The sequence below is a fragment of the Pterocles gutturalis genome, unplaced genomic scaffold, assembly GCF_000699245.1.
Source record: "Pterocles gutturalis isolate BGI_N339 unplaced genomic scaffold, ASM69924v1 scaffold17167, whole genome shotgun sequence".
In the NCBI taxonomy this organism is placed as follows: Eukaryota; Metazoa; Chordata; class Aves; order Pterocliformes; family Pteroclidae; genus Pterocles; species Pterocles gutturalis.
The window spans coordinates 1-52,376 of record NW_010108244.1 but is presented as its reverse complement, the minus strand read 5'-3'; the positions used below and the strand labels follow the sequence as shown (position 1 = coordinate 52,376).

At 40.6% G+C, this 52,376-nt stretch overlaps 4 protein-coding genes across 4 annotated transcripts; 2 read left to right on the top strand and 2 right to left on the bottom strand.

Moving 5' to 3' along the window:
* Positions 1 to 1,718: 1,718 nt before the first annotated feature.
* On the top strand, positions 1,719 to 3,028 carry TMPPE (transmembrane protein with metallophosphoesterase domain). The gene is given in 2 exon segments (XM_010072573.1): positions 1,719 to 2,640; positions 2,643 to 3,028. Coding segments are annotated over 2 exon segments (1,308 nt in total).
* Positions 3,029 to 6,353: 3,325 nt separating this feature from the next.
* On the top strand, positions 6,354 to 28,580 carry GLB1 (galactosidase, beta 1). Its single transcript, XM_010072574.1, has 16 exons — positions 6,354 to 6,389; positions 6,680 to 6,849; positions 10,246 to 10,396; positions 10,696 to 10,756; positions 11,266 to 11,360; positions 12,670 to 12,850; positions 13,311 to 13,369; positions 14,272 to 14,393; positions 14,489 to 14,529; positions 15,011 to 15,123; positions 17,202 to 17,276; positions 19,848 to 19,937; positions 21,259 to 21,372; positions 22,239 to 22,370; positions 25,423 to 25,662; positions 28,320 to 28,580. Exons 1-16 carry the CDS (start codon positions 6,354 to 6,356, stop codon positions 28,578 to 28,580), a joined length of 1,941 nt encoding a protein of 646 aa, XP_010070876.1.
* A 12,089-nt stretch (positions 28,581 to 40,669) lies between these two features.
* Positions 40,670 to 41,746, bottom strand: CCR4 (chemokine (C-C motif) receptor 4). The gene has a single exon (XM_010072572.1). It carries the CDS (start codon positions 41,744 to 41,746, stop codon positions 40,670 to 40,672), a length of 1,077 nt encoding a protein of 358 aa, XP_010070874.1.
* Positions 41,747 to 50,868: 9,122 nt separating this feature from the next.
* Positions 50,869 to 51,933, bottom strand: CX3CR1 (chemokine (C-X3-C motif) receptor 1). The gene has a single exon (XM_010072570.1). The coding sequence runs from the start codon at positions 51,931 to 51,933 to the stop codon at positions 50,869 to 50,871; it is 1,065 nt and encodes a 354-aa protein (XP_010070872.1).
* Positions 51,934 to 52,376: the final 443 nt, after the last annotated feature.

Here is a 52,376-nt window from a genome sequence, read left to right as displayed (position 1 = left end):
GGCAGTGGCCCGATCCTGCGCTCCATTAGCGTCCCACGGGAGAACGTGCTGCTCCTGGTGTGTGTGAGGGGCAGAGAGCGGGGATCTTCCTGCTCTGCTCATCGGTTCTGTTCTTCCTCCTTTGCCTGATGATCCACCGTCCCGCGGGCAGAGCAGGGGCCTGGGCGCCTTCCTGTGGGAGCCGTGTTTCGGGGCTTGTGCTTGGGGTTCACAGCAGAGGGTCAGTGTTCTCGTAGGAGAAATTGGTTTTGAATGGAAGGGTGCAGAGGCGGTGGAAGGAGCACAGCCTCGCGGGCGACCCTTGTCCAAGGGGAGGTTGGGTGATGGTAAGAATGGTCCCTGAGGGGTGGGGTTGTGGCTGAGAGTGACAAAATTCTGCAGGTAGTGGGTAAGAGGTGTAAAGAACCCATCCTGGCCCAGCTCTGTAGTGTTAGAAGAGAGGCACTCGGTGGGTTTAGTAGATTAGTTTACAACAGCTAAAATAATGTAAAAGTAAATTTCAGGAATTTGCAGATATGGGAGGCTGTAGAAGTGGAGAGAATTTAACATATTGCAGAAAAGAATGAACCAAATTAAAATGGAGCAGGTTCCCTCCTCTTCATTGATTAATGATGGAAGGGGTCTTCTCAAAACTTGATCTGCTCCTCAAAGTATGGCAGGGTTTTATCATCACAGAGATGGTAATACTCTTTAAAACTAGCTTGGGAAAGTATATGCTGAGATAAGCAACCTGGCGAACTCTGGTTTGTTGACTTCTGGGGCCCAGCTCACGGCAGAGCCCTACAAAGGCTGCTTTTGTGCCCTGGTTCTAAGATAGTAGTGATTGCTTACCTCTTCTGTAGCTAATTGTGGATGGAGAGATGGGAAGTGTTTTGAAAGCCATGCAGTGATCTGTGCTTAGTTTCATTAAGTTATCTCCAACTTGTTCGCTATTGTATGTTCTGCAAGATAATCCAAACTTTTTTTTTTCTATGGTTAAAATAAAATAGTAGGTTTATTTTGAATACTGGGCACAGGTGGAAACACTCTGAGCAAACTACAAAGCAACCCAGGGGATTCCAGTACAATTCAAGCATAACTGGTGCTTGCTTATTTCTTTTCAGTCTGGGAGCAGAGGTGCATTAGCCTTAGTGCTCCCTTTACTTTTGAAGAAGCACAGTGTGCGATGTTCTAATCCCTTTTAATTGCATCTGGTTAGACCAGGATATGCTGAACTAGGTGCTGAGCCTTGGGAAGTGTATGTGTTGTGAAAATTATGAGGATGTGAGCAGCAAAACAGCCTGTCAGTTTCAGTGGTCCTAACCATGTTCAGGGCTTTGGGGAAGTCTTTGTCACAGCTGGAGGCAAGGATCTCTGCTGATACTTCACCTGCAGTTTCTGGGACTGCAGCTGCACGTGGTTGCTGTTCCCCAGGCAGGCAGGGAGCTTGGAAGTGGACTGGAAGTGTCCAGTGTTTCCGTTATCTGATTGTTCCACATCAGGAAATCTTCTCCCTGCCTTTATGACAGTGATTCTGCATGACTCAGAGTCCTGGATCATATGTACAGAGTACCAGTCCTTTATTGCATTCTGGGAAAAAGGGAGTGTGTGTACTATTTTAAAACGGCTGATACTGATTCCTGATTGCAGGCTTTGTTGACCCAAGTCATCCCTTCATAACCACACTATTGCCTACTGGAGAGTTGTGCAGAACAGAAGGGAACGCTCAGGAAGCAAAGATGATCTCCTTCAAGCAACTGCCTCTCGAAGCCAAGGCTGCAGTGGCTGCAGGAGTGGTTTTCTTCTCCATGATGCTATCACGGAGTTACCTGGTAGAACAGCTCGAGCTCAGGACGCGGCGTTGGCTTCTGAGGCTGCAGATGGCACTATTTTTTAACGCGCTCATGTTGATAGGATCTCTTCATGTTTGGAGAAGCACGGTCACCGCGTTCTCCAGGTCTTCAGCTGCTGGCTCTGTCTGTTTCATGCCATGGAAAATAGCTGTGTTCCTGTTTCTAGCTTTGGCTCACTCAAGCTTCTTTACAATGCTATTTCTTGTTGCAGAAGAGCCCTATTTCTTTTCTTTAGCTGCCTACACCTGCCTGGGGTCCTATATCATTCTTATCTTCTTCCTCTTCGCTCTAGGCTCTGTAGAGCAGGCTTACAGGTTCTTATCTGGGAGAGGCTCTAAGGCAGGTAATGGCATCAAGAACAGCCGAACAGCAATGAAACCAGTTTTGGCGGTCATGCTGACTGTTGTGCTGACTGTTGTTGGGCTTTTAAATGCTTCCCAGCCTCCCATGGTCAATTCAGTGGAGGTTCCAGTTCACAAGCTGCCCTCAACAATGAATAATCTGAAGGTGGTGTTGCTTTCAGATATCCATCTGGGGCCTACAGTTGGGAAGACCAAGCTTGCCATGATTGTGAGAATGGTCAAGGCTTTGAAGCCAGATATCACTGTGATTGTTGGGGACTTGACTGACTCGGAGGCAGAGATCCTACGACCTGCTGTTGAGCCTCTTGGAGAACTCAACTCCCCTCTGGGGACTTACTTTGTCACAGGAAACCATGAGTACTACACATCAGATGTTAGCAACTGGTTTGAGCTGTTAAAATCATTCAATATTCAGCCGCTCCATAATGAGAATGTGAAGATTGTTTCACCGAAGAGCGGCGTTTTTTGGCTGGTGTTGATGATATTGAAGCAGATGTATTGCGCTACTCAGGGCACGGCATGGATTTAAAAAAAGCTCTCAGAGGTTGTAGCAGTGAGCATGCCATAGTGCTGTTAGCTCATCAGCCGGTAGCTGCGAAGTGGGCCCTTCGGGAGAGACCAGACATAAATTTAATTCTCTCTGGCCATACTCATGGAGGGCAGATGTTCCCACTAAATGCTGGGGCTTATTTGCTAAATCCCTTCTTTGTTGGCTTGTACAAAGTTGGGCAGAACACCTTTGTCTACGTCAGCCCGGGGACAATGTACGCTGGAATACCCATGAGGCTGGGCAGCAGAGCTGAAATAACAGAGATAATTCTACGTTCTTCTTGAGGAGTTTTTCATTTGACGGACTTCTGCCATCCTTTTTGGTCAGTGTATTGGCTCTTCTGCTCTGAAAGCAAATTCATTTTTCAGGGAAGCCAGAGAAGATGTGTTAGGCTGGACTGCAGCAGATTATGTGAAGTTTGAGCAGAAAACATTGACTGTATCCTGGGCCTATGAAGCAAATCGGGGGCATGTTAAAATACTAAAGAAATTAATTCTTTGGGTTCATTATTACTGAGGTTCTGCATTTAAAGATAACAGACATCATGGAGATGATGTGTGTCCTGTGCATGTTTAGGGATACCTATGTTGTGCGGCTGCTTCACGTTCCACTGTTCATTATCCACCAGGCAGCTGCCTTACCAAACCTCAGGTCAAGTTCTGATCTCCTGCAGTGAAATCACTCATGCGTGTTTTGCAGAAGGGACTGCAGAGTGTCCACTGAGCATGTCAATTCTAGACACCGTGGGGAGGGAATAGTTTGGGGTTTTGTATTGAGGCAGTATATGTTTATCCTGATCTGTCTGCAGCATGCACTAGGGCTTTCAGTCTGAGATGCTAACCAGTACAGTAAGGTGTCAGGCATCAGTTCCTGAAATTAATTTTTTTCCAGTTAAAAAGCTGGGGAGACTGATATCAAAGGGTGAAAGTAGCTGTTTTTCTGCAGGCATTTTCCCTGTGCATATGGTAATTACTTACTAAAAATAGCTCTAATAAAAACAAATGAGAAAGAAAACTCGTAATTAACATAACTTCAGTTTCTCTCTGAGCATGTAGTACCTCCTGATGCAAAGCATAAAATTCAAGGCTGAAATACTTGATCACTTTTCTCCTCAGTCTGTATTTTTTGTTTATGCTTAATTTCTGTGATTTTTTCTCTTAGAGTAAGGAAATACTATTTGAGAACAATGCAGATAGGTTAATACTTGAATTTTGTTTAAGGTTTTAATATTTCAAGTAAATAGTATCCCTTTTAAGAAGACTAAACTCTGCAGCGGGTGACTTTCTTTAATAGGAAATGTGTCAACATCCTGGTTGTCTCATAGGCATGTGGCAGAATAACTTCTGCAGGATAATGAGGGGATGGAGAGTTTCTGCCTTTCCTATAAGGGCTTAACACATTATCATAATTCTGGGACATTTGAGAGATTTGAAAATATTAATGAAGACATTTTTTGAAGTTTCCCTCTCCAGGCAGAGCTTCTAACTGCTAACCTGTTTCTGAATCCTCTTTCTCTGTACCCTCTTTCTCTGTACAAACACCTTGCATTTTGACTCACAGGAATATTGAGTAATACTGTAAATGTGTCATGTGCACTGGAAGGTTGGTGAAGGAGCTAAAGAATTCAGACTAAAAAAGGACTGACAACTGAACACCTGACCAGCCAGGCTCTTTACTTGCTGGACTAGATGATGTCTGTTTCCCAGCACCTATAATTTTGTAAAATTTTGTGCTTGTGCAATAATATCTACTTAAGTATCCTTAAATTTCCACATGTACTTAAGACTGCCCACTGCCTGCGTGGCATCCTTCTGATTTTTTTTCTCCTACTCTTTTTTTTTTTCTGTCCTCACTCTGTCCTAATATGTGTGAAAACCCAGCTGAAGCAGTCCTTCCGTCCTAGCTGTGCATAAATGACTTCTTCATTACTTTCTGTGTGCTCCTCTTTTATGATCTTTGTGTATCCTTTTAGGAACAGATACACATCCTTTTGGGAGTGGTCGTATTGTCATTTCATAAATTTATTGAGTTTGCCCAATGTAGTTTAGTTCTCGTCAGTTTCTTTCTTTAACTCCCTCCCTCTGAAAGCTTGTTTGCTTGATTTTTACTGAAATTGTTTTCTTTTTGTGCCAAAACACTTCAAAGCCTTTTCCTATTTTGCTTTTTTTTTGGAAGTATGAATGGAAGGTATCCCAGACCAACTTTCACTTTGATAGTAAAAGGAATTAACCTTTTCTAAAAATCTCTCTAAGACAGCAATCCCTCATTGTTCTTCAAGGCTTTTTCTATACTTTTTCCAATTTGACTTGAATGTGCATGATTTAGACCTGTGGTCAGTATTGCAGATGAAGAAAAAAAAAAATTCTGTGCTGCTTATTTTGTAATTTTTTTAATTTTTCCATTTGTGTGGAATGTATTTAATCTGGAAAACTTGACTTAATTAATATATATTTCTTTCTATAAAAGGCCAGTTCATGGGAGGGGGGAGTTTATCCCTGTCAGAATATTACCAGAACAGAATAGTATCATCACTTTGTGAAGCTTACATTTATTATATTATGTAATCAATATAGAGTCTATTTGAAAATATGTAAATTGTGGTATAAAAAATGCTTTAAATGTTGGAATTTAATAAAACTATTCACTTATCAATAAAGATGCCTCTAATGACCTTTTATTTTGTACTAATATTTATTTTAGCAGTACATGATGTACATGTTTTAACACACTGATTCTAGTTACTAGCAAAAAGCTACTGGCAATAAATGTGACTAGTTTCAGAAAATCGTACACCTGCACTGTTAAGTGAGGTATGGTGCAAAGTGGGGAAGGTAAGGCCAGTATTAAGTTTCCCTAATGCCTATTAGGGGGATGAAGTGCAGGCTGAAGAGATGAAGATGTGATGCAGAGAAAAAAACCTCTGCAAGGGCAGAGATTAGACACTAAGAGGTTTTTTGGCAGGAGCAGAAGAAAACAAGGGGTTTATTGTTCTCAGCTCTGATACTTAAGCTTTGGGGTAGAGAAATGGCCTTGAAAGGGGTGTTCTGTGTTGGAATCATCTACATAGAGATGTTAGAAATCTTCACAGGTGGAGGGGTTCATTTGTATCCACATTTGTTTGCTTTCCAAATTAGAAAAAAACCACTGTTTTGTAAATTTGGAGAATGAGGGATCCTAGCCCCTGTTAAATCATTTTGTGTGCTGAAGCTATGATTTTTTCTGTGTTGAGACACATAAACATAAAATGTTGAAAGAGCATTAAGGTTGCAAAAAATAAGTTCTTGATTTAAGAAAGGACAAATTCTTTAGTTCTTCCCTTTTACCTGCGAGTATGTTCTGAGCGCGTAAGATGCAACATCATGCCATTGCCTCTAAGGGCATTAATGTTATGTGGTATGAATGAACTGGCACTCAAAATAGTGTACAGTTAGTTTGTGTCTGTTTGGATCCGCTTACTAAACTAGCAGACCCACTACCCCATCTTCCAGGGAGATGCAGGGAATTCATTCCCTCTGTGTATTCACAACTGAGTATACAATATTGACAGAGCCAGGCATAAATTCATGATGAGAACCGTTTTGGTTTTGTTTTAAGTTTTATCTGTGAGCAATGGGTTGCACTGACAATAAAAGAATGTTGAATGTGGTATTTGTTCCTCACAAGCTCCCAGCTGGCTTTCACTTCTACACTTGAGTGATGACATTAAGTTGGAATTGGGGTTGTGTTTTCCAACGGTTTAGTAAGTTGAAGTGTTGAGTGCAAAGTGTTGGCACTCACCAAATCTCTGCTAATGAATTGTTCATCATTTGTGCTGATATAAGCAACTGCAAAAGGTATCACTGTAGAAAGTCTGCGGACAACCCACAGACTCCTCTCTGTGTCTTTCAAGGCAGAAAAGCATTGAGTAAGTTTTTGGTTTTGTTTTTTGTACACAGACTATACCCCAGAGGAGTTTTGGAATTGATTATGACTGCGACTGCTTTGTCAAGGATGGGAAACCTTTCCGTTACATCTCGGGTAGCATTCACTACTCACGGGTGCCCCGGTATTACTGGAAAGACCGCTTGTTGAAGATGAAGATGGCAGGACTTGATGCCATTCAAACGTAAGTTGACTTTCAAACTGATTGTAGTCCTGGGAGATGTATGAGAAGTAGTTATGTGGGCTGCTACCATTGTTGCTAGTTTATTAATTTTTAAGCAATAGCTGAGAAAGCTCTGGAGAAGCAAATGGTGGTACAGGTTGATCTCTAACAGCATAAACTGGGACAACTGGGCAGGTTATAGGTAACAGTCCACTTCCCTGCTGATAGTCAATGCCTCTTGCTTCACAACCCAGAGTGTAAATGTGACCTGTAATTGTTGGACTGTGAACTTTGGCGACTACTATGGAACAGTTGTATGTACTCCACCTCTGCCAAGGGTGTTGTAATCTCTGGTCAAAAGGCAGGAAAGGCAAGAGGGGATAATAAGCTCTTTGGACAGCCTAGGTTGTATCTGAAGCCTTAAAAGTACTGGCAAAGGCTGCAGTAATATTTAAATCTGTTTCACCAGGAGTGTTTAGATAAATGGTTGAGTAGTAGGTGTACTTTTTAAAAAACAAAACACCAAACAGTTTAAATAGCTTTCAGTTGCATGTACCAAACCCTTAGTCCATGTTTCTTGTCTTTCCCACCTAGTTGTGTAATTACTACAGCAAGTGAGGCACAGATTAAAAAAAAAATGTAGCTTACTCTAATTTTTGCCAAAGCTTCCTTAACAAGGGAAGAGGAGTGGTAGAAGAGTGTGAGGCGCAGTCCTTTCAAGCAGTAGTTGTAATTCCCAAACATGTTTGTTTTTCTTTCCTAAATCATTAGAAGGCTTAGACCTTGTCTTTGAAACAGCCTGCTTCCGTGCTATGGACTGACAGACAGCTGGATTCCCAACCTTGGGGCTACCTCCGAAGACTGATTTTGCCACTTGGGGTTTCTCCCATGAGATAGGGAAGGGTCTTGCTATAATTTAAAATGGGGGAGCCTTCCTTGTTCTTATCAAGGTGCTCCCAGTGAGGCTTACCACTTCAAGGGAAACAGGATCTTTTTATTTCAGGATTGTCTTTGTAAATACCATGTGGTCAAAGCAAGCCAGACCTGCTCTCCTTCCTGTTCTCTGCAGCCTCATTTGCAAAGGACTTGCTATGCCTCGATGCATCCTTCAGCTGATGACTGAGTCAGCAGGTCGTCTGGGACTCTTGAGTGGGTGAAGTCAGTTCATGTCAATAACTATGTGCCCCTGGAAATGCCTTAAGCAATAACAGAATATGAGATAACAAGAGACAGGAAGTTTGATCTTGCATTTAGGCCTTGATATTTTGAGCTTTAAGCTTCCAAATAGCAGGTTGAAAGTTTATGTTGTGGTTGGTGTGACACCCTGGAAGATGATGGAGGCATACCTAGGAGCTCAGCGGGTAGGACGCAGAGGTAGCTGGTCTCACAAGGGTAACTGTCCTTGTTTGCAGTTCCTGAATTGTCTGCCAACTAGAAATGAATGTTATCAAAGACATCCGGAAAGGACTGAAAGCTAGTGGTTTGTTAAACAGTTAACCACTAGATGGGGCTAAATATGTATAATTTAACTAGCATGTGTAAAGTACTGCTCTATTACTTATGAAATTAGTACAAGCTATTTATCTTTACTCTCTTAAAAAATAATCAACCCTGCTATTTACAGAGAGAGTTGTCCTGTACATTAGAGTAGTTAAAGTGGGGGTTTTTTTGCCTGTTGACATATCACAGAAATAGGAGAGCAAAACTGACTTTTAAAGAAAAGTCTGGTCATAGGATAAAGCTTAGCAGTTGTTTGTAAGTGGAGAGTAAATGCTGTTGCTCAAATACAGAAGAAATACCTCATTTCAAGGTTGAAAAAGGAATGTGGCATTCCTTTATAAACTCATTATTCTATAGCTAAAGCAGTACAGCATTAACAACTGACTATAAAGTTGCACAATGGTATATAGGAGCTATACTTGCTAAGAATAGCAATTTCCAAGTAAAATAGTGTAATTTGAGGATGTTGCTAGCTGTAGGAAATATACTGGGGGGTTAAAGTAATTAGGAAGAATTTTTAGACCAGTGTTTAAAATACATTTATATCATGATTGATTCTGTAAGAAAACACTTCACAAAAATATTTTTCTTCACTTTCTTCCCTTCTCCACTAAAATCTGCTCTTTTTTCTGGCCTTCTGCAGAAGCATGGGGCATAAATTAAAACAGTTTATTGAAGAATTTTTCTATCTTCTTTCTTGAGTGAAAGTGAGCTGGAGAAACCCTTTTGTCCTCACCTCAAACACTATTAAGCATATTTAGACCTTTAGACTCATTTATAGAACAAGTCATAGAACTCTCCAATGAGTATATTTTCCTACCTAACAGGTTACAAGGTGTAGTTAAATTACAGCTAGAATGCTTTTCCTCTTTTTCTTGTTTATTGAAAACACTGTTTTCTGCACTTTTTTTTTTCTCTCTTGGGTAGTTCTTACAAAATTAACTCTGGGACGTATAAACAAACCTAGACGGTAAGAAAAGTATTGCCTGAGTCTTTGCTTGACTAACCACAGTTTTAGTTTTACAAATTTTTCTCAAATTTGTTCTCTGGAACAGTGGCAACAGTTCCCTTAGAAGGATTAGGAACCTATGTGCAAAAAGGTAACTGTATGGTGAATGAGTTTTCTTGTCTTGAATCCTTGCTCAGGCAGTGTTCTTCCCTAATTTTAATGTTACAACTGCTGCTTAGTACTAGCCCAAGCCGAAACTGCTGATTGTCAAGGATGGGCCATAAGCTACAACACTGTGCCTAGTAGTTGGTAGATAGTGTGTTTCTTTGTCTTGCGACCAACTGTATTTTTTTGTCTTCTGTGAGATGTTCTGTGGTGAGGTTGTGGTTTCCTAAGCCCTGGAAGTAGCAAAGAGGTGTACTCTCAAATGGTTGTCTGCGTGTTTGGCAGCTTTATTACTTGGTTAAAAATAAGTTTTACTTTGTCCAGACTCCTAGGCACCTTAGCATCCTCTGCCTTCAGGTTTTCTAGAACCTGTCTTGCTCCTGGTTAATGAAAACTTTCAGGACCTACCTGCAATATCATTTGAGGATTAGACATTTTCAAGTCCTTTCTAGTGGCAGCAGCATGGACCTGTCAGCCAAGTTGTTGTTTCCTGTGCAAGCTGCGTGATCGGTTTACAAAGGGTCATGCAGTTTTGTGCAAGCTTGTCCTTAACCACCTCCTTTGTGAATGGTTGACAGTATTCATCTCTTTACAGACCTCCCACCGTGATACAACTGGCAGCTGACTTGCTAAGATCTGTTAACTACTTGAATTTTGCAGCAGACATCATGGTTTCCAAATAGTGCTACCAGAATCTGTCCTTGCATTCATATGGACTCCTGCAGACAACTGCAAACAGTTGTTATTCAGAGTTCTGGTTTAGTCTCAGTTTCCTAATGGAATGTGATCTTCTCTCTTGACAGGTATGTGCCGTGGAACTACCATGAACCCCAGATGGGTGTCTATGATTTTGCTGGTGACAAAGATCTGGAGTATTTCCTGCAGCTTGCAAATGACACTGGTCTGCTGGTTATCCTGAGAGCTGGACCTTACATCTGTGCAGAATGGGACATGGTACAGTCTTTTGTAACGGTTATCTCATTTCTAGGGTAAATCTAATGCCAGTATTTCTGTCTTAAAGTAGACAAACATCCTTGGTGTATCCTTGAACAAGACTGTTGGGTTAGTGTATTAAAATCAAAGCATCCTAAGTGACTTCTTACAACACAAAATTACTTTGTTTTTTTGGGAATTATTACTTGTAGAAAATCAATCTTCAATCTTCAGGTCTCAGTATGTGTTTTGATAAAAGGATAAATTCTTCTTACATTTGCTAAAGATAGTCACTGAAATGATTCCCTTTCTTTTCCCAGGGAGGTCTTCCTGCATGGCTGTTGGAGAAGAAATCTATTGTTCTCAGGTCTTCTGATTCAGGTAAAGGCATCAAAAAAAACTAGAAAAAAAACCACACTTTAGCAGCAAGGTGACTGCTGTTTAAGGCCCTTACTAGATAATTCCTATTTCAGCTTAAATTATCTTGAGTAAAATGTTCAGTGCATCTGATTAAGAAGTGTGCGTTCAGGAAGTATACAGAACAAAGTAGGGTAGAAAGTTTCCAAGGTGTTGACGAGTTTCATGGTAATTGGTCCCAAGAGAGAAGTAATTTTCCTGTTGAAATGTATTAGGACAACCTGTGTGATACGTATTGAAGTCTCTCTGGTGACTTTCAAAGTTGCTCAGTATGTAAATATTTTATTTTTTAGTAAACTGTACTGGAAGCTGATATTATGAATAAGTATAAGAGCACATCAGTTCAGTAAAAGCTGTTCTGTTGTACTTTACATATTTAGAATACTAGGCAAAAACTACTTGTATATAATATAAGACAACAACCAGAAAAAAAGCAGAAAAGTTGTGAAACATTTATACTTTGTGTATGACAGATTACTTGGCAGCGGTAGAGAAGTGGATGGGTGTCCTTTTACCAAAGATGAAGCCTCATCTCTATCAAAACGGAGGTCCAATCATCATGGTGCAGGTAACTTCCTGAGAATCAAATGAACCCAAGCAGCGTGGATGGATGCTTATGTTGCTCTTGCAGTCACTCTGTGGGTGTTGGGTGGCAAAGTCACAGATGTTCCTTAACAGTTTCAGGTAGCTGAAAGATTCTGATGGAAACTTGTATCCTAAAGAACTGAATGTACTATTTCCAGAATTCAGAGAGCACTTATCTGCTATGTCAAAGTTGTTCCCCACAACTATAGAAAGCACTAGAGGAAACTTGTGGAGCTTTTTAGGCCTGAGTTTCGTGACAGTTCTTACATAAAGCCACAATCCATTACAATTGCCTGAAACCCTCCGACAGGAAAAAAGGGGAATACGGATACTTGCAGATAGAAGCAAAAGCAGTATGGAGTGAGCCTAAAATTTGTGACAACAACTGTCTCAAAATTTAGGATTCTTAGTTCTTGGCACCTAATTTAAGCTGTAAATATTGCAGAACACAATGTTGTGCATTCTTGGTGAGTAGCTTCCCTCTTAAACTCCTTCTAGATGTGCAGTGGTGATAGCTTCATATTAGTATTTGAGCATAATAAAAGCTTTGTTTTAACTTCTTTTTTTTTTTAAACTCCCTGGTTGGCACAGGATGGGATAGGAGACCCTTCTTATAATATGCCTAAGGTCATTGTTCTTGAACAATGTATTATGTCTATTGAGCAAAAGCACTTGGCAAAATTATTCCTTGGCAGAAATAAGATGCTTATAACAGGATTTTTAGAAATAACTTTCAGGTGTGTGTGGCATTGGATCTGGAGCTTGAAAGTCCGTCCCCTTGGGAAAAGGGCAAGATGCATACCTCTCAGTAGTAGCCAGATTGTCCTTCTCCCCTCAGTCCTTTGAGTCCATTCCAGGGCTTTGCTGTTCATGTGAGCCCCTTGTAGATGTTTCTGTTCTGGAAGTCCAATTTTGCTGTAGGTTTGATCATGTCACAACCTGTTGTGTGTTTTATTGTTCTGCTTGGGAGGTGCGTCATAGCTCTCCCTTTTTAATAAAGACTCTGTTTTGATCACTGTTGCTAAGTAGCTGGGGTAGAGATTTTTATGCAGAAGGTGATTTTCTAGGAAAATTACTTATCTCCACACAGTGATTGCTCCACTGTATGATACATGTGAGAGGAATGAGTGCCTGGAAGTGTTGTCTTCTCCTATTCCTCAGGTCTGGAGTTAAAATTACATTTTCAGCATTGCTGTCAAAGGAAGAGGACAGGTGGATTTAGACTTTTCATTTTGGTTTCAGATGCAGGCTGAAGCTGGCTATAGCTTTACTGACTTGCTTTTACTGTGTAGGTGGAGAATGAGTACGGAAGCTACTTCGCTTGCGACTACAACTATTTGCGTTCCCTTCTGAAGCTCTTTCGCCAGCATCTTGGGGATGAGGTGGTGCTGTTCACAACTGATGGTGCAAGCCAGTTTCACTTGAGATGTGGAGCTCTTCAGGGTCTTTATGCAACGGTGGACTTTGCTCCAGGTTGGAGATGGCAGTTTGTTACCAAAAAATTCTGTTGTGTGTGCTTGTGGCAGTTCAAACTGACTTGACTGGTAGCAAATGACCGAGTAGCAATTCTTGACACAAGTCAAGAGTTCTTGGTGCCAGGATGTCATTCTTGAGAAAAACTGGGTTTTCAGAAGATGTATCTCAAAGGCAAAGACATACAATGCATGCATGCATACATGTATGTATATATCTTAAATAAGTTCTGCAACCTAAACACTGGAATCAAAGGCATTGATTTCTGTGTTTTCTGATGTAACTTTCTTGTCTGGATTTTTGCTAGATGTTGGAAGTGAGACAGGACACCTATTTTAGTAAAATGAAAGACTGAAAAAGTCATGGATGTAGCAACTCAGTTTTATTTCTATTTTAGTAAAATGAAAGACTGAAAAAGTCACGGATGTAGCAACTCAATTTTATTTCTCTCTGATTATAGGTGGCAATGTCACAGCAGCATTCTTAGCTCAAAGGAGCAGTGAACCTACAGGCCCTTTGGTATGTCTTTTCACTTAAATTTCTTGTGTCATTCCTAATGTTGCAGCGGTTAATAGGAGAGGAGTTGACATCAGTGTGTTGGAGAGTTGTAGAGGCACGTCTATGAAGGCATAATGTCCAAGGCAGTCAGAAAAAACTGAATAACGGAGCTTCTGTGTGTGTTTGTCAAATCCACATTAACTGCTGTTCTGCAAATACTATTTTAGACTCAAAAGGTATTGATTTTGGTTCAGTGTTTTTCCTTCTTAAGACAAATGTTTACAAAGCAGCGGAAACAGTAAGTATGATTAGATGAGTTAGTGAGGTATGCGTGTGGGTGGAAGTTAAAAGCAAAATTAAAAGAGTAGGTTAGAAGTTGCTTCCTGTTTTCAGCTACCCTTAAAGGTTTTACACCAGCTAGAATGGGATGTGAGATCACTGGGAGCCATTTTGACATAGGGAGAAGGCCCATTAAGATTACAAGATTATCTCTGTGCTATGAAGTTATTTAGAAGGCAGCTTGGGTATTTGAAAGATTTTTTTTTTGGTTACATCTAGTCTATGTATGCTATTCTACAGAGATTGTATTGGTTCCATCATTTATATGAATGCCAAGCGTCTGAAACATGTTAATTTTGACAGGTTCCAAGGAAATGTGTGCTCGTGGGTACTTAAGCCATTATTTTCAAAGTGTCCCTATAAAATTATTGAAACTATCATTTAATTTCTTTGGCCAGTAACCTCCTGAAAAGGACTGATTTAGTGTGTACTTTGTTGTATTTATAGTAGCTTAAAAATGGCTTGCATGAGTCAAGGTGCCTCTTTTCCTTCCCTCTTACAGCTAGTAACCTTAAACCACGTTGCATGCTGTTCTGGTTCCCTCTTCATGTTTTCCCTTTCTGTTTTGCCCTTCCTCTTTTCAGGTTAATTCTGAGTTTTATACTGGATGGTTGGATCACTGGGGGCACCGCCATTCTGTTGTGCCCACACAAGCTATTGCTAAAACACTTAATGAAATCCTGGCACGTGGTGCTAATGTTAACCTGTAAGTGTGTGTTCAGTAGAGGTTAATTTTGGGGGGATTTTTTTCCCAAATCAGAAAACCTGATTTAAGTGGATGGCTTTTTTTTTCCTTTTTAGGTACATGTTTATAGGTGGGACTAACTTTGGCTATTGGAATGGTAAGAAATCATGTAAATTATACTAATGATGTAGGGGAGCTGTTTATGAATTAAGAAGTAATGTATTATGTGAAAGAATAAGCTATGCCTGCTTTCCCATGGCAAAAGAGGACTGCACTAGCTGTTCTCTGTCTATTGCCAGCACGTTGTGCTAAACCCCCATGGTATTGATCTTGCAAAGGCTACTTCTGTTTCACTCAGTCCTGTGAAACAGTGGAAACATGGATAAATTTGTTTCTCTTCAGAATATTTCTGAAGACACTGTAATAGAGCAGTATGAGCTCAGAAGGACATTGTCCTCCATCAGGAACAGTTTCTCTATGCCAAATCCCAAATAGCAAGGCCTATTTTGAATCTAAAAATGTAGCAGTGTCTGGCTGTGACTGAAAAGAATTCTGAAAGTTGATACCTTTGTGAAAAAAAAAAAACCCAACTCTTTCACTACTTCTATTGCTTTTTATTTTTTTCTCCTCTCCCTTAGGTGCCAATATGCCCTACATGCCACAGCCCACTAGTTATGACTATGATGCTCCCCTGAGTGAAGCGGGGGATCTGACAGAAAAATATTTTGCCTTGAGGGAGGTCATTGGTATGGTGAGTGTCCCTAGGACTTATTTAGAAGTGGGATTTTTAGATGTTTTTGTGATGCCACAAACTGTAGCTAGTGGGTGGGACCAGCTTTGCCTTTGCTGTAAAAATGCACAGTATCTCTACAAACTGGAGACTGAAGTGAAACATGGAACCTGTATCTGGATTTTGAATAGCCTTGCATTGAAGGCTGTTCAGATGAGCCTTAAAAACACATTCTGTGGAAATCTGAAGGCTCAGGCTTGTACTCGCTCACCTGTTGTATGCCAGCAACGTTCCTATTCACTAGAAGACATGCTTTTGAGGGGAGTAGATCTCCGAGAAGTGTATTACATTTTCTCTAGGTTTGAGCACGCCTTTATTTCCATACCTGCAGAAGGCCTGCTGTGGATCATTTTCTTCAGTTTCTCCATTATCCCTGAGCTTTCCCTTGATGGGATGATTTTGATAGCCTTTCAAAGGTATCCTCACGTCTCGATACAGTTTTTCTCACCAGAGATATTCCCAAACTTCCTGTTTTTGAGTTGTTTTCTTCAAGGCAAGATCCCTATCTGAAATGTAAGTAGTGTTCTAGCGCACTGAGATAGATTTGATAAGATCTGAAGTGTTCAGTATAACCTAAGGTGTGTTGGGTCACGCTACAGCTTTTTTTGGTGTGGTTTGTTTATCTCTTAATTTCCATATCCATAGGATCTCGGTGAAGTTTTCCTGTCTCTGCTGTGGGTTCTAAACCCATAACAGTCTATATCTACTCAGTTGCAGTTTGAGGTGGGGCTGATGAAAGAAAATTAAGTTGCCTGTAACTAATGACTGCATTTAACATGTTAGCTGTGCTACAAGGCTAACACTTTATAATTTTCCTTTACTGTTTCCTTCAGTTAATAAATGTAAAGGAGAAGGGTTTCAGTCTACAGCTTCTTTCAGTTGCTGACAGCATTCTCTAATTTTTACCATTTGGGCTGAAATTTCCCACTTTTGACTTCTTGTCTTGGGTGAATATAGTTTTGTTTTCTTTAAGCCTGAACCTTGATTATTTTCAAATACAGAGAGTAAGAAGTGAACTTGCTACCAGAAACATAAATCAGGCTTTCATCAGTCCGTAGTTGAGGTTTAGCAGGAGGGTATTGGGAATTATAATGCTTTGGTCTGTAAAAAAAAAAAAAGAAAAATCAGCTACACAAAAAAACCACCTTGTCTTGGTACAGAGGTGAGCTTTTGAGCATGAGTTTTGTGCTGGATATGCCATGTGTAAGCCTAGCAAATTATACCTGGTGCTAAAACTTTTAAGCTGAAGTCAAAGTAAACTCTTTTTAAGAAAAATGCCCTTTTAGTCCCTCACCAAATTTATTTTAAAAAAACCAAAACCAAACTGGGAACTGCAAAAGCAAGCACTGGGAAGTCACTGAATGTGCAGATTCAGATAGCCTTCACAAGGGAGGTCCTTTGTGCATGTGTGTGAAAATCTAGGCTTAGATTGCTTGATCACAGGGATGTCTTGCCTGCAGAAGCTTTTTCTCTGTAGCATGCAGACAGGGCCATGTTCAGTAAATGAAAGAACAGATCTGCTTCTCAAAGAGACTAGCCCGGGCAGCAATGGATTAGCAGGTGGTGGTGGTGGAGTATAATAACACAAGGCACAAGAGGCTAATAATTCCTTTATGGAAGTGCTGCTAATGAAGGGTCAGGTGGAAATACTGTCCTACAGGTTTGGAAAGGTTAACTCAGGCTCCCATGTACTGGGGAGACCACTGCAGGAGGGTTGTAGAAGACAGTAAGGCAGGCTCTAGCCACAGGAGGGCTCTGAGGGCACCGGTGTTTCTTTGGCAGCTCATTTCTTTGCTATGCTTTTTACTGTGACCTTAAGTTGAATCATTGTTAAAAATTGTTTACTGGATGTGATTAAGTCAGGCTTTATTTTTTTTTTAAATCCTCCATTTTAGACTAGATGCAGCTGTAATCCTTTAGCACAGTGAGGTTATTCTACTTTTGTAAGTTGTGACATGGAAAGTGAGAATTCAGTTAAAGCATGTTTGTATTGAAGTTTTGTGTGTGTGTTTTGTTTATTTTCTTCCTTTCCTTTCTAGTATAAGCAGTTACCAGAAGGTCTTATCCCTCCGACAACACCCAAATTTGCATATGGGAAAGTTCGCTTGCAAAAGGTAAATTGACATCTGTAATACACTGTGTATCTTTCTGTAGTGCTGTATTTTTTGCAAAAAACAAACATGCTCATGAGGGTGTCATGGCACTCTAGATATCACAGAAAATAAAGAGGGAAACCTTGAAAACAAACTTTCAGGAAGGAGGGGGCAGAGCTTGGGAGTTAGGAATCATGCCCATGGTGGAAAATAAGAAAATGTATGTTAGGTGGATATAAAAAAATATTTTTTACAATGTACAGTATGTGCCTGAAGTTTTACTAAACTGAAATAATGTATTTTTAACACAACAGAATCATGGTTGTCTAAGATAACTCTTGTATGAGTAATGTAGCTGGGGAATGCTAGCATGAGAGCTGTGAGCAAAGGGTGTTTTTGTGTTGGTGATGCCCTGAAGTAGAAGCAGCAGGTAGGATATACATATCTTTTAAATACTTCTAGGTGTTTAAATTTTGAATATGGAACACTTATTGATAAGACTTCCAAATTTATTGAAAAGTTTCATAAAAGATTTGTGGAAAATCTGTAGCTGATGAGAGAAATTTTTTTTTGAGGGAAAACCATGCAGAACGCAGCCTTGCTATATCCTGTCTGACAACAGTGGTAGAGCTGGTCAGCACATGAGTAGCTGGGGTTGGTCCATAGGACCATCATTTTAGGACCAGTGACAGTTTTCTGTGAAATATGGTTGAGAACTAGGTTCCTACAGTGAGTGTAGAGGATGGTTTAAGGGGAGATGGAAGAGACAACAGGTATGAACTTGGCTGCATTTATTCTGCTGGGCGCAGACAAGTTGTTCTGAGGTGAAGGATTACCGCAGCTGGTATACGGGATACTGTAGTTTGTAACGTTTTGATTTTATAGTTTGTATTTTTAATTTGGCAGCCACCTTTCCAATCAGTGATGTATCTGATCTGTTACGCACTGCGGCTGAAGTGTTGCAAAATTTGGTAGTGATAAGGCTTTGCAGGTGTTTTCAAGTCATCCCACTCAAGTGGTGGGCAGAAATACTTTTTGTATAAAAGTAATTCACTGGTGAAGTTGAAACAGATCTATATCATTTTCAACAGCCTTTGAATATCCTCAGATGTTTTAGGGCAGGGGTTTCCATATGAGATTTCACTGAACTGGCTTGTATTTGGTAGTGACTAATTATACACCATTATCAGTACACCCATCACGTCTACTGCTATCAGAGGTTGCCAGCATTTGGGAGCCTAGCAATCAGATTTTGACTCTGCCATCTTCTCATGGTTCATGGCTCTCCGAGCTGTCCAATTTCACCAGAACGATGAACTTTCTCTTTCACGTGTTCAAGAAACGAATGCTGTGGGGTGCCTGGCCCAGACACTTGTCTTCAAAAGGAGAACTTGGATGACAAAGCTTGCTCAAATATTGCAGCTTTGACCTGACTATCTGTGGTGGGTTGACCCTGGCTGGATGCCAGGTGCCCACCAAGCTGCTCTATTGCTCCCCTCCTCAGCTGGACAGGGGAGAGAAAATATAATGAAGGGCTTGTGGGTTGAGATAAGGACAGGGAGAGATCACTCACCAGTTACTGTCACAGGCAAAACAGACTTGTCTTGGGGAAATTAGTTTAATTTATTAGCAATCAAATCAGAGTAGGTAGTGAGAAATAAAAACTAAATCTTAAAACACCTTCCTCCTACCCCTCCCCTCTTCCCAGGCTTAACTTGACTCACAATTTCTCTACCTCCTCCCCTCCAGTGGTGCTGGGGGATGTGGAATGGGGGTTGTGGTCAGTTCATCACAATTGTCCACTAAGTAGTCAACAGGAACTTGCAGCAAAAGCGGATCTTGTTTCGTTTGGTTTTTTTTGCGCACACCACTAAGAGTGAAAAGCTGAACAAAAATAATCCATTGAAGTTTCAAAGAAACAAGCTTCTACCAGCCTAGTCCATAAGTGAAATATTTTGAATGTCTGATATGGAATTACCAATGAACAGTGACAATATTTCTGGTTAAGCAGAATGACATCTTGCATGGAAAATATGAAGATGATTGATTCTTTGAGCTTGTAAGACAGGAGGCATATTCTGTGCATCATGACTAACATAAAATTGATAATGGACTTAGGGAAAATGCCACTGATTTCTCTCACATGACTAACATAAAATTGATAATGGACTTTGAGAGAAATCAGTGGCATTTTCCCTATCTTGTTTGTAAATGTAATTGAGCAAAATTTAGATAATACAGTTGTTTTGTATTAATTGTTCAGAGCAGTTGTGTCTCTTTATAGAACTTTTGTGAGAAGCTCTTGGGTTAGTTCTCATTGAATAATAAAGGGTCACTTTTATTTTTACGAATGCATAGAAAATTTTGAACATCTGTATTTTTAAAATATTGCTCCACATGTAGCATCTTTCTTTGAGGGTTCATCTGTTCTCTGTACTGTATTGTATTTTTAATGTGTCTTATAAGGATGATGTAAGGGCTTAAGATTTCTTTGCTTTCTGGACAGATGCAGCTAGATGGCTGGATGTGCAAGATGTTATATTTGGATTGAAATTTACTGACCTTCATATATCTGCTTTTTCCATGCTGCAGGTGGGCACTGTGGTGGATGTTCTTGACAGGCTGTCAGCTGCAGGACCAGTGAAAAGCACTTACCCATTAACCTTTGTTCAGCTAAAGCAGGTGAGGATTCCTTCAGCAGGCACTTTGCAGTAATTTTGTAAAGTTTAGTTAAACAACCCTCTGTGGTACGACTCTTCTTATGTCCAGTGTCTTGCACCTTATCTCAGCACAGAAGTAATAGTATTATAAAGGTGTCCAGGACTTTTTGCATTGGAGACCTTTCCATATTGTACAGTGCTCATGTTTTGCACCTGGGGTTTTCCTCTTTCCCAGAATGTAGGTGTATATGTTGTCCTGGCTTTTCACCTTTATCTCCTCTTTATTGATTTCCAGGTTCTTAAGAGACGTTTTTATCCTTTTTTTCTTCACTATTAATTTTCCTTATCCTGGCTTTTTTTTTTTTTTTGCCTCTCCTCACCTGCTATCAGAGTGAGCACAGTGGCTGAGATGGTCCCTTCTTATACAAGTCGGGGAGCCTGGAAACTGGGGAATACAATCCGTTTGACTCTTCTATGGGCCTCCTACTTATTTGTAGTCCTTTTCTTTCACGACATGGATAGTGAGGCAAGAGAATGCAGTGAGAGAAACCTTTGGGAGCAACCTCTTGGAGCTGTTGCAACCCACTGTTGAGGTCTTTCACCCTACTGGTTGAGATATGTTACAGATGTAATGCAAACATAATAGTTATAGCAGAATGGAAATGGTTTACTCTCACTTTTTTCTCTCGGGTATGTTCTAATCCAAGTCTTGAAGACAAATGTTTTCATGGCTCCTGAGAGAAAGAGATTATGCATTTTTTGACTTTGTGTTTCATGTTGGGAACAAGTCCAATGACTGACTATTTTTTTTTTCTTTCCTGATGGGGAACTTAGTGAAAAATATTCCAAAATGTTTCTGAGGTAAATCAGGTAGTTTTTAAAATAGATAATACCAACTTGATGAATATGGCAATTTATGGGCACTGGGTGACAAGTGCACTTCAAAGTTTGTTATATAAACTTAGTTATGAAGGGGCTTTCCAGTTATCTTTTCACTGAATTTAGTGAAGAAATAAGACCATCAGTCATTAGCTTCTTTATTTTTACTGAGGAAATACCTTCGCAGCTAAGACCCTTATCTTTTAAAGTTACATAAATGTTCTGATGAAACATTTAAAAATAGAAACTCTGTGGAATTTACACCCGTTACTTAAAGGTCAAAGTGAACTCTAATCTGAAGCCGGTATCTGTGATAGATGCTATCTGAAGTGAATGAAAGTTAACATTTCAGTCTGAGCATGTAGGCAGGAATGTGGGCTATTTCTAATTAATGACCTGAACTGAAGCTACAGAATGACTTGGTTCATTAATCTGATTTTTTTTCCTTTTTTTTATTTTCTTAGTATTTTGGGTTTGTACTGTACAGAACTATGCTTCCAAAAAACTGTGTGGAGCCAGCGCAACTGTCTTCACCTTTAAACGGAGTCCATGATCGTGCCTATGTCTCTGTCGATGGGGTAAACATTTTTGCTGGTATTAATTTCTGCTGTGAGTGACCTTCCCAAAAGTCATATCCCAAAAGGATACAGTCTGCCTTTTTTTTAACTCCTTTCTCCAGTTTCCCAGAATAACTTTATTGGATAATCTTCTTTAATCAGTTGAAGGAAGTAAGGAAGTATACAGTTGACTCATACTAAATGTTTGTATTCATATTTCAGAAAATTACTATTATTTCTAATCTTTTCTATTTTTTGAGATATTTGAACGTTGATACAGATTCATGACTTTAGTGAAAAAAAAAAAAACCTAGAAGAAGGGTTTACTTGCAGGTTCATGAAATACATTAATCATATACAGTTGGTGGCTTTCTGCAGTGTTTCCATAGATTGTTTTTTTTAAAATTTTTTTGTCTTTTCTTTTTTTTCCATTTGAGGGAGGGGGAAAGTAGAAGCCTTAGCCTATGTTTTACCTTATGAAACTGGCTTCTGACCACAAGTTAAAAGTTTATTGCACAGGATGTGTGGTCTTTACCTTTCATCCCTTAAGCAGGGTTTTGTTCCTGCTTAATGAGAATTAATATAAATTCTTGGACTTTGATAGCCTGTTTTTTAATTATTCTTTGACCCATGCTGTCTCTCATCACCTTTGTGTCCAAGTCAAGCTCTTCTTTCTTTATGTTGTGGGAATGGGAATAAATAAAGCTAAATATTGATGTGAGCTTCATTGGAAGATGAAACCCCTTTTCGTCACTGATATTGCCAACATCTTTTCAGTCACTAGACTAAATTTGAGGACTTGCTTCTTGTGATCAGGTGCATCAAAAACAGCGTTTTCTTGGTTTTCAATGGTTATTGTTTTCTTAATCTTGGTGTAATTCATATAGGTTCCTCAAGGTGTCCTTGAAAGGGACAAATCACTTACGATAAATATAACTGGGAAGGCTGGAGCAAATCTGGACATCTTGGTAGAGAATATGGGCCGAGTTAACTTTGGTAGATACAATAATGACTTCAAGGTAAGTAAAATCAATTGAGTTACTGGATTATGATGGCTTTTCCTCTTTTCCACAGGTTTAAAAGAAAGTAGTGGGTTAGAGCAGAAGGATCAGGATTACACAGCTGTAATTTAGCCTCAAAGTATTACTACTCACTAGTTTGCATTTGAGTCACCGAAATCAAAGTGGAATTGAAAACTGACAGACATATTTTAAGTTTTTCCTTGTTGGTTCACTTATGTTCTCAGCCAAAGTGTCGCCCACAAGACTTTCAAATTGAGTTGACCCTGTAGCTAACATCTTAAAATGTGCAAAGCTGTTTGGATAAACTCCAAAAATGGATTGGAAGTTGGCCTAGATCTTGGTTGTATTTCAAGGCTTGTGAATCTTGGGGTTGTATTTGAGTATGGGTACATTTATATACACTTTTGTGTCTTTTTCTGTGTCGCATATCGTTTTTTCAGCAGCATACCCTTGCAATATTTTCAGTGTGGCTAGGAAAGACTGTCTCATGAGCACTTCACCATGCAAAATTGCCAGTTCAGATTTGGATTTATCAGTGTTAGAGATAATTGTCAGAAAGCTTCCAAATGCTTCTAGGTCCATGGTGCCCTTTGGGACTGTTGCCTTGCTGCATGAGTGGCTGTGGTGGGTTAACCTTGGCTGGCTACCAGGTGCTCACCAAGCTGCTCTATCACTCCTCCTCTGTCAACAGGATAGGGAGGAAATATGATGAAAACCTTGTGGGTTGAGATGAGGACAAGGAAGATCACTCAGCAATTACAGTCGTGGGCAAAACAGATTTGACTTGGGGAAATTAATTTAATTTATTGCAAATTAAACAAAGTGGGATAATGAGAAATAAGAACAAATCTTAAAACCACCCTTCCCTTCTTTCTAGGCTCAGCTTCACTCCTGATTCTTCTGCCCTCTTCCCCTGAGAGGTGCAGAAGGATGGGGAATGGACAACCTGTGCCACCACAGTCTTCACCATGGGCTGCAGGAGGATTTCTGCTCCTGCACCTGGAGCACCTCCTTCCCCTGCTCCTTCACTGACCTTGGTGTCTGCAGGGCTGTTTCCCTCCCATTTTTCTTACTTAGAGCTGCTATACAGTGTTTTTCTGGCTTTTCAAGTTGCCTTGCCTTTATCTGAGTGGCAGGAAAGGGCAGCTAGTTCCCTAATGTTTTGCCTTCAAGCAGAAGCAGCAGAAATGTTGCATGTACCTATTTATTTACTCACAGGTGATAAGGAACCTGTGTGCTTAGTGCTAAATTAAAGTAACAGAACAAAGAGCTAGAGGTTGGATTAGGGAGGTGCTCAGTGTTACTGTGGTTGAGCTGAAATTCACACTTATGCCAGAGTTTCAACCTTTTAAAGATTTAAGAGTGAAAGCAAGTTTATTAGACACATCTACACTTGCATCCTCTAAATGCAGGATCCTTCTGTGTGGAAGAGGCAGTCTTTCTCAGGTAGCTTTGGAAAACATGCATTGCTTCATCTGGTAGAATCCTTCCTTCATGCTATTCTTTGTGTTGGTTTTGAAAACTGTGAATATTATACCTTGAGTTTTAGATATTTTTCATTTTAAAAAATAACTTTAGGGGAAGAGGTTCCTACCTTGTGAAGCCTCGCATTTTTAAGCAAATAGGGTAGCTTTTCTGGATTTTGTTTGGCTGGGTGGCTTTTTGTCACTTTTTTTGAGCTTGAAATAAACTAGGTGTCTAGCTTTTAAGAAGAAATCTTAAAAGGGTTTTGGTTTTTGTTGATCTAAGTCTTGTTGTTGAAGGACACAAAGGAAGAGTGTGGTTTCTCTTTTTTCTATATTTTTTCACATGCTCACTGCCACCTATATCTTTCTTTTACTTGGAAAATTTATCCACATCTAAACGATTGAATATGTGTAAAAACCCTTAGTAGGCATTTAATTGCATTTGGAAAATCACACCGTTCGTAGTGCCTAAAGATGGGCTTAGGGAGGCAGATTAGAAAGTTTGGGCTAAAGTTGTGTTGCGTTACTTCAGTTGATCGCTAGACAGAATAAAGTCTAGGTTGCATAGAAGTTTTGCCACTTAACTCTATGCAGATATTTTATTTTGATATAAGAAAAAGAAGTTTTTTGTTCTGGAAAGTGGGCATCTAGGTAAGGGAGGAGAAAACCAAGTAGTGCTTGTACTGATGATGAGGCTTGTGGAGTCAGTGCAATGCTTACTAGGCATCTGAACAGACACACGACATCGTATCAGCCCTCTGAGGACAGAGAAAATGTGGTTTTCCTTGTTCCTGTTGGATGTGTGATGTTTGCAACAGACCTTAAGTTGCACTGAAAAAAACAGCTTCTCTGCAGGTTCTATTCAAGTGATGATATGGACGTGGCAGGATTGGTTTAAAATCAACCCCTTGCATTGCACTGAAACACAATTTTAGGAACTATTATTATAACACAATGACCTTCCTTTGCTGTTGTGTTCACTGTGCGAGTACCCCGGTGTGCTGCACGCATGGTTCCATAGAAATGAAACAGGACTCTGTGGGCTTGAGGCTGACTGTAAGCTTAAAGTATTTCACTGAATCAGGGTCACAAAGTCTGTGTTTGATTTTGTGATACTGTGTGCTAGCTGTAGAAGATTTGTGGGAAGTAAGTGTTGCTTTCTCTGCTATTGTGCAGGTTCATGTCTTGGGTTAGTGACTCAGTGTTACCAAATTTCTTGATGGTATCTCAAACTTACGATAGTTAATGCTTCTTGTGCTTTCATAGGTTTTAGAATCATGTTCATGTTAAAGCAAAACAGAAATTTTCAGTTATGGGGAAAAAGGTTTGAAAAAAACCACTTGAGCATCAATGAAAGCTCAAAATTTCAAAGAGGAACAATCTTTCCCAGAGAATAAATGAAACTTTATTCTTAAGCAAAGCTTATAACTGCATGAAGACCAGATGCTTGTTTTTTTCATACACAGATTGGCAGCTGTTGCAAGTACTTCGATTCAGTTTTTATTCCTGACTGGTTTATAGTTGCAGACAAATAGCTTCAATAAGATGAAGCTAATTATGTTTTGGTGTTTTCTTCCTCCTAGGGTCTAGTCTCAAATTTAACTCTTGATCAAGATATACTTGTTGAATGGGAAATCTATCCTCTAGACATAGATGGAGCAGTGAACCATGACATTAATTGCCACCTTGAACGACCAAAGAGATCTGTTGACAATCCACTGAGTTATGAAGCACCTACTTTTTACACTGGTAGACTTTCAATTCCTGGAGGGATTCCAGACTTACCTGAAGACACCTATGTCAAATTTCCTGGCTGGACAAAGGTACAATTTTTTTCAGTAAGAACTTGAAGTCCACTCAGAGAGCTACTGGAACTTCTATGGACACTCAAAGTCCACCTCTCTTGGATGGGTAGAAGTTGGTTGTAGTGGTGGAGTGTCTCAAATACATTTAAAATATTAAGAAATGGATTCCTTGCTGTAAGGAAATCTGGAGATAAACCATAAAGAGAAGGGAAACATACTCAAAAGATATATGGTATTGGTCTAGAAAGTGGAGCATCACAAAAAAACTCTCATTTTTCAACAGTGAGCATGCAGGATGGGTAAGGACAAGCTCAACTAGCTGTTGGGAGGCACAGAGAGCAGAATGTGTGCACCGAAGTGCCACTCCTCTTGGAGGCTTAAGCATTTAAGTCCAAGCTTAAGGGAAGTGTCTGTGATAGTGTTAGGTATCAAAACAATTAATTTACTGCTATTAAAAGAGAGTGAAGGAGTTGCTGGTGGTCTATCTGCAGTTTTGTAGTGGTTAAAGCACTTCCCGATATGCAGAAGACTGATTCATTGCAGGCAATGTTGTGGTACTGAACTTGGATGAGGAAGTCTGACTTAGACTGTCATATTTTACACAATCACTGAATAAAATCCACCAATAGCTCTTTGCAGAGGAACTAGAATCTGAGACTTCTGCAGTAAATTCTGTGGCCCCTGAATCATAATCAGGAAGCGAGATGACCATACTTGCCTGTTGACAAACTCATCTTTGAAATGGCAAATGAGTCCAAGAATTCTCATGTACTGGTGGGAATCTTTTCCTCTGATCTACTAACATAGAAACCTTTGTTTTACATAGTTTGTGTACTTTCTAAAGCAGTCACCTTGAAGAGATCCCAGATGAACTGTAAGTAAGGGCTATGGAATTAATCCTTCAAGCTTTATATGGATTGACCAAAGTTTTAAATAAGATCCCCATCAATAACAAGATTGAGGTGATACTGGGTGTGGAAACTGAGACTTCCATATAACTTTACCAATGAGCAAATGCCTTTAAGGCAGAGGGTTTAAAGGGTTGAAATTCCATTCAGGAATCTGGAGCTTAATTCCTTGAGTGGCACTGTGTAAAAACTTCCTCCACCCTTGCTTGAGGATCCACAATGCCCTTAAGCATACATGTCCCAGAATGTATGGTTAGATTTATTGGACTTTTTTCCTTTAATGGAAAAGAGGATTTGGAGTCAGGACTGTTCTTGATTTTCTGTGGAAATGTGGGTTGTAGTTGCTGACCCTGCTAAAGAAAGTCTTGTTACTGAAGACAGAGATCCACCCTCCTTTATTTTGTCTAGGGTATATTTATTGGTGTGTAGTGTAATGATTTGCTCGTTCAGGGCATAGAAATTCGTGAGTGTGTAGTCCTTAAACACTGCAATGTTAATAAGGATAATTTGGAATTGAGAAATTGAGTTCATAGCTTCACTCGTTGTAGTTATTTTTCCAGTAACTGATAAAGATCAGAAACCGAGACCTGTCTGATTATACCTCCTGTGTTAGAACTCTAATGCAGTTGATTCCTACAGTAAACTCCTACTTCTCCCAGCGTTACAGTCACTTTCTGTAGTAAGTAGGTTGCTGTCTGGTGGGTATGCTCAATAATTCATCCTGTGTGGGGGGAGTTTGCATTAATGCTGTGTTTTCTTCTGAAACTACAACAGAAGCAGAGTAGTGAGCTGGAATAAATAGCTCTTTTGCCTTTCAATACAGCAAAACCAAGCCACAAAGCAAGATTAATATGGTTTAGAAAAAAAAAAGTTTGAGGTCAAAATTTATTAACACCTTGGCAGAACTCTGCAAGATATCATCTTATACCACGGAAGCGGATACAGAGCTGAAATAATTCACCTGTATTTGCAGATGTACCAACTACTTATAAAATTTCTCTTGCAAGTTTCACAAAATTTCTTTTAATACTTGAAAAAGAAAACATGGGAAAAATACCTCCAAAACAGCTTGAACCGCAATACTCAATTAAAATTGTGCTTCTGTAAATCCTTTAAAAGTGTTATTCTGATTTCAGCTATCCCAGACAATTTTAGAATTCACCAAGAGTGTAGTAAAAGTCCTTACTTTCCACTGAATCAGACTATTTGATTACACTATTTTATCAGTGTACGTCAATGCCATGAGTTAGTTTTGTTTTCCTTGATATTCTGATTACCAGAGGCCAAAGCAAGAGGGAAAACACAGAAGCAGTTACCTGTTCCCATCCCTTTTCTTGTCCACTGGACTCTTGTCTGACATATGGTGAAAAGACACTTAGGAGTGAAAGCAAATTATTTGTCCAAATCAACTGTATATCCTCCCTTCTTTCTTGTTTAATGAACCAAGATTCAGCTCAACTCAGTAGGAGCCCATTTGTAGTTTTACTGAACATTTTGCAACTCACCGTGTTATAGACTTTTGGAAAAAATATTTAAAAGAGTTTTTTTAAATATTAATGATGCCCTTAACTCATCAGGGAATTTAGATTCTTTTGACTGTCATTAGAATTTTCTTGAACAGATTTTCTATCCTTGTGTTCTATCAAACTGAAGGGTGGAGGAAATTCAGTTACTATCTGAAGAGTGTTATGCTTAAAGCTATTTTGTCCTTTGGTCTCTGTCAAATTATTAAAATGGTGTTGGTTTTTTTTCTTTCTCTCTTAACAGGGGCAAATTTGGATCAATGGCTTTAATCTTGGGCGCTACTGGCCGGCCCGTGGTCCTCAGCTAACGCTTTTTGTTCCAAGGAATATACTTGTTTCGTCAGTGCCAAACAACATAACAGTGTTGGAACTGGAGCATTCTCCTTGCAGCACCCAGGCGTGCGAGATAGAATTTGTGGATAAGCCTACTATCAATGCAACCATGCAGTATGAAAATGATGCCCCCCAACTCTTTGTTAGAGACATATGGTTGAACCATCTATAATAATTGGAGTATTTCCTTATCTTCCCCCCACTTTATTCCCCTTTCCCTCAAACCATACTCCCCTTTTTTAAAGACTCCGTGTTAATCAGTAAGTTGCTTGGCTGGGGCAACTTTTTAGATTCTTCAAAGACTTTTTTTTTTTTTTAAAAATCTGACAGTTAAATACTGAAGTTCTCTTAAAAATAAAAGCTGTAGCTTTATAATTTGCCTTGGACTGTGAAATTGAACAACTGGAAGATACCATTTGTATGTCTAGTAAAAATGTACTCCTTGTAGGCTGCTTACATTACAGGAACCCTCATGCTTTTTTTACCATGTTTTGCAACTGGAGAGGAGCCTGCTAAAGAGGTGCACAGTCCTGCTAGCTTGCTGTTAACTCATGTGGACCGGTAGCTCAGAGCTGCCAATAGACTAGACGCTTTCAGGTGGTTTTATCATCTGCTTAGTATTGATAGTCTGAAGGGGCTCACTGCCAACATTGAGCAAACCTCATTTTTTTCACCTCTGTGTAAGTGATCTTGGAAAAATTTCACTTGGTTTCTGACAGGACTAGTGAGAAGAAGTGTGGAAGACAGCACTCAAATGCTAGCTGGTTCAAACAGCAATGATGTGGAGGGACCCTGTAGTCCCCTCTTGGAAAGCCAATTTACTGCTTCCCTTCTGCTATTTCTGAAGACTTTAAGTAAATGGATAAGTACAAGGACATACATAAAATCTAGGCTGGTTTGGTTGGACCATAGTCTCTGATTAACTTGCCTGTGGAATGTTTTTCCATTTTTCCTTTTAATGGATCCTTTTTTTCTTTTCTTTTCTCTAATGGGGCTGGAGTATTTGGTTTTTTTTAGAGGCCAGCAGCTTGGAAGTGGAAGGCTTTAAGTTAAAGAATTTTAATTCTCTTTTAGACTTTAAGTCACATCTCCTGTTTTGTTTCAGTAAACTGATGATCTTTGTAAGTGCCCGATATTTGCAAAGATGTGCAATCTCGGTCAGTAAACGTGATTTTCTGCAACAGACAATCTTCTTGTTGATTCTTATGGGTTTGGTGTCAATCATGAAAACTCCTTGGTGAGATTTAAACAACAAAAGTTTAAGAATCAAGTATTTTCATGATCTGGGTTTTCTTCCTTTGATTCTTGTCTGATATGATTAAAATGGTTCTTTAAAGATTAAATCCTTCCTGGGTGTGTTTGGGAAGGAAAAAGAGGATGAGGTAGAGTTATGAGCAAGTGCAATATTAAGGGAGAAATAAGGTTGTAAAGTCTCTATGAACAAGGAGTTCTCGTCAATGTCTCATTTGTTTTCTGTGCGCAAAGTAAAGCGAAACAAAGTGGTTGTAATGGGCTGTGTGGACCCCAGAGGTGCCACCCTTCTCTGAGATGGCTGATGCAAAAATTTATTTCTTCTCAGCTGCTGAGGAATATTGCTGTCAACTGAAGAGAGTGAAAAGGAGCACCGCTCCCTTGGGTACCTACATCTCTGCTGTGTGTTTGACATATGTTTGGGCTTTCAAACCACACGTATGTGGTTCACCTGAGCCAGAGAGCTTCTCCGCTTCAATTCTCACCTCAAATGCAAAGTCTAATGGCTGGAGGCTGTGTGTTCAGTACATGACACACTGTATTCTTGGAATAAAGCAGTCTGCCCTGACCCCAGATTTGTTTTTTTTCTCAGCACCATCCCTATGCAGACCCCAGAACATGCTCTGCAAGCAGTTAATTATGAAGTATTAATTTCCTCACAACCAGGCCTTGAAAGCTGGGAATGGAACACAATTAATTTCATACCAGTTGTGGATTTTCTGGCTTTAAGTGTGCAGAATGACAATACCATTTATCCATTACTCCTACAACAGTACAGTGCTTTGACAATCAGGAATATTTTTATTTTTCTGGCAGTTAGTGCTGTGAGGGGAGCAGAACTGCTGGCTCTCATTCTGACTTCATTTTGGTTGACATTGTACTCATCAAAATTTTGTGTAATCCATGAGACTTCACTTTTTTTTGCCATACCTCTATGTAATATTAAGGATGACAAACATGCAGCTGGTTAGGTGTAAGACTAACAAGAATAACTTGGAGAAAAAAAACAGACTCACCTTGGCCAAGTTACAGTTTGGTGTTGAAGGGTAAGGATGTGAAAGGGTGTCAAGATCCTGCATGACCTCATCCAGCTGCTGCAGCAACTTTTCTTTTGAAATAAATGACTGAGTTGCAAGAAAGCTGTCTTGCAGGCCAGGACTTAAAAGTGTGGTAGCCAACCTCAAGGTCCTGGCTGGAAGATGGTGTGACACAGGAAGGACGAAGGTCTGCTTTAATAGATCTCCTTCAATGAGAAGGTAAAACTGGACAGGAAGAAATGATCTTGAGAGTAAAGGGCTGAATGGAAAAATGTTGGAGAAGACATAACAGGGATCTTTTTAATGGTTTTGGTGAATAAAGTATGTATGCTTAAAATCCCTCTTCAGAAGGTATTTTCTGTCTCTTGTTACAATGGGAGTAGTGAAGCAGAGCCCTTAGCTTTGGGGGAAATCTAGAAGGTGTGTGTTACCTGCAGGAGGTTTCACAGGACCAGTGTTAGTTTCAGGTCCTTGGTAATGGTAATATATTCTCTTGGTGGCCAAGGAATCAGCAATGTGTTTAAGAATTCCTGGTTTGGACTTCAACACTTGTCCCTCAGGAGCCAAGTATAGCTAGGACTCCAAAGTCAGGGTCTTAGGAAGGTCCCACTTTCAACTCTACAGTGTTGTAATGAGCAGCCAGTCTTGGTCATAAAACTCCCCAGCATGTGTTCAGAGTGGGCTCTGTGCAAGCATCACAATAAGATTGCTATCTTGCACTTTGTTAATGTGCTTACAGCTACATGACTATAACTTTAGCCTTTTTAACTTTTTTTTTTTTTGGTAGACAAGGGGCAAAAAATTGAACTGGGGATTGAGTTTGAGACTCCAGCAGATCTGTTGAATATGCTGCAAATCCAATAGGAAAATGCAGCCAGCATCTATGGTTTGAAAGGATTTGTCTGTTAAGTGTCTTTAGTCTTCGTAAGTGTATAATCTATTTTTTTTTAAACTTGGTGCTTCTATACTAATATTAACTGAGCATTTTCAGTGTTTGTGGGCCAGAGCACAGATCTGAGCACAATGTGGGGAAATGCCTACCAGTTGTGGGTCATCCCTCTAATGCTAGAGATAAGAAATTATTTTTCTGTTTCATTCTTCCTTAAGTCTTGCCGGCCCTATCTCTCATAGTAGTAGGGAAGTCTTAGGTATAGAGAAACTAAAAAAATTTCCTTCAGTATGTCTTTGGTTATCTGAAGAGGAGTTGGTCTTCACCCCTTCCATCTATCCATCATTAGTTTGCAAGCGGGATGGTGTTGCCTTTGCTTACAGCTGGCTTATACCTTTCTTCTTCCTTTGCAAGTTCCACAAATCTTGGTTGGGTGCACAGAGTGAACACTCTTTATGGATCTCTAGTCTCTGTTTAGCTAGAAGTCTCCCCTGGTTATGGACTTCTGCAGTAGCACTCTCCAACATGCCTCCTCCATGTTCAATTTTATTTCTGGATGTTGAAGCACTCCGCTCTACCAGCAAGGCTTCTTGGAAGCCTTTATTCTCTGAGAGATGGGGCTGGATCCTGCACACATTCTACACATCTTCTTTCATTCTTTCTGACTTTTTTTTCTGCCTCAGTTTTCTGATGTGGTTTGCCCTAATGGTGAATAGGTAGATCCAGTGCACTGAAGAACCTGAGAACCTAGTACTGAACTCGGGGGTTTAGCACGATTTCCTGCAAAAATTTTGTCAAAGCAGTGGCTTCTGCTACTGTGCGTTCCTACGTTGCTCTTTTGGTCCTTTGATCCAGCACAGTATCCACTTCAAAAGCTCAAGTTAAACCAATGTGAGTCTTTTGGCTACATCCAAACATAGACACTTTTATTTAAAGCACTGAATCCACCTAGCTTGTGTTGAAGTAGAAGAAAATTGCTGCTGATTGCTATCCACTGAAGCAGCTCTTTTTTTTTTTTTTTCTTCTTCCTTTTTTACTTTTTCAAGTCTAACCTCTCAGGTTGGTTTGCTTTGACTCAAAGGCTTCAGAGGTGTTGAAGGAAACCTAGAGCTTCAACGGATTCTTTCTAATTTTAACCATCTGATGCCAAGACAGTTGGTGTTGTAGTATTACCCACATTTTGGACTTCTCTAAATGCCTTTTATTGGAAAAAAAGGGACACAGCACACCCCACCACTACCCCATTTAAGCTTGATCTCCCATCCTAGGAAATAAAAGAACTTGCACAGAAGATGCAGGAGTAGAAACTAGCTATGCTGAAATAGCTCCAAATGCTTATTTTTTTTTTTAAATTTTGAAAAACCCAGTCTGTGCGAAGATACTGAAGTAAGGTTATAGTAGCGTACTTGATTTGCATGAAGTTTGTTTCTCCTTTGTACTGTACCTACAGGAACAGTGCTGAAACGGGATGTTTAAGCACTGTGGAGATAGAAGCAAACAAGAATATTCAGTGTTACAAAACATGATCTGTATGAGAAGACAGAGGGGAAAGCATAATAGTGTGTCAGGTGAATAGTGGGCTGGTTTTTCTTAATTTTGTTTTTTCTTTTTTCAAACCGTAGGTTGTGAATATTTGTAGCTCTGCTGGCACTTGGTCCCCAACTGCTTCTCACCCTCTTGTCATCTTCCATTTTATCCTTGCAATTCAAGTTAGAAACCATGCTTTTTTCTGAGAGTCCTTGAACAGACATCACCTATTTTCAGTTGTTCACAACATAATATGGCTAGATGATGCCTGATTTGATTTCACTGTGGTTTCTAGTGAGCAAGTACTTTCTTCAGAAATACAGCCATGCTGTTGTACTTGCCCTGCAGGTGGGTGGAAGAATGTTGAGGGAATCCCACCATTTCTTCTCTCTCCGTGTAACGAGTTTGTCAAGGTTCTACCCCATTGGTGCAGTACACAAAGATGCTTGAGTCTCAGAGGCTGAGGGTTCCAAAAATACACGGAGCTCAGCTCGTATTATTTATTGTCTTTGTTTCCTTTTTCTCATTTAATAAAAGTGTATTTTTTTCCTATAAGAATAACGGTACTGAGTTTGCCTAAGGTCCATCTAGCCCTGTATCCTCTTCTGAAGATGGGCATATCTGATCATGTCTCTCTGAGTTTTGGCACCTGAAACTTTCAGGTGAAGTCTCTTTTTCTTACTAAGTCAAGCTGGAATTTCAGCACTTGTAAAGTCTGTTCAATAGAAGAGACTCGGCTTTGCTGATTCACCTGCTTGCTCACCATGACTCAGTTTGCAAAAAAACCAAAAACCCTGAACTCTAAAGCCCACACTCTGCAGTGCAAGCTGGTGTACAGCAAATGAGATTATTTAAAAGCATCAGCTCTCTTTTAACAGTCTTGTTCTGTGCTCCATAGTATTTAATGTTGGGGCTTGTTCACTTTTTGTCAGGCTGCATGGCTTTTCATGTGAAAATGTGATGGACTTGGAAAGGATGTTCCTGTTCTTGTGAAGTACTTAGGTTTTTTCCTGCTATCTGATTTAGTGTGTTCATGCAAATTGGTGAAACCCCCTGCTGATTAAAGATGTCAAAATGTGAAGTAAATCGAGCAAGCAAGTCTCAAAGGAGTAGGGGTTTTGTCTGCAAACCTTTGTGATTCAGGGCAACAATCACCCATTGACTGAGAAATGTTCAGAAGAAATTGCTCGGAACCAAAGGCTTTTTTTAGAACAATGTGTTACGAAGTTGTTTTCAGCTTTTGCGGAAGGAGATGAAACTTTGCGGGCTGTGAGTAAAAGAGTATGTAGGGTTCCTGATGTCTAGAGACAGGGCAAGAAATCTAGCGATGAATTTATATATATAAATCTATATATATATACACACAGATTTCTGTATAACAATAAATGCTTAGTTTTGTTGTAGTACTCTTCATCTGCAAAGTGCCTTGTTTTACGGTGGAGGGCACAGTCTTGATTTCCATGTAGGAGATCATAGAATCACAGAATGGTTTGGGTTGGAAGGGACCTTAGACATAATCTAGTTCCAACCCCTCTGCCGTGGGCAGGGTCACTTCCCACTAGACCACGTTGCTCAAAGACTGAAGACAGCACCTTAAAAAAGGCATGGGTGGTTTTGGTTGGGTTTCTTTGATTTGTTTGGGTTGTTGGTTTGGTGAGTTGCTGGGTTTTTTTCAGGGAGAATTAAAGGATAAGGGTGCTAGAGTCTCTCTGGGCATAAAAACTCCGGTCAATAGGTGGTGATGGACATGCTCTGGCTACTTCTGCCTGGTTGAAGTCTGCAGCCCAATATGATAAGGAAGCCAGTGCCAACAATGGAAGCCATCTAGTAATCTGCAGGTAATAAAACATTGGGCTTTTCCTAAGCATAAGCATTGTCCGCGTGAGCATGACCAGGGCCAATCAACACCCTTGCTGCTCCTCGCCCCCCCCCCCCCCCCCCAAAAAAAAAAAAGGAAAAAAACACCCACCCCCCCCCAAAAAAAAAAACAGAGAAAAAACCCAACAAACCCCAAAAAACCCACACAAAGAAGAATTCTGCAGAATCTTGGATATTTAATGATAATCTTGCTTTCTCAGTCACTGACACAAATTGTTAAATAATTGCTACTTAAGAGTTACCTTTCATAAATGCAAATTTGAGGTTTGATCGTTTAAATTTTATTCACACAGTCCCATTTTGATAGAGTTTATAAAACTCTAGGTTTTTTTACACTATAGAAGCAACAAAAATTCATTTGCTAGACAAATTTTCATGAACAAAGTCAGTAGATTAAAAAAAAAAAACACAACAAAAAACACCTTTTCTGTGGTAGTCTTCTCCAGTAACATTCATCACTTTACTGAAATTTTGCTTCTAATGCTGTTTTTTTTCTATGTTCTGGCACATTCCTATGGGTATGCGGAATAAGCTACTGATAGAGCAATGTGGTAGATTTATTCTATTAAAGTTGCTAACAAATTTGTTAAATAAGACAAATTCTTAAATTCTTTTGACAATTTTTAGTCACATGAGGACTTTTGAAATTATTTCCCCCATCAGAATAAAATGTTAATAAGAATTCAGAGCAGAAATAATGAAATACTTTATTTCAGTGGTGTTGAAAAATAGGCTGTGCTTACATTAAGATACTTTTAATCTGAAGCTGAGACAAAATGTGTTGGGGTAGGAGGTGTTGACCACTAGCCAATGCAGCTGCCACCAAAATTCTCTTCTCTCTAGTGTTCAGATTTCCATGAAACTGCCTCTTCAAGTGCAAAATGTGCTGCCAGTGTGGTCACCAGCCAGACATCCTGCTTGCATGACTGCTATACACAGAGAATGTGAGCTCAAACTGCTGATGAAAGGGATGGATTTGCTCCCAACCCCAAGTGACTGTGGGAAAGGAGGGTGCAGCATTCGCATTCATGCAAAAAGCTGGGAGCAAATGGGAGCCAACCCTCCCCATGGGGAATTTTGGAAGTTCCTTAATATTTCAGAGGAAAGGAAGTGAGTAGTGGCCTCCATGATGCAAGGGTGGGTTGATGAAGCAGAACTTGAGGATAAAACAGCTTCATTCCAAACTTCCTTTTTTTTTTTTTTTTGTCTTTTGTAAACCCTTCAGACCCTTTTCTGTAGCATTTCAGGTTTTTGTGTGACACCTTGTGCTATGGGTTCCACTCTTCTAGAAAGTGTAAAGATTTTTTTTTTTATAGCAAGGGTAGACCTGTCCTCTGCAGCTTCTCGTTGTTGTTCCTTGCACCACCCAGCCTTGTTTTCCTTTCATTCCTGGTACTTGGGAATGACCAACAAGGGCATAAGCAAGAGGAAAAGCCATCCTCTTTCTTCTCTGTGCTTTTTACACTTTTCCTACATAGTTCGGTAGCGGAAAAGGCAAGTCACTCTCAGTCTGCGGTCATGGTCTTGCTTGTGGTCAAATTTCAGTTTACCGCCTTACAAGCAAGTACAGAGATCTGTTGTGGTCTTTCTTCGCTTTGATTAAGATACTTGTGTTACTACCACTAGCTGGTAGTAACAGCTCTTTCTATTTGTGTGACAATGACAGGTTAAAAGCCAGGGAGGAACCCTCTCTTCGATCCCCCCTGCCCAAACCACAGTACTTCTGGGGAGATATTTTAAGGAGTGCGAAGTCCCTGTGCAAAAGAGACAAATCTGCTTTTCACGCAGGGATGTACACCCGTTGTTCCAATCACTGTCCCAGGTAGAAAAGTCTCTTCTTGAACTTGGCTGCTTGGAGCCTCTCAGAAGATGCTGATCAAACACCACTGGCCTCTTTTGAGCAGAACAGTGGATCTGATAGCATCAATGTTCATTCAGGCTTTGTTGTCTCACAGGTTGCTAGCAGCACCGAGTGCCTTTCATGAGGATTTCATATCTGTGGAAAATTATCAGATTCTTGCAGATCAGGTTCTTGATTACTTGCTATAATCATTCAAAGCAAAAGCAAGGAAACAAACATCTTCTTGGAATTTTAAAAATGTTTTAGTGCCTTAGTAGTGTTTATTTTGTGACACCTGAAATAATAAAAAAACTTGCAGTATGCAGTTACTGAGCTACGTATGCTGCATGCATGCTGGTACTCTGAAAAAAACCCCTAAAACCCAGAGAAACATCAACCTTTCCAAGATGACTTGAAATTAAAAAGAAAACAGCCCTAACACAAAACCTAAAGGAGTATGATGCACTGATCAATCGTGTGTTTGGGTTGCATTTATACAGAGTGAATTTTTTTCTTCCTAGCTGTTATGAAGAAAGTGAACTCTGTCTCAGCTGAAATGAGGACAGTCAGTCATGTCAGTCCTCCACCAAGGAGTTGGCAGAGGACTTGGATTTTGCCTGTCTGGAACAGACAAAGTGCTTTTCTGGTTTTGAGCCTCATTTCTGTGAGAAATGTCTTTGACTCAATGATTGTCCTATAGGATGGGATTTTTTTGTTTGTTTGTTTTGTTTTGTTTTGTTTTGTTTTTTTTCTGAGGGATTTTGCTTCTGAATGACTGTGAAAGAGAAAATCATCCTGGAAGGATCTAACTTGGTGTCTCCTGGCTGGTAGTGCCTGCTCCGTGAGGAGTGGTTTCTCCAGCATCCATCATTGCTGTATTCCAGTAAGATGGCTGCAGATTCCACCAGTACTACGTCATCTTGGAATGGTCTTCTCAGTTATGCAAATACTCAAAATCTCACCACAGTTACGTTGATTCTTCATTTTCAGTCTCCTTTTCAAAAGCTTTTAGGGAGTGACTGTAGTGGCCAAGCACTGTATGAAAACAAACCAACCAACTTGTTTTTTACCTTTTCATCATTATTTATATTTAATATAATTAAGCTGATTTTTTTTCCCATTGTCTACCTTTCTATGGCACAACAGAAGAGAGGATGCGGGCTGGCCTTCCAAGGAACCCTGATGTAAAAATGTGTGTTTACAAATGAGTCAGCTTTGCTTCACTCAAACGTCTATCCCTTCTCTTTCATGGTTCAGTAGGTCTGTACATACCATCGTTCATTGCTTGGCAATTCTTGTTCAGCTAAAATGATACCTTTTGGTCAACGGACATTTTGCAAATCCCTGCTTTATTTTTGTCTGTATTCATACTATGATCTCGTCCTTTCTCATCAGCGGGTTTCAAAGCTCTCTCTCAAAAGAGGAGCAGCATTATCCACTGCGGCTCTGTGTATGGGGGAAGAAGGTTTCTTACTGGTGGCAGAGGGGCCAAAACCACCCACTTTTCATGAGCTTCAGGACCAGGATTCCTGAGCCCATCACTTCAAGGTGAGCTCCTCTTTGCACCTAATCCAGCAAACCTGCTCAGGGCACAACTTTCAGCTCAGTTGCTCACCCAGCAAACACATTGAGTAGCTGTGAGTATTACTGGTAGGACTAGAAGAGGTTATTTGGGCAGAGAAACAAGGACAATGTTCACGCGGTGGGAGCTCTGGCTGCACTGGGCACACTCTGCACCAAAGGCACAAAGCTGAGCAGTGATGTGAAGCATCTTTACGCTCACTCCATTTATGGCAACACTGCATGGCCGCTGGGTGCGGCCCGTTAATTCCACACATGAGCAGATTGGGTGTCCTCCCCCACCACTGCAGTGTGCCTAGAGCTAGACCAGCCTGGACTGCTTGTAGCCCTGGCCCTCTCTTATCTCATGGTTGTCAAGAGCCTGTAGCTTGCATTTTACTGGCTGAGCATCAGTTTTGCTGGGCCAGCGCAGGCAGCCCTTCCCCTGGGCTGGCCAGCAAGGTTTCTCCAAAGGACCTGTTTGTTCGTGCTGACTAGAAGGTTTACAGAGTAGGACCAAGAAAAAAATAATGGCTTCCAGGTTAGTCTGTGCACTTGACAGACAAATAGCTCAGCAGTTCACAGTGCCTTCGCCATCGTCTGTGAGGACAATGCGCCGAACCAGCTTGGGGGTGACATGTTGTTAGGTTCAGTGGGACTTTGCAGCACCTGACATTTGCAATTTATCTTCCTCTTCCCTTTCAAAATAGGTAATGGGTGGCTTGACCCACCCCTTGCAGCAATTTTTCTCCACTGATTTACTCAGTGACTTGGAGCGTTTTGAGTAGTAAGAATTTTTAGTCTTTTTCTTGGGAAGGATGTCACTTTCTTACCGTAAGTGATGTCTTCCACAGCTGTTCTCATTATCTGCATTAATGCAATTTGTTGCTTGTCAGCCTCAGCAAACTGGTAATGGTAATGCATTTCCAGAATTAATGATGATGGATGTGTGTGTGTGTGAGTATTTAAGTGTGCTGCTTTTTATTGTCAGTCTTGTATCATGAGAGAGGTCGCATGGAGGTGAGCTTCCACTGATGTTTCTTATTTAGGGTGATGAGGACAACGGCACTGCAATATTTTTCCATTTCTTTTCCAGCCCTTTCCTGATGCATCTCAATGTCTTGTCTGCTCTTGGCAGCCGTGCCTGGATCCTGAGCAGGCAATTTGTTATTGACAGACTAAGAAAGATAAAAGTCTTTCTGCTGAGTGGTTGTTGTCCAGCAAAAAGACCCACCAGAAGTATCTTTCAATATGTATTTTTCAACTTTTTCTGCTACTGCATTACTGATTTTTGCCTCTTTTTAAATTATTTTTGTGACAAAATCTGATTATTGTTGTGTGAGTTTCCTTCCTGTTCCAGATCTCTGATTAATATCACGTAGATCTGTCAGCGGCTACTGGGGCATCACTCTCTTCACATTTTGCTGTTATCAAATGCTGGGATTCTTTGTGTGGTTTCTGAGTTATGACTTCTACACAATCTCTGTTTTTACTGTCTTTTGTTTGCCAGATATGGCTCCAGTGAATGAAAATTGAGTCCTGGGGTTAAGTATTTTTTGGAACAAAGAACATTCACTTTAAAAGATACACTTTTAACCAAGATGCTTCAAATTTATTCACACATGCTGGAAAATAAGTTTTTAAAAATACTTTTATTCAAATAAGTAAAACATTTGCTATGATAATTAAAATACAGATTTGTTTTCCTGAATTACAGTGATAAAGTAATTCAAAATGTCTATATAGACACCTACACATAGGCAGATGTGGCAGCTTGGATACCTAAGAGAAAATGTGTCTATAACACAATATAATGCATTTGCTTTGCATCTTTGTGCACATAAAGAATATATTTTGTGTCCTTTTTCTTAATGACAGAGGGTGTAGCCTCTCCGACATGAAACATTTCACAGTCACAGGTACTGTTAATGGCTTGCTAAGAGTCACAGCGAACAAGTCCTACACAAATCAACTGTAGAATTAAAAAAAATAATATAGTAATAACCATCCTTCTTGAATAAATGAATATATTTTCCAAATACACGCACTGATGACAAGCAGCTGTCTCTCCTCTGCTCCTCCATGCCCCTGCATCTAGGGACATCTAGGACACCTTCTGTCATAATATTCAGAAAATATAGAGGCAGAAATCAAAGCTGAAGTAAGGAATTATCTGGCACTAGCTTATTGTTACATGCATGTGCATTTGCTGAGCTTTTCGGAGTTCCTGCTCTTGTCGGTTTGCTCGCTGGTGAGTTCCGTGGTTGGTCTGAAATGCTTTACAGGGCGTCTTGATCCCCCGTGGATTGTGTGTGGAACGAATTGGTAGATTCGGTGTGGTATGTGATGTGAGCCCCACACCACTGGCAGATATCTCCAGGTAAGTGCCAGTTCTTAAAGAGCATCTTCAGGTACTTCTTGAATTTTTCCCCCATGAAGAAGTAGATGACAGGGTTGAGGCAACAGTGAAAAAGGCCGAGGATTTCCGTCACCTGGAAAGCATAGTCCAGATTCCTGCTCACTTGGCAGTCGCGAAGGACTCCAATCATTTCCAGCAGTTGTAAGAAAATGACAATGTTGTAAGGGGTCCAAAAGAAGAAAAACACGATCATGACAGCAAAGATCATCTTCACAGCCTTGTTCTTTTTCTCATTCCTACTGTGAACTAATGTTTTAATGATCATGGAGTAGCAAAACATCATAACTATAAGAGGGATTAGGAGCCCTAAAATGTTGATTTCCAAAGTGGAAAAAAGTTTCCATGTTGTGAAATTGCCTCGATATATTGGCTTGCAGGTTGTATGGTTATGTTCATCAAAAGATTCTCTAAATACAAGTTCTGGAACTGAGGCTGAAAAAGCTACTAGCCATACAACGAGGCTAGTAATCAAGCCGTGGAAGGCAGTCCTGGCTTTCAAGGAAAACACCACACGAACGATTGCCAGGTATCTGTCTATGCTCATCAGCATAATAAAAAAGATCCCACTGTAAAACCCAACCACATAGATCCATGAAATGATTTTACACCAGGGAGTTCCAAAAACCCATTGGTCTATTGTGAAATAAGACCAGAACGGCAAGGAGAAAACAAAGAGCAAATCAGAGATAGCAAGGTTGAGGAGGTACACATCAGTCATGCTCTTCAGCCTCTTGTACTTGAAGAGGACCACGATGACCAGGATATTGCCCATGAGCCCCACCAGGAACACGAGGGTGTACAGGACAGGGAGGAAGGAGGCTGCGAACCTCTTGACGCTTTCTTTGCTGCATGGCTTGGGAGCATCATTATAATTTTCATAGTAGTAATAAAAGTTTGAAGTTTCAACTTCAAAGGACTCTGTACTTGAAGAACTCATGGTTTTTCTCCCAGTTCCTGACAAGGAAAGAATATAAAAATGTCAGTGCCTTTCGGTGCATGAAGGGCGTGTGGATCCCCCATGAGCCCGAATCACGAGCAGTGACTAGCTTGCAGCTCCAGTGCACTTATCACAGGCTCTCAAACACAATTTAAGCATTACGGGATGCATATGCATGCTTCCAAAATGTCCTGTCCTTAACATGTGTGTGCTGAGTCCTTGCAGCACTGTGTAACTTAGATGTCGAGCACGCAGAACGCTGTTCATTTGGCAGAGAGGAAATAGGATCAAAAGATGTGGACCACAGGTATCAAATCAGAGGGGGATAAATCCTGCATGGAATAAAGTAAAAAGTGAAGCCACTATTCATGGCAATTCAGAATTTCACCCACCTTTCCAGCCAGGCAAGGGAGACAGTAATAACAATGCACCTTTTAATGAAATCATGCTTACTGAAAGCTGACGTGAGTTTTCAGAAAGTGCTCTTTTCAGTGGCTAAATGAGTAACAGAAATTTTTAATTTTTGTCTGTATGTTCTTTTCTAATAGGCAGAGACAGAGTTTTTAAGTAGTGTTACTTTGAGTTAAGTAACTTGGACACAGTACAAATATATTGCCGATGTATTACGGTTTGTGTTATTCACATCCCAGCAAGTGTCATTTTTTAGCCTAACGTGCCAGAGTTATGTCCTGAGTTATGTCCTTCCCCTTTCTCTTTATTTTTATGAATGGAAAGCAGAAGAAAAGTGAATATCATTTGTCTTTATTTGTCTTTGTATGGTGCTGCCACATAACAACAAACATTGACGATCGTTATCCTGACCCCTGCTGTGTGCAGTCCCAGGTGGGACACCTCTCCAGCCAACAGTTCTGTTCTGATACACACAGAGAGGAATTTAATCTGAATTATAAACGACAGGGACAAAACTGTTTGACACCAATGGTCTAGAGATTACAGCTTTGCAACAACCACACCTAGACATACCTGAATCTAATCTAGGTTCAGCACAATATGCTGAAATATTTAAAGCTGAAAACATATGGCCACATAACACAGATACACCCACTTCTGATGGTGCAGGAGTTCTTTAAAAAATTAATTAAAAAATGTAATTTAAAAAATTAATTTAAAAATTACCTGAGCAGCAACAAAAGGTAGATGAAAAAGTGTTACAGTCATACACACAATGAGCATTCACGATACACTCAGCAACTGCATTTTGTGAATTTTACCTTTTCTCCTTCTCTCTTCTCAGATGATGTGAAGAAGCTTCTCAGCTCTACGGGTGCAGAGTCTCTTGCTGCTCATCAGGTAGCTGTCCAGGAGGTGCTGCCGACACAGCAATATCCAGCAGCTGCAAAAAGCAGATGTCACTAGGTAGCTACGTCTCTGAACGGAAACTTCATACTTCCTTACAGATTGTATCACGAATGCTTCTTTCCTCAATGCTCACCAGAGATGGTCCCTTAAACTCAGAAATAAAATTAAACACATAACGGGTAAGGAAATGGAAAGTTTCCACTGACAGCCTGATTACTGAGTTAAAGCAGCTTCATCTCACCCACTAATCATTAAAAGGAGATGTCACTAAGCAGCTGTCATTCAGCAGAAAGGTTGTTCGTTCTTATGGGTGGTAAAATGCATCTTGATCTCAGAAAAAAATAATCAAAGGATCACCTGTAGTGATTGGAGAGGAGGAAGGCACTGGGTGGGCGTGTGGGAGGTGTGTTTCTAGTCCCTTTCTACCAGGTAGCTAATTTTGCAAGTTATGCTATAGAATTGTAGAAGAAAAGAGCCATATAGATTTAGCGTAGGGAAGGCTCCTTTTATTCATTGTTGTTTGATCTCCCCAACTCCTAATTCTCTTGCTAAGAAAAGAAACAGAGGCACAGTAATTCATGCTGCCTTTTTGCTTGATGTCTCCCGTGGTGGGTTTTTATAGACAACAAGTCTACCTCCTACCACTGACCTGGCACCAATGGTCACAGTGGTCAAAATATCAAATACAATGTTGGATGCGCGCGCATGTCTGCAGTGTGAGGGCAGAGGATGTGGAGGTTTACTGTGGTTTTTTGTCACAGCAGGAAGCTCGGCAGCTTCTATTAATTTCTCCTGAGAGTGCGGTGGGCCCTATCTGTCTTTTGGGGGATCCTGGGACGGGAGAAGAGAGCGCAGAGGATATGTGCTGGTCAGATGGGGTGGTTTTGAGTCCTGCCAGCTGTGCTAGCAGCTGGTGAGCACTGCTCTCTTCTATGTCCCCAAAGAGGCCAAACCAAGCAGAAGTAAAAACTGTTTCTCAACAGAAGAAATGCTGCTTGCTTGTTATCAGGAGAAACCGCAGAGTCACATTCAGAAGCAGAAACAAGAAAGCTACAGGAGGTGGTTGGGGGAGGTAGGGAGAATCATAGATCTCAGTCCAGGAGAAGTGGTGGGTCTTCCAGGTTGACCTCCTGGATTATTCCAGACACCAGTATAGCTCTTCTTTCAGTCATGCTATTTGCTGCTAAACATTGCAAAAATCAGTATTTTGATTGATGGTGTGGGTCAGCGCAGGATCTGGGCAGCCGAAGTCCCAGCTGGCCAGACGATTGCCTTTCTCAACAAACTGTCCTCTCCATCAGGCAACCAACCCCTTCTTGTGTGGTCAGGCCCTGTGCAGTTGTTCTTTTGCAATTCAAGTGAATTGGAATCCCAGTTTGCACATCTGTACTTCCAATCTTGGCTTGTTAGCGAAGAGTTTGTGCCACCTATTCACTGTGCAGTTGTCATCCTCATAATTTTTAATTTATTCCTGCAGGAATCTGACAGAGGGCTAAAAAGGGAAAGGGAATTATTTCCTAGTTTTAGAGACAACCACTGTTGTCCCAGGTGATTCACTCATAATTTACCTCAGTCTTTTTGAACGTATGAACTCCCTTTGTCTAAGACGGCTGCTTGCACTAAGAAGCAAAAGATTTAAGCCCAAAATGTGTTTTCTTTGCTCAACACTATTAAGTTGCAGTTCCCCACATCTTTTTGTTCCTTCAGTAGTCCAGTCCTATGCATTCTGCTGGTTTGGTCCACTGGAATTCTGTGGATGGTCTTGGCTGTTGTTTTCCTCAGCCTAATTTGCTTTCTTTCCATGTGCTGTGTTTGCAAACCTGCTATATTCAGAACTCCTCACAAAAAAAAAGAACTGAAACTTCAAACCTCAAAATATGACAGAAGCAAATATTTTGTATCCTGAATTTTCCTTAAAACAAAAATCACTGATGCAAAACCCATGAATTGTATTCTTCTTAAATGTGAAACGACCACAAGGAGCTTTCTTTGTCTTGGTCGGTGATCTATCCAATGTTCCCAACGTGTTCCTAAAGGAAGGTGACAAATTCAGGCTGTTTCCCCTCTGAGAAGCAGTTGATAGCTGAGATATAATTGTTCTCTTTTTAAGTTTCCCAGCCATCACCTAACCATCACTAGAAGGTCCCTGTTAAAAGCTGGTCTCTCTGAAGAAAAGACAAGGCAGCGGTGAAGAGCAGCAGTCTCCTCGGGCCAGTTTGTTTGATGTTTATTGTGATGAGCTTAGATCCAGAGGAATGACAGCATTCTGGCATGAAGATTTTGGTTTCTGTTCACTTTGTGGTAATGCCTCCATGTCTTAAATGCTGTAGCTTTTCATAGTCTTTAAAAGCTTGTTAAATGGACTTGTCCTGAACATCTACTCAACAAAGATCTCCTCCTGCCACATTCCTCAGGTGGCAGTTGTAAAAAGAAGGAAGCTAGTGAGAAAAAACAAGGGATTTGCAGAGGCTCAAGACTGAGAAAGAACTAATACTTGCTCTTATCAATTACTAATCTTCTTTCCATGTTTGCTAAGACCCAGGTGCTCTGCCATCACAAGGTAAAAGCCATTTCCCTGCAAGTCCTCTTCAGGACAAGCTGTACAGGTAACTTATGTAGTATTCCGTTTGCTTTTAGTACCAGGGGAAAACAGGGTGCTGAAAGAAAATGGTGATAGCAACAATAAACGGTTTTCACTGGAACACCTCTCTGGTCTTTGTGATTCAGGAGATATTCCGATGCGTTTTGTGAATCATTGATGAAACGGCTTGTAGTTAATTTAATAGCCACAGGCTCTCATTTGCTCAGTATCAACAAGCAATTAAAAAAAAAAAAAAGTGGAAGAAATTGATGTTTCTTCCACAGGCAGGGTGTAGTGACTCATTTTTTTCTTACTTTTCATAAATATATTTTTCTACACTTGTTCATCAGTGACTCCAGCATCCTGCTTTGCCATGAATTACTCTGAAGTCTGATAGAGTTTAATAATGCCACCCTCTGGTGGCAATGCAAAGAAAGCATTGACGCTAGCAATGGTCAGAAGAAATGATAGAGTGAGCTTAGGGCAGAGGGTCCTGCGTGAGCAAGGGGGATCACAGGGACAGCGAGAGGTTCTGGTGACTCTGAAAATACTTGGCTCTGGGTGCCGTTAGCCTTGTGGAAAAAGATGTATGCAACTGACTAAGGTTTCCTTGTCTGAATCTGACTTGATCAGAAAACTCTGGCCTGTGCATTGAGTGTTGTCTTTATGGTATTTTGTCCTTCCCTCACACTGTAGCATCCCGAAACCTGAGGATTTTGGGGGGATCTGGAGAGTAGGGAACAACAATGGGACCAAGAAGAAGGAACTGAGCAAGAGACCAAGTGATGGTCAGCCTTGATTCACATGAGAGCTCCCTCAGAAAAAAAAAAAAAAAAAGCTGAGAGCAGCACAAGAATACCTGGTTCTAAGACAGGGAGAGAGGGGCTACAACGAAGCCAAGAGTGGCTGGAGGTGGGCTCTGAAGCTCCTCAGGGGTTATGACCTGGTCAAATGCTCCTGCTATGGCCAAGTTGGGGTCTATATTGCTCAACAACTGCCCAGGTCAAAGAGGATGGCAAAGGGCTGTGGCCAAAGGTGGTGCAACAACCTGCTCCTGGTGCCTCTTAGACATCCTTCTGGTTTGCTTCTACCTAGCTGGACCCTGGAAAAAGAACTGAAGCTGCAGCACAGGGTTTCAAGCAGTTCTTGTATGCGTTAAAGTATTGTATTAAAGGGCATAGGAAATTGCACAGGGAAATAGCACACATCTGTCACTAGAGGGAACTATCTGGTCAGCAGATGCATGAAGCCATCTGCTGATCTTCACCAGCTTCATCATGTTCTCTGGTGTGCTCTGCAAACCATGGCCACCGCAAACTGTGCTGCCATTTCTTTGTGTCAGGGTGCTCCTGGTTTTAATTTGAATGTGGCAAATGTAGCATTTGTGGGCTAAATGCAAACTTCTTGTGGGGAAAGGCAGCTTCTTTCAGTTTCATTCAGATATAGCTGGACTGTTGGGCTGCAGCTGAATACAGAGCAGTTGTCAGACAGATGCATATAACTTACCAGAGGCTTCAGTTTTGAGTGGGGTGGAAAAGACTGCTCCAGGTATAGCTGCAGTTGGCAAGTGGATAATAACAGAGTGCAAAAGCTTTGCCCAGAGTCCGTGCTTGCATTCTCCATCCCACTCCCTAACCTCTGCCTTCAGGGATGTAAAGTTAATGTGCTGCTTCCTGGTGATAGATTCACAGCTGGAAATTTGGTAAATGCAAACTGTTCTTCTCAAGCAAACCATTTTCCTGATGTCCAGTGGGAGCTATCTTACAGTAATTTTTTTAGGGAGAGGAATGGCAAATTCAATATAATAACTGTTGATGTTTGTGTGTTGAATATTAGTGCAACAAAAAAAAAAATACAGGAGAAGTTGGTGGATATTTTTGTCCTCGTTGAAAACAATGTGTTAACATTAACACTGCAAAACCCGGGTCTTGAGGTTTGGGTGTGTATCTGCTGAAAACCAAACTCCCACAGTAGTTACCAAGTGAATTAGGAAGTTCTTATTAAGAATTACTACTAACTTCACCAGAAGCTGTATTTCTGTGAAAAGCATCAGAAGCCATCCTTTAATAGATATAAATTGTCCTCAATTTTAGCTTAAATGACCAGATTTTAATTTCAAAATAATAACTCTGGAAGTCACAGGTCTTCATTAGAGTTCCAGCTGTCTTACAGACTTCATAAACTGAAGTGCAAGCAGTAAATCTTTGAGCAGGACTGGGTAAATCCTCAATACAGAAAATATTTCTTTCCCGACTAAAATGTAGCCTTAGGCAAAGCACAGCACTGTGTGTGGGCAATAAAACAGCAGAAGGAGAATGTTGCCAGCTAGGAGCTGCAAAACCAAAGGTAGACAAAGATACTGCAGCTTCTAGAATATGAATTTGACAAGAAGAAAGCTGGCAATGGAGTTTTTCTTTGGAAAACTCACCTATGTTTGGGACTTTCATAGATGACACTTGGCCCCTTGTTGGTAACAGAGTGTCCTGCTGAGACAAGGGGTTTGTACCACCCATGAGATCTCAGCAAGGGACCTCGCAAAGGTGATGGAGACAAAATGTAAATGACCGAAACTAATCCAGAACCAGTGGATTTATGGTTTCTATCTATAGATAGTTTCTCTGTGAAATGAAATGTAGCCTTAAAACTTGAGACTGCTCTGAACCAGGGCTTCAGATCCACTCGCAGACAATTCGAAATCCAAAGGAAATCTGTGGCTAGTGACTGCTTCTGATGCCAGTGCTGACAACTGCAGCTTTCACCATGGAGCCATTTCCCAGCTCAGCAGGATGCTCTGGCTGTCTGCATTTCCAAGGTTTTTGTACAAGTTAAAAACTCTTTTGAGAGGTCAATGAAAAGAATTCAAAGCAGCTTAAAAAAGAAAAAAAAAAAACCAGCACATAAATCCTACAATTTTGGGACTGTGATGTGATATTTGAATGAGAAGGATTTGCAGTGGCACCTAAAAAAGATGCTGATGTCCATGTATCTCACAGCAAGCGGTTTGGATAGATAGGTGTCTTGCTTTTTATATTTAAAAGTAGAACACGAAGTATAGTTATAAACCTGCTGAGAAAAGCTGGATTCAGGTTTTATTAGTTCCTCAAACTGTAACCCAGCTGGGAAAAGATTTATGTCAAGTGTCAGTGTGATTCTCAAACAGGAAGAAAGTTGATCATGATGAAAAATTTAAGATGCAAAGATAGCTCACCACCCCTCCAAAGCCCAATCCCTTCACCAAGCCTGGAGATCTCCTGACCTTTTTGCACAACCAAATACTGCTCCATGGATAGATACAACCAGTGTGCGTGTGTGTGTATGCATTTTTCATGTGTAAATTTTTTTGGTACAGCCAAGAGCAGCAACGCCTGTCCCAGCTTCAGCTGAACCCAGTGCTGGTGGTTTGGTACTGGTTGCCCTCAGAGCTCTGGTATGGATCGTGGAGACTGAAGTTTTTTAAGGGACAGTTGCAACAAAACTCTTCCTCATAATGCGAACAGAATGAAAATGTTGATTTGGGTTTTCAGAGATTTACAACTTCTGCTATGAGGAGACGTGTATCCACTAGCTACTTGCCGCAGAACCCATTGCCTGGAAACTCCCGCCCGAAGCTTTTTATTTCATACAAATCCTCAAATACTGAGCAATGAGACCTTGGACATAATTAGCAAATTGTATGTAATGACTTGCTGGGATGTACCAGGCTGGTGATGGGTGAGATGGCTGGAAAACTCCTGGGAAAACGCTCTCCTTTCCTAGTGAGCTGGCAGAAAACACTGGGCTTGTGCCTTTCATTCTGGAGGCAGCACATGGATTAAAGACTCTTCCCACTGGGTAACTCACCATTGTATGAAAAATAACATTAAAGTTAAATAAACCAAGTGAGGCTGCATTGCCCAGCCTGGCAATCCACCCTTTCAGGCTGATTTAATGCCAGTGACTTCTTGTTTAGTCTCTGGGGACCTTCCTCTTTCTTTCTGCACATCTTGGCATTGAAAAAAACATTGTAAAAATACTGTTTCTTAAAAATACCTCTTGCTTGGGGGTGGGGGCAGAGTGAGTTGTCTTATCTCATTTGCTTAGGGAGACTGAATTTTGAAAAGTAATTTAATTTCAAGTGGCACTTGTGCTATACCTTATCTTAGCCAATAGGTCTGGAGTCTGGCAGTACACTTATAGCTGAAATTTTAAAAGTTGAGCATCTATAATATATTTACACCTAATACAAGGCATTTTTATGAAAAGGGGTTATTATACTGTAGACTGTGCTGAATGTTCAATAGCAAAAAATTGAATATTTAATATTTGTTGAATTACCCAGACCTCCAGTTCTGGTTGTCCCAGCATGTGCTGGTGTGTGTCAATCAAGCTGGCAGCCCCTAGCTGGGCAGAGCCCTTGGGGATGTGTGGAGTGAAGGGCTCCACCAAATTCTGCCCTTTGGCTCAGGCCACAGCCCGTGGAAATTGGGAGAGATGCCTGCTGGCTTGGATCAGCTCCACAGCAGGTCCCAAATCCCTAAGGATGATGCTTGCTTTGATTATTGCACGATGTAAACATTGAGTGTGTTGTTGGCACTAAATGTGTATTCAGAAGTAACTTGGTTTTTTTAACAGTAGGATTTTATTAAGTATGAAAGCACAGGTAAAATGTGTTGCAATCTATAGCTCCAAAATCACTTCTGTATGGATATATACCAACAAAACTATACCCCTTTAGTATCGAAAATATTCCCCTTTGCTAACAGTCTGCTGTCATTCATTCAAGAGTTCTTTCTTCCCTTACAAAAGGAGTTTATGTCTATGTACATTTGTACCATGTGCGTACAGTGACACATGCACAAGTTTCGATGAAGAAACTGTTTAAAATCCTTCAATTCTTCTTCATCTCTGGCATCTTGTGGGAGGTGTGGGGGTTGGAACTAGATGATCTCTAAGGCCCCTTCTAACGCAAACCATTCTGTGATTCTATGATCTCCTGTTCTAGGCACAAAGCTCTGCTTTTCCTTCTGCTATCCTTCTTCCTCTCTCTTGATTCAATTCCACATTCAGCCTTGATATATCGTACTGCTTTGTCTTTACAATCTCTACTGTTGTAGAACTTTTAATGCTTTACAAGAGGCATGTTGGTAATGCAGTGTAGCTGTAAGTCTCTTCTTATGGGTCATGGCAATCTCTCAGCCCTGCAGAAGATAAATTTATAGACATTTCTTCTTCGCAGAGCCTTTTAGACAAAGACAGAGGCGTCCTGGTCACTGGTGTTCAGGGTGATGTTGCTGTTCACGACGCTTTCTGCACAGCTAGCCGAAGAGGTGATCTGGTAGCGTCTGCAGGGGCCACAGACACACAGGAATGGGCAGTACTTCAAGCAGATACGATAAAGGTATTTCCTGAATTTTTCCCCAGCAAAGGCATAGATAAGAGGATTCAGGCAGCAGTGGCTGAACGCAATGGTCTCGGTCAGGTGCATGGCGTAGTCCAGCAATTTAATTTGGTTGCAACTCGTGAATAACTCGTAGTGCTTTAAAGTCTCTAGAAAGATCAGGACATTGTAGGGGGACCAAAAGAGAAAAAACACCACCACCACAACCAAGACCAGTTTTATGGCTCGTGTTTTTTTCTGATTTTTGCAGGACACCAGAGTTTTGATGATCCCGCAGTAGCAATAGCATATGATACAGACTGGGATGAAAAAGCCAATGGTGTTCAGCTCCAAGTTGCAGAACACCGGCCAGATGTTCTCCAGCTCCTGGGGGAAGACAGAAATGCAATCGTTTTCTGACAGCTGGGAGAACACAAAATGTGGCACTGACACTAAAACCGCTATTGCCCATACTCCAAAGGTTATGAGAAAGCCATGTTTCACAGTTCTGGATTTCAGAGAATACGTTGCCCGGACAATGGCCAAGTATCTGTCGATACTGATAACAGTGATAAAGAACATGCCCCCAAAGAAACCAATGTAATACAGCGAGGAAACAGCTGTGCATGGAACAGTCCCGAGGGTCCATCCACGCACGGTGTTGGAAGCCCAGAAGGGGAGGGAGACCACGAAGAGAAGGTCCGAGACAGCCAAGTTCAGGAGATAGATGTCAGTGATGCTTTTTTTGCTGCCTTCTTTCACAATGGCAAAAACCACCATTATGTTCCCCGTGAGGCCAAGAGCAAACACTGCAATGTAAAATATTGGCAGAAATATTTTCCCAAATTCTTGGATGTCAGTCTTATTGCAGGAAAAAGCATTTTCATCATAAGTGTATTCAGCTGTTGTTTCTGTGAATGCTTCCGTCATGCTGGATTTTCAGGCTAGAGGCAACGTGAAAAGGGAAAATAAAATAATGTTAGAGAGAGAGATCCAGCATCTGCTACGGTAAAATACTGAGAGACCTCACCAACATGCATGCTTGGGGATTTTGTCCCTATTTGGGTTCGGGAAAGTTGTATTGCTGCGGAGCTGATGGTCATTAGTAACAAAAGTGTGACCTCTGGGCTCGCTGGTCTGCACACCCAGTAACTTGGGGCACCCATCGGTTCCTCTGTGCTCCCTTAGGATGGAAGTGTTCACGTCTCCACCAATATTTCTGTTTGCAAAAAAAATTCTAGAGGGATGCAGATGTTACTGCATTCACTCCTGACACTTAGAGCCAAGTGGGTGGAAACCCAGCTTACATGTCCACATTTCACTGATAGCAATAATTTTTATAGCTTAAATAGTTTTTAATATTTTAGTATTTT

Coding starts and splice junctions, on each gene's coding strand:
- GLB1 (XM_010072574.1), top strand. CDS start 6,354: ATGGGTTGCACTGACAATAAAAGAATGTTGAATGTG. Junction 10,397..10,695: donor TCTGTGCAGAATGGGACATG/GTACAGTCTTTT, acceptor TTCTTTTCCCAG/GGAGGTCTTCCTGCATGGCT. Junction 17,277..19,847: donor GGAAAGTTCGCTTGCAAAAG/GTAAATTGACAT, acceptor TCCATGCTGCAG/GTGGGCACTGTGGTGGATGT.
- CCR4 (XM_010072572.1), bottom strand. CDS start 41,746: ATGAGTTCTTCAAGTACAGAGTCCTTTGAAGTTGAAACTTCAAACTTT.
- CX3CR1 (XM_010072570.1), bottom strand. CDS start 51,933: ATGACGGAAGCATTCACAGAAACAACAGCTGAATACACTTATGATGAA.